The 72,089-nt window shown below is 38.1% G+C and overlaps 1 protein-coding gene across 1 annotated transcript; it reads left to right on the top strand.

Annotated features, from left to right (window-relative positions):
• Positions 1 to 26,750: 26,750 nt before the first annotated feature.
• Positions 26,751 to 30,417, top strand: LOC135612587 (inositol-3-phosphate synthase-like). The gene is made up of 10 exons (XM_065109051.1): positions 26,751 to 27,002; positions 27,079 to 27,147; positions 27,273 to 27,408; positions 27,643 to 27,890; positions 28,030 to 28,256; positions 28,347 to 28,462; positions 28,629 to 28,805; positions 28,886 to 29,074; positions 29,150 to 29,212; positions 29,994 to 30,417. The coding sequence occupies exons 1-10, from the start codon at positions 26,815 to 26,817 to the stop codon at positions 30,111 to 30,113; spliced, it is 1,533 nt and encodes a 510-aa protein (XP_064965123.1). The 5' UTR covers positions 26,751 to 26,814; the 3' UTR covers positions 30,114 to 30,417.
• Positions 30,418 to 72,089: the final 41,672 nt, after the last annotated feature.

Below are 72,089 nucleotides of genomic sequence, written 5' to 3'. Positions count from 1 at the left end.
CCCAGTCTCACTCGGAGACTGAGCCCTGGGCGGTTGCACCGCTTGGCTGGGGCGGTTGCACCACCCAGTCTCGCTGGGAGACATAGCCTGGGCGGTGCTACCTCCCTGCCTGGGCGGTTGCACCTCCCACAACAACTTGGGTCCGAATGGGTTGAACCATTCGACCCAAATTGAGTTCTTCAGGGGCCCAATTGCCCCAGGATTAAGCTAATGGGATCACCTCCCATTTCTAACTTAATCAACGTGCTAACTACGATTATTTCCTAAGACATATTCTGCAGCTTGCTTCGGTGCGTCACTCGCTTCTTCCGGCGAGTTTCCGGCGAACTTCCGTCGATCAACCGATGAACCCTCGGTGATGCTCCTGCGGACTTCCGGCAAACTCCTGGACTGCGACGATCCACTTGGCAAGTTCCGACGAGCTCCATTGACAAGCTTCTGGACTTCTCGGATTTGTTCCTGCAGAACCTCCGACGACTGTCCGAACTTCCGTCGAGCTCTCGAACTCCCAACGTGATCATTGTCATGACTTCGGCGCAACTCCTGCTGCATGTCTTACTTTCATCATAGTTAATCCTGCACACTTATCTCAACACATACATTAGACAACAAATGACAATTGACTTCATCATCAAAATCTGAGATTCAATAGATCCACTTGGCGAGTTCCGACGAGCTTCTTTTGCAAGCTCCTGGACTTCTCAGATTTGTTCCCGTAGAACCTCCGACGACCGTCCGGACTTCCGTCGAACTCTCGAACTCCCAACATGATCATTGGCTAGACTCCGGCGTAACTCCTTCTACATGTCTTTCTTCCATCGTAGTTAATACTGCACACTTATCTCAACATATGGATTAGATAACAAATGATAATTGACTTCATCATCAAAATTCGAGATTCAACAATCTCCCCCTTTTTAATGATGAAAATCAATTGATAATAGAGTTAACCTTAACTCCCCCTATCTAGATGCCATACTTGAGATAAGTCATTCTTGAATTCAAAGCCTTTGAATTCAAGAGACATATTGATAAGTTAAAATCATTTAACCTTCTCAATACTCCCATCATGATTCCTATCATGATGTATCTCTCTGAAAATGATGTCAAGGCTTGACATCCATTTTCAAATTTCAAATGTGAATGATGGTAATGGTAGCAATTCATCATATGGTAAGATATCAACATGTAAAATTTCGAAGTAAGATTTTGATATCTTAACATGATGCACACATTTCAAGTGTTTTAGCAATCATAGCATTTCATCACTGTTGAATCTCGAATTTTGATGATATAATCAATTGGTGGGTTAATTGATCTAATCTATATTATTGAGTTAAGTGTGCAGGATTAACTACGATAACCAGAAAACATAAAGCAAGGATACCGGAGTCGAGCTCGATGGACGTTTAAGAGACCGAAGAATCATCGGAGATGCTGCCGAAACCATCCGAGAAGAAATCGGGAACGTGTCGGAAGTTCACCGAAGAAATCGTCGAAGGCTCGTGGAGATCGCCAAGAAGGCTCGGCTACTCGTTAAAGTCATCACAAAGATTGGGAGCTTGCAGGGAGTCCGTCGGAAGAAGTTTGTCGGAAAGCTCGCCGGAACAAGACTCGACGTTCGCGGTTAAAAAAACTTGCTTAGGATGTTTTTTTTTGTGTTATGTAGTTCACCTGTAATTAGGATTAGGATTAAGAGATAATCCTATATCCTGGTTAGGGGCCAACTGGGCCCAAAGTCAGATTTGGTTTGGGCTAAAATTAAGCCAAACAAATGAATTGGAGAGCCAAGCGGTGGCACCGCCTGGCTGGGCGGTGAAACCGCCCAGCACCCGAGTTCTGGGCGGTGACACCTCCTTGGCTGGGCGGTTGCACCGTCCAGCACCCGAGCGCTGGGTGGTGGCACCGCCTGGCTGGGCGGTGGAACCTCCAGCACCGGGAACCCAAAGAGAATTCAAATTTTGGAGCCCAAAATTTGAATCCTCTTGAGGCCTATAAATACCCCTCAAATCTCAGCTGAGGTTACAACTTTTGTGAAGCATTTTGATTGAGAGAAAAGTCTTAGAAAGTCTTAGCAAGTCTTGTTTTCAATTTGCTAGAGAGTTCTCCTCCTTCTTTTTATTGAAAATTTGTAAGAGGTTGAGCTGCTTGTAAAAGGTTGTAAGAGGGGTGTTTGCCCTTCCATTTCAAGAGACTTGCTAGTGGAAGGTGGGAGCCTCATCGAAGAGGGGCCTCACAAGTGGAGTAGGTCATTTGACCGAACCACTCTAAAATCGGCGTAATCTCTGGTTTGCATTTTATTATTGTCATTTACATTACTGCAAATCTTCTTACTACTTTAGTTCCTTATTACTCTTGTTGCGCAACTTTAAGAATACGCCTTCAAGTTAAACTTTTCAAGTTTCGTTCTTAACGTACGAAAGATTTTGTTAAAATCGAAGTTTTAATCCGCTGCACTAATTCACCCCCCCCTCTTAGTGCTGCTCCGATCCTAACAAGTGGTATCAGAGCAAGGTTATCTCTCATATTTGGTTTAATACCCAAGAGAGATGGCTTACTCTGGCATGCAAGAGGGTCATTCTATTGCACGACCACCTTTGTTTAATGGGTCGGATTACACATATTGGAAGACTCGCATGAGAATCTTCCTCATTTCTATGGACTTTGAGCTTTGGTCTATTGTCGAGAATGGATTTCAAAAATCTTCTCTTCCGATGAGCGAATGGGATGAATCGGAGAAGAAGGTTTTTGCTTTAAATGCAAAGGCTATGAATGCCTTGTTTTGTGCACTAGACAAAAACAAATTTAATCGTGTTTCAATGTGTGATTCGGCTTTTGATATTTGGAGAACTCTTGAGGTCACTCATGAAGGCACTAGCCGAGTGAAAGAGTCCAAAATCAACATCCTTGTGCACTTTTACGAACTTTTCCGAATGAAACCAAGTGAGTCCATCGGAGACATGTACACCCGGTTTACGGATGTCATCAATGAACTCAAAGCTCTTGGTAAAGATTTTACTAACTTTGAACTAGTAACTAAAATCTTAAGATCCCTCCCTAAAAGTTGGGATCCAAAAGTTACGGCCATTCAAGAGGCCAAAGACCTTAAAGCATTCCCTCTTGAAGAACTCATTGGGTCTCTAATGACCTACGAAATGACATGTCAAGCTCATGACGAGCTAGAGAACCCCCTTCCAAAGAACAGGAAGGATATGGCACTCAAATCACAAGAAGACCACTTGAAAGGAACATCAAGTGATGAGGACAGTGACAATGATATTGCACTTTTGACTCAAAAATTTTAAAAATATTTAAGAAAGAACAGATTTAAAAATAATACAAAAAATAAATTTGAACAAAAGAAGGACCAAGTGATTTGCTATGAATGCAAAAAACCGGGACACTATAAGAATGATTGTCCTCAAGCCAAAAAGAGAACATCAAAGAAGAAGGCATTCAAGGCAACGTGGGATGATTCAAGCGCATCCGAAGAAGAGGAGTCCATCACCGAGCAAGTTGCTCATTACGCGCTAATGGCGTTAGGAGAAGAGGTATGTGATTTATTTAATGAAGATTTATCTTTTGAAGACTATCTATCGCTTTTCATGAATTATTTGATGAATGTAGAACTGTTAGCAAGAAGTTAAGTATCTTAAAGAAAGAGCATGCTTTGCTACAAGATAAGTTTGATAGTCTTCAAACTCCTCCATGCTCTAAGTGTGAGCACTTAGAAGCAATAAAAAATAAAAATTTGCTTCTTAAGGAAACCTTAAACAAGTTCAAGGTTGGTAGCAAAGGATTAGATATGATCCTTGCACACAAGGGTCACATCGCAAATAGAAATGGAATTGGATTTGTAAAAGGATTACATCAAAATCCTACCACTTTCATAAAAGGACCTACATTACATGTTTCCTCTTATATGAAATGCAACTTTTGTTGCAAATCCGGACATATTGCCTACAAATGCCCATTTAGGAAAATTAGTTCATAAAAATTAATATGGGTTCCTAAAGGAACTATAAAGAATTCAATCATAAATAACAAAGTTAGTGGGTCAATTTTTGAGGCACCCAAAATCAAATGGGTACCTAAAAATCATCCTCTTTTGTAGACAAACCCACAAGCTAGGAGCAAGAGATGGTATCTCGATAGTGGATGCTCAAGACATATGACTGGAGATCCATCTCATTTCTCTATGCTCACTAGCAAAGAAGAAGGGTACGTTACCTTCGGAGACAACAACAAGGGCAAAATCATTGGCAAGGGAACTATTGGTAACAAATTTAATTTTTCCATTGATGATGTCTTACTAGTTGATGGATTGAAACATAATCTCTTGAGTATTAGTCAACTATACGATAAAGGTTACATCGTTAGATTTGAATCAAATATGTGCATTATTGAAAAATCAAATCATAACATGACTATGATTGCTTTAAAACAAAATAATGTCTATACCATCAATCTTGATTAACTAAGTAATGAAATGTGCTTCTTCGCCGTAAATGATGATGCTTGGCTTTGGCATAGGAGATTAGGCCATGCAAGCATGAAAACAATATCTAAGATCTCATCTCAAGAATTAGTACGAGGAATTCCAAATATAAAGTTTATTAAGGATAAAGTATGCGATGCATGTCAACTAGGCAAACAAATAAAAACAAGCTTCAAACCAAAAAATCAAATTAGCACTACTAGACCATTACAATTGATCCATTTGGACTTATTTGGACCAATTGATACAACAAGTCTAGGTGGAAGCAAAAATGCTTTTGTGATTGTGGATGACTACTCTAGATACACTTGGACCTATTTCTTAGCTCACAAAAGTGATTGCTTCAAGTGTTTCTCTAAATTTTGTAAACTCACTCAAAACGAAAAAGGCTTCATGATTTCATCAATTCGGAGTGATCACGGTGGTGAATTCCAAAACCGTGACTTTCAAAATTTTTGCGAAAGTAATGGGTACAATCACAACTCTCAACTCTAAGAAATCCTCAACAAAATGGAGTAGTTGAAAGGAAAAATAGAAACCTACAAGAAATGGCAAGAACTATGTTGAATGAACATAGTTTACCTAAGTACTTTTGGGCCGAAGCCGTAAATACGGCTTGCTACATCATGAATAGAGTCCTAATAAGGCCATCCTTATCCAAAACTCCCTATGAATTATGGAATAACAAAAAACCAAACATCTCCTATTTTAAAGTTTTTGGTTGTAAATGCTTTATTTTAAATGAAAGGGATGCTTTAGGAAAATTTGATACTAAATCCGATGAAGGCATCTTTCTTGGTTACTCTTCCGTTTCTAAAGCTTTTCGGGTTTTTAATAAAAGAACTTTAGTAATTGAAGAGTCTATTCATGTAGTTTTTAATGAAATTTCTGATTTAAAGAAAAATGATTTTGATGATGATCTTGGTTTTGATAATTTGAATTTAAATGAACCCTCTCCTCAAAATAGCCATTTGAATGCATCTTCTTCTGAAATTTCTTTACCAAAAGAATGGAAGTATGTAGATGCTCATCCAAAAGAGCAAATTATAGGAGATACATCAAAAGGGGTTCAAACTCGTTCTTCTTTCAAAAATTTCTGTGCTAACGCCGCTTTCCTTTCTCAAATTGAACCTAAATGCATTGACGAAGCCTTAAAAGATGATTTTTGGGTCATTGCAATGCAAGAAGAATTGAACCAATTTGAGAGGAATGAGGTATGGAAGCTTGTTCCTAGACCAAGTGACCACTTAGTCATAGGTACTAAGTGGGTCTTTAGAAACAAGCAAGACGAAAATGGTATCGTGGTTAGAAACAAGGCTAGATTAGTGGCCAAAGGTTTCAACCAAGAAGAAGGTATCGACTACGAAGAAACCTTCGCTCCCGTGGCTCGATTAGAAGCCATAAGGATGCTCCTTGCCTATGCTAGTAGTAATAATTTTAAACTATTTCAAATGGATGTTAAAAGTGCTTTCTTGAATGGTTTTATTTCCAAAGAAGTATTTGTCGAACAACCTCGCGGATTTGAAAATTCTCTTCTTCCTAATCATGTATTCAAATTGACTAAAGCTCTCTATGGCTTAAAACAAGCTCCTAGAGCTTGGTATGAAAGACTTAGTTCCTTTCTTATTTTAAATAATTTTACCAAAGGCAAGGTTGATACTACATTGTTTATTAAATATTTTAAAAATAATTTTCTTATTGTGCAAATTTATGTTGACGATATTGTGTTTGGCTCTTCGGATGAATCACTATGTGAATCATTTGCCAAATATATGAGTCTTGAATTTGAAATGAGTTTAATGGGTGAATTAACTTTCTTTTTGGGATTACAAATCAAACAACTTAGTGATGGTATATTTCTTAACCAATCTAAATATACATTAGAATTGTTAAAACGATTTAACATGGATAATTCAAAAGCAATAAACACCCCTATAAGTACTGCGACTAAGTTAGATATGGATGAAAATGGTGAAAGTTTCGATCAAAAAACATATAGGAGAATGATAGGTAGTCTACTCTACCTCACTGCGACTAGACCGGATATTATGTTTAGTGTACGACTTTGCACTAGGTTTCAATCTAATCCTAAATTATCTCATCTTATGAGTGTTAAAAGAATATTTAGGTATCTTAAAGGAACTCCAAATTTAGGATTGTGGTATCAAAAATCTGAAAAATTCGATCTAATAGCTTATGCAGATGCCGATTTTGGCGGATGCAGGATAGATAGAAAAAGTACATCCGGAACATGCCAATTTTTAGGACATGCACTTGTTTCTTGGACTTCCAAGAAACAAAATTCAGTTGCACTATCTACGGCGGAAGCCGAATACATTGCTGCAAGTGCATGTTGTGCACAAGTAATTTGGATGAAAAATACATTAGAAGACTATGGAATTCACCTCGAAAATATTCCCATAAAATGCGATAATACTAGTGCCATATGCCTTACTAAAAATCCAATTCAGCACTCTAGAACTAAGCACATCGACGTTAGGCATCATTTCATACGCAATCATGTTCTTAACAATGATGTTGTTCTAGAATTCATTGACACAAAGCATCAATTAGCAGATATATTTACAAAAGCTTTGAATGAAGACCAATTTGAATTCATCCGAAGGGAATTAGGCATGCTAAACTGTCCCTAAAATGAACTTCACAAAAAGGACTCGTTCTTTTCCCTTCGTTTATGAATTTGAATTCTTCCTTCTTCTTCAATTCAAAATGATCCATTAAAGTATAAATTATGATCTTGAGGGAAGAAGCTAAACAAAAGGAAGGAAGAAAATTTTTTTTTTCTTTCCTCCGCGTGATGCCAGCGGTGGCACCGCCAGATCCGGCGGTTGCACCGACTGGCGCTCGGGCGCCAGGCGGTGACACCGACCAGTTTGGCGATGACACCGACCGAGTCACCCTTTTAACCCGAGGGGTTAGAGCCGGCGGTGACACCGCCCCCAACCCGAAGAAAGACCTCTCCCATTCCCTCTAACTCTCATTCTAACTTTTAGAAACATTGGAGAAGGATTCTTGGTGGTCCAAGCTTTCCATCTCTCAACATAATCTCCACAAGGTAACACTTGAAATCCCTCTTTTCTTTTCTCTTTCTCTTGCTTATTTTTCACAATTTCATCATCATGTTGTCTAGAAAATGGCTCCTAAGAGATCAAAAGGAATAAGGATTGAAGGAGATTCATATAACCATGACCTTTTTAGATCAAAAGAGGTAGCCCTTAGCTTTCCAAAATTTGAAACACGATGTGTCCATAAGGGAAAATACGTTGATTTGGATGAACTAGAGGACTTAGAACCCATTAGGTGGTTTGCACACCTAGAAGCTCTACCTCTACTACAAATAGATGAACCAATCTATCCACGGTTAGTGAGATTATTCTATGCCAACCTATATGAAGACAATGATAGCCTAAGCACTTACATTTTAGGAACACCCATTAGAATATTTGACAGCACCATTTGTGAGCTAATTGGCATAACTGAAAAAGATAGGGGATGCTATTTTAAAGGTAAATGGGACGTCAAAAAAATAGGAGCAACCTATGCCGAAGCCGTGAAAACAATTTTTGCAAATCCAAACCTTGACTTCCTACCCAAGAGCTGTGAACACTTACTGCCTTTCAACTCTAAAATTCTTCATCACATTATCACAAGCATCATATTCCCCAAACAATTTCATCTTGACGAAATAAGTCAACTAGAGATAGGAACCATGTATTGGATTATGACCAGTCAGCATAATTGTTTTGGGTACTTGATTCGCCAACACATGCAGGATATTATGACTAAAGATACTATATTGCCATATGGGAGGTTAATCACTAGAATTCTTCATGCCTATGACATTTGCATTCCACCCAATGAAGAATCTATTCAAAATGATCGATATAACATAATAAATAAAAACCTGCTGAAAAAACTTAGGTGCACTTTTAGCAATGGCATATGGGTTAGGCAGCCTAGAAGGACGGATCCAATTCCTCCACCAATAGAACAACCCGAAACACCAATTCTTATGGGAAATGAATCTCCTCCTCCTAGTCCCTTTGGCGAAGCACCTTCAGCTCCAGTTTCCTCCTCTGAAGATATCATTATGACGGAGCTATCTCAGATCAAATCACAGCAAGAATAAATTCAGAATCAACAAGTTGAAATTTTGAAGACGCTACGACAGATGAATGAAAAAATAGATATCATGTATCAGCACTGTGGATTACCTCCTAAGGATTAAATTGATGTATCTTTTTATTCTATTCTGTTTGCTTTTAAAAACAAGTTCAAGATTGTCATCGATTGAACGATAACTGATCTTTCCTTTTAGATAACTACTGTCTTAATCTGCATAGATGATGATGTCTTTTGGATAAACTATTTCTGGCAAATTTGAATGATGAACTTTGATAAATGCTAAACCTTTTTCTATGATCATCAATTAGCTGGCTTGTCTCTTTTTGTTGGTGACAAAGGGGGAGAAGTGATGACTTACACCAGAACGACAGCATGACTAATATGAATTACAAAAACTTGTGTGATATGAATGATTAAGTGATGACTTACACCAGAACGATAGCATGACTAATATGAATTACAAAAACTTGTGTGATATGAATGTCTTATATGACTTGCAAATCCTTGAAAATATCACAAGATTGATATCATGAAATTTATATTGAAAATCTTTATCTTCTGTGTGATATGAATGTCTTATATGACTTGCAAATCCTTGAAAATATCACAAGATTGATATCATGAAATTTATATTGAAAATCTTTATCTTCTGTCGTAGCAAAATTCGTCCCGTATCATTTAACTTATGATTTTCATCGAAGTTTCGTACTTACTATTGTTTAATGAGGATAACGATAAGTTCTACGATTAGAACTTATCGGGTTATGCTTGAATCCAATAGGATGGAATTCAAGTGTTTTTTATCTTCTCATAATATGGCATATAGATAGGGGGAGTTATGTTTAACTCCGTCATCAATTGATTGTCATCATCAAAAAGGGGGAGATTGTTGAATCTCGAATTTTGATGATATAATCAATTGGTGGGTTAATTGATCTAATCCATATTATTGAGTTAAGTGTGCAGGATTAACTACGATAACCAGAAAACATAAAGCAAGGATACCGGAGTCGAGCTCGATGGACGTTTAAGAGACCGAAGAATCATCGGAGATGCTGCCGGAACCATCCGAGAAGAAATCGGGAACGTGTCGGAAGTTCGCCGAAGAAATCGTCGGAGGCTCGCGGAGATCGCCAAGAAGGCTCGGCTACTCGTTAAAGTCATCACAAAGATTGGGAGCTTGTAGGGAGTCCGTCGGAAGAAGTTCGTCGGAAAGCTCGTCGGAACAAGACTCGACGTTCGCGGTTAAAAAAAACTTGCTTAGGATGTTTTTTTTGTGTTATGTAGTTCACCTGTAATTAGGATTAGGATTAAGAGATAATCCTATATCCTGGTTAGGGGCCAACTAGGCCCAGAGTCAGATTTGGTTTGGGCTAAAATTAAGCCAAACAAATGAATTGGAGAGCCAAGCGGTGGCACCGCCTGGCTGGGCGGTGACACCTCCTTGGCTGGGCGGTTGCACCGTCCAGCACCCGAGCGCTGGGCGGTTGCACCGTCCAGCACCCGAGCGCTGGGCGGTGGCATCGCCTAGCTGGGCGGTGGAACCTCCAGCACCGAGAACCCTAAGAGAATTCAAATTTTGGAGCCCAAAATTTGAATCCTCTTGAGGCCTATAAATACCCCTCAAATCTCAGCTGAGGTTACAACTTTTGTGAAGCATTTTGATTGAGAGAAAAGTCTTAGAAAGTCTTAGCAAGTCTTGTTTTCAATTTGCTAGAGAGTTCTCCTCCTTCTTTTTATTGAAAATTTGTAAGAGGTTGAGCTGCTTGTAAAAGGTTGAGCTGCTTGTAAAAGGTTGTAAGAGGGGTGTTTACCCTTCCATTTCAAGAGACTTGCTAGTGAAAGGTGGGAGCCTCATCGAAGAGGGGCCTCGCAAGTGGAGTAGGTCATTTGACCGAACCACTCTAAAATCGGCGTAATCTCTGGTTTGCATTTTATTATTGTCATTTACATTACTGCAAATCTTCTTACTGCTTTAGTTCCTTATTACTCTTGCTGCGCAACTTTAAGAATACGCCTTCAAGTTAAACTTTTCAAGTTTCGTTCTTAACGTACCAAAGATTTTGTTAAAATCGAAGTTTTAATCCGCTGCACTAATTCACACCCCCCCTCTTAGTGCCGCTCCGATCATAACAATCACATGGTAAGATATCAACACGTAAAATTACGATGCAAGTTTTTGATATCTTAACATGATGCAAACATGGCATAATGCAAATATGGCAATCATAGTTATCATCAATTCATATATTTTCGATGATGCAAGTATGGCATAATCATAGCATTAATACTCATAGCATCAATTCATATATCTCTCCCCCTTTGTCATTAACAAAAAGGAGAACGATATAAGAAAATTTTAAGCATAAGTGCAGTAATTATTCATGTCATAACTAGGTTCATGTCATTTTCCAACAGTGAGTGATAGGATACCAATTATGCAAACATCTCAAGGAAAACATGACATGGAGATAGCTTTGAATACTTCTTCCTTTTTATTTGTTATTATCTTTTTGCATGAAGGAGGAAGGCTATTTGTGATACCAGTTAATTGTGAGTTTATTTTGAATGAAGTTAAAATCGATGAGAGATTAAATCATACTTCATTTTTACAAGGATCAAGATATGTATGTGAAACAAATCCTTGCAAGTAAAAATACTAACATCCATATTTCAAGAAGGAATTTACAAGCAGGAATCATTTTATCAAATACATTTCTCAAAAAAAATATTTTTCACATGATAAGTGTATGAGAGATATATTTGCTAGTTGATTTCATATGTCAAAAATCAATGATAAGAATCAAACTCGATATGACATATGCTTATTAAGTTCAGAAGAGGATAATGTATCGAGAAAATTCGATTGTTAGGATACCACTAGTTAAGAGAATCCAAAAATGAAATTAACACTTTCATGCATTCGGACAAGACTATACTATAGATTTTCAAATACAATCATGAAAACAAAACATGCTTATTATTATGAAAATTTTTGTATTAATTTCCAACATGTTATTTTAGGCATGCAATGGCAATCAAGTGATTTGATCATTCAATCAATAAAGTCCAAAAAATAATTTTAACAAGTTTATGCATTCGGACATATCAACATTCCTAATTCTCTTCTTATGAAATCAAATTGTTCGTCACTTAGAAGTTTTGTAAAAATATCAACTAGTTGATGCTTAGTATCTATGAACTCTATGATTACATCATGATTAGTAACATGATCTCATATAAAGTGATGTCTAATATCAATATGTTTTGTTCTTGAGTGTTAAATGGGATTCTTTGTTAAACATATTGTACTTGTATTATCACATTTAATGGGAATGCTTTTAAGATGGACTTTATAATCTTCTAAGGTATTTTTCATCCACACAACTTGTGTACAGCATGCACTAGCTGTAATATACTCAGCTTCGATTGTTGATAGTGCAACTGAGTTTTGTTTCTTAGATGACCAAGAAACAAGAGAATGTCCCAAAAATTGACATGTTCCTGATGTGCTTTTTCTATCTAGTCTACACCCAGCAAAATCTGCATCAGCATAAGCAATTAACTCAAAATTCTCAGATTTTGGATACCATAATCCTAGATTTGTAGTACCTTTAAGATATCTAAGTATTCTTTTAACCGCTTTAGATGAGATATCTTAGGGTTCGATTGAAACCTAGCACAAAGTCCTACACTGAACATGATATCTGGTCTAGTTGCAGTGAGGTAAAGTAAACTTCCTATCATACCCCTATAAGTTTTTTGATACAAGCTTTCTCCACTTTCATCAAGTTCTAACTTAGTGGAGGTGCTCATAGGAGTGTTAATAGCTTTTGAGCTATCCATATTAAATCTTTTCAGTAGATCTAAAGCATATTTAGTTTGACTAATAAAGATGTCATTGCTTAGTTGCTTAATTTGTAAGCCTAAGAAAAAGGTTAATTCTCCCATCAAACTCATTTCAAATTCGAGACTCATGATTTTAGCAAAAGATTCACAAAGAGTTTCATTCATAGAACCGAAGATAATATTATCAATATAAATCTGAACAATGAGAAAATTATTTTCAAAATTCTTGATAAACAATGACCAACCTTGCCTTTTGTAATATTATTTTGAATAAGAAAAGTACTAAGTCTATCATACCAAGCCCTTGGAACTTGTTTTAAACCATAGAGAGCTTTAGTTAATTTAAATACATAATTAGGGAGGCTATTATTTTCAAATCCGAGAGGTTGTTCAACATAAACTTCTTCAGAAATAAAGCCATTAAGAAAAGTGCTTTTAACATCCATTTGAAACAACTTAAAATTATTATTACTAGCATAGGCAAGTAGCATCCTTATAGCTTCTAATCTAGCCACAGGAGTGAAGGTTTCTTTGTAATCGATATCTTCTTCTTGGTTGAAACCTTTAGCCACTAATCTAGCCTTGTTTCTAACCACGATACCATATTCATCTTGCTTGTTTCTAAAGACCCATTTAGTACTAATAACTAAATGGTCATTTGGCCTAGGAACAAGCTTCCACACCTCATTTCTCTCAAATTGATTTAACTCATCTTGCATTGTCATAATTCATGAATCATCTTTCATAGCTTCGTCAATACATTTAGGTTCAATTTGGGAGAGAAAAGCAGCGTTAGCTCACAAATTTTTAAGAGAAGAATGTATTTGAACCCCCTTAGATGTGTCTCCTAGGATTAGCTCCTTAGGATAAGCATCTACATACTTCCAATCCTTGGGTAAGGATGTTTCGGAAGTGGATGCATCCAAGTTGCTAGTTAGAGAAGGGGTTTCATTTAAATTCAAAGAATCGAAATTAACATCATCATCAAAATCATTTTTCTTGATTTCGAAAATCTCATTGAAACAACATGAATTGATTCTTCTATAATTAAAGTTCTTTTATTGAAGATACAAAAAGCTTTAGAAATCGAAGAATAACCAAGAAAAATTCCTTCATCGGATTTAGCATCAAATTTTCCTAAGGCATCTTTTTCATTCAAGATAAAACACTTACACCCAAAAACTTTAAAATATGAAACATTGGGTTTTTTATTGTTCCACAACTCATAGGGAGTTTTGGTGAGTAAGGGTCTTACTATAACTCTATTCAAAATATAGCATGTAGTGTTTACGGCTTTGGCCCAAAAATATTTGGGTAGGCTATGTTCATTCAACATGGTTCTTGTCATTTCTTGAAATATTCTATTCTTTCTTTCTACTACTCTATTTTGTTGAGGATTTCTTGGAGTAGAGAAGTTGTGGTTGTATCCATTAGATTCACAAAATTCTTGAAAATCATGGTTTTGAAATTCTCCACCGTGATCACTTCGAATTGATGAAATCATACAACCCTTTTCATTTTGAATAAGTTTACAAAACTTGGTGAAATATCTAAAGCATTCATTTTTGTATTTCAAGAAATAAGTCCATGTGTATCTACCATAGTCATCTACAATAACGAAGGCGTATTTGCTACCTCCAAGGCTTGATGTAGAGATTGGTCCGAATAAGTCCATATGGATCAATTGTAAGGGCCAAGATGTGCTTATTTGATTCTTAGATTTGAAACTACTCTTAATTTTTTTTCTTAATTGACAAGTATCGCACACATTATCTTTGATGAACTTGATATGAGGAATTCCTCATACAAGTTCTTTGGATGATATTTGAGTGATTAGTTTCATGCTAGCATGACCTAATCTCCTATGCCAAAGCCAAGCATCCTCATTCAAAATCGAGAAACACACTTCATTGCAAAGATCATTGATGTCAATGGTGTATACGTTATTCTGTTTTAATACAATCATATATGTGTTTTTACGTGGTTTTTCAATGATGCAAGCATTAGATTTGAATTTGACGATATATCATTTATCACATAATTGACTAATACTCAAGAGGTTATGTTTTAAACCATCAACTAACAAAACATCTTCAATAAAGAAGTTGGATTTGTTACCTATAGTTCCTTTGCCAATGATTTTACCCTTGTTGTTGTCTCCGAAGGTGACATAGCCTTCGTCTATGCTAGTGAGCTTAGAGAATTGAGATGGATCTCCGGTCATATGCCTTGAGCATCCACTATCAATGTACCATCTCTTGCTCCTAGCTTGTGATGGTGTATGTCTCTACAAGAAAGGATAATTTTTAGGTACCCATTTACTTTTGGGTGCCTCAAAAACTTATCTATATTGTTTATTATATTGCATAGAGTTTATCATGGTTCCTTTAGGAACCCAAATCAGTTTGTTCGGGCTAATTTTCTTGAATGGACAATGATACGTTTTATGTCCATGTTTGCAACAAAAGTTGCATTTGCTTTGGTGCCGACCATGTAAGATAGGGTCTTTTATGAAGGTGGTTGGATTTTGGTGAGAACTTCTCACAAATCCGATTCCACTTCTTTTGGGAATGTGACCCTTATTTGTAAGGATCATGTTCAAAGACTTGCTACCAACCTCGAATTTCTTCAAGGCATCCTTAAGTAGCAAGTTCTCCTTTTGGAGAGTTTCTAGATCATGGCATTTTTCACATTGAGCTAAACTATCATGATATTCAGTTTTTAATTTATCAAAATTGCTAACAAGACTATCATGCTTATTTTTCAGCAATTTATATTTTCTACTAATTATTTTACATTCATCAAATAAGTCATGGAAAGCATTTAATAATTCATCAAATGATAAATCTGCATCAATTAAATTTGTTACCACCTCTCCGATGGCCATTAAGGCATAATGAGTAACTTGCTCGGTGTTGGACTCCTCTTCTTCGGATGCGCTGGAGTCATCCCACGTTGCTTTGAGCGCCTTCTTCTTTGATGTTCTCTTCTTGGCTTGGGAACAATCACTTTTGTAGTGTCCCGGCTTTTTGCACTCGTAGCAAATAACTTGGTCCTTTTTGGGTTCTAAGTTTATTTTTTGTGTCATTTTTTAATTTGTTTCTCTTAATGAATTTTTTGAATTTCCTTGTTAGAAGTACCAAGTCATCGTCACAGTCCTCATCACTTGAGTTTTCTCTCAAGTGGTCATATAAAGTTCTAAGTGCCATATCCTTCCTGTTCTTTGGAAGGATGTCTTCTTGCTCTTCATGAGCCTTGCAAGTTATTTCATAGATCATTAATGACCCGATTAGTTCTTCAAGAGGGAAGTTGTTTAAATCTTTAGTCTCTTGAATAGCAGTGACTTTAGGGTCCCAACTCTTAGGAAGGGATCTTAGAATCTTATTTACGAGCTCAAAATCCGAAAAACTTTTGTCGAGTCCTTTTAGACTATTGATGATATCCGTGAAACGGGTGTACATGTCGCCAATAGTCTCGCTCGGTTTCATTCAGAAAAGTTCAAACGAATGTATCAAAAGATTGATTTTTGACTCTTTCACTCTACTTGTGTCTTCATGAGTCACTTCAAGTGTATGCCAAATATCAAACGCGGTTTCACAAACCGAAACACGATTGAACTCATTTTTATCAAGCGCACAAAATAAGGCATTCATAGCCTTTACATTAAGAGCAAAAGTCTTCTTCTCCAATTCATTCCAATCGATCATTGGAAGAGAAGACTTCGAAAATCCATTTTCGACAATATTCCAAAGTTCAAAATCTATTGAAATAAGGAAGATCCTCATTCAGGTCTTCCAATAGGTGTAGTCCGTCCCATTGAACATGGGTGGACGTGTAATAGAGTGGCCCTCTTGGTTTCCGACGTATGCCATCTCTCTTGGGTATTAATCCGTTTGAGAGTTAACCCCGCTCTGATACCAATTGTTAGGATCAAGAGCGCTAAGAGGGAAAACTTTTGATGATTAAAACTATATTCGTACGATAAAAGCGATTTTGGTAAGAAAGTCGATTTGTAAATCACTTTAACTTGTGATCAAGCGAGATGCAGTAAAAGCAAATATATAGAGGTAGTTTGCAGTTAAGATAGACAACAGAATGTAATAGCAAACTGGAATATGACGTTCGTACGATAAAAGCGATTTCGGTATGAAAGTCGATTCGTAAATCACTTTAACTTGTGATCAAGCAAGATGCAGTTAAAGCAAAGATATAAAGGTAGTTTGCAGTTATGATAGAAATCAGAATGTAAGCGTAAACTGAAATATGATGTTCGTACGATAAAATCGATTTCCGTCTTAACGCCGATTCAGAAATTACTTAACTGTGAAACATGTTCGTAAATGAGCAGAAGGCAGTAAGCTACTAAGGAGGTTTGCAGTAAAGATAAGATGCTCAAAGTAAATGCAAACTAAGATTTAGAGTGGTTCGGTCAATCTTGACCTACATCCACTTTTGGCTTCCTCCACCAATGAGGTCACCGACGTCCACTAGAGGCCTTCCTTCAATAGGCGAAGGCCAACCACCCTTTTACAGTTTCACTCCTTTTGACAGGCTTAGGAGACAACCCTTACAGAAATTTCTCTCCTCTCTTGAAAGATCAAAACTTGGAAGAAAAAAGGGAGGAGAACTTCTAGCCTTTACAACACTTTTGAGCTCTAAAAATCACAGAGTAAGATTGGATTTTCAGTACCCTTTCATGCCGGAAAGGGTGGGGTATATATAGGCCCCAAACTAGTTTAAATTTGGAGCTCAAAAATATCTTTTCCCGGATTTCCGGGGTCCTGGCGGTACTACCTCCTGACTAGGGCGGTACAACCGCCTGGCAGCTCAGAGACTGGGCCTTTGGGCGGTGCCACCGCCTGACAAGGGCAGTTGCACCGCCTAGTCTCGCTCGGAGACTAAGCCCAGGCGATGCCACCGCCTGACTAGGGTAGTTGCACCGCCCAGTCTCGCTCGGAGACTGAGCCCAAGAGGTGCCACCGCTTGATAGGGGCGGTTGCACTGCCCAGTCTCGCTCGGAGACTGAGCCCAGGCAGTGCCACTACCTGACTGAGGCGGTTGCACCGCCCAGCTTTCTTGGGATTTATTCCCGCAGAACCTCCGACGACCGTCCGGACTTCCGTCGAACTCTCGAACTCCCAACGTGATTATAGTCTTGATTCCGGCGTAACTCCTACTGCATGTCTTTCTTCCATCGTAGTTAATCCTGCATACTTATCTCAACATATAGATTAGATAACAAATGACAAATGACTTCATCATCAAAATCCGAGATTCAAAACACATCATATGCAATATATCACATACATCATAATAAAAAGCTTAAGTATTGCATGCATCATTTTAGCAACAAATCGTAGCATTTCATCACATGGCAAGATATCAACAAGTAAAATTATAATGCAAATTCTTAATATCTTAACATGATGCAAACATGGCATATGGCAATCATAGCATTTCGATCATCAATTTACCATATATTTCGATGCAAGCTTCTTTTGATATCTTAACATAATTCAAATTCAAATACGACACTTATGGCATCAATTCATATATTTCTCATTCAAATATGGCACTCATAGTATCAATTCATATATTTCTCCCCCTTTGTCATCAACAAAAGGAGAAGTACCTCTAGCTATTTTAAAAGATATGCAAGTTTTTATAACATGAAGCTAGATTTTTATCACACATATAAGCACAAAAGCATAGCAAGATTCTTAAGTTCAATCATGGCAATTCAACACTTGCTTCTTGTGCAAAATTGCACTTTGCTTTTCTTTGAATGTTCTAACTAGCAAAAGCTTTCTCCCCTTTGTTTTTATCGAAAAGAAGGGAAGAGTACAAGCTACCCAGCATTTGCCTTCAGCTAGCAATCTTTCTCCCCCTATGTCATTGCCGAAAAGAAGGAGAGGAACCAATGATTTAGACTTTTACATAAATAATGAATTTGCATCAATCAATATTTCAATCATCACATGATACATACAAGACAATAATGCAAAGAAATCATGTCATGAAAGACATCAGTTGTTAAACATGATATGATAATAGTCTCAAAATTTTCAATTTGCGATACATGTGATACATTGCGATACACTAAAAAATTTAATACGATGCTTTTAAGGATATCAACCTATTTTTTATACAAAGCATGGCAAGAGCAATTATATTGCAAGTTTCCTAAGTTTTGCATTTTTTGCTTCTTTCGAGATAGCAATTCTTTGCTTCTCTTTAGATTGCAAGATTTGCAATTCATTGGTAGTGTTCATGATAGCGAGTTCTTTCACTGAAATGATCGAGCTAGCAAATTTTCCTTCCTTTGAAATATGCAAGCTAGTAAACTAACTCCCCCTTTATCATTATCGAAAAGAAGGGAGAAATCAATGGCTAAAAAATTTTAATCATTATACAAGCCATATTACAAAATCATGTCATGATATCAAGAAAATTTAAGAAGGACATGATTCATTCCACAAATCTTTTTAATAGAGCAAAAGAATTATACAACCAAGGATCATGATTAAAATATATCGATATCATAGAGCAAGTCATGATTCGTGATTCATCATAAAGCAAATTAATTTTCAATCATCACATAAGGCATTTAAAGAATTTTTGAAACATAGGAGAATGATTAATTTAAGCATGCAATGTTTCAATCAAATTCAAGTCATAAATACCAATACTTTCATATTGTGAGTATCAATTCATGAATACCAAAAGATATTATTTGTGATTCATTTGTATTATTTCATTCATTCGGAAGATTCTCCTCTTTGGTAAATAAATCTAGGAGAACAAAATGAATTAAGGGAGATGTAACATGATTGAAGCATTGAACATAATTCATATTTAAAATGTGTCTCATGTCATAAGTGTAAATCAAGCATTTGTGAAAACTGAAATCATCCTCAAAGTCACATTCAATGAATTCATACATGACAAGCATAGATTTATTGAAAATACGATAAGATAGAGGATCGCATTTCGTTTTTATAATTTTCTATTCATGTGATTTGCTTCTTATAAGCATGTCTTTACCTTTAATAAAACAAGTGTCAACATTTAAGACGGAAAGGTAAAAAATAAATCATCAAGCATGATTCCATAAAAACATCCTTTTAATATCTTGATATTCATCATCAAGTATGATTTCAAAAAGTATGTTCAAGAGAAATCATTAAGACCAAATGCATGATACACTCATTTATTTTTAAAATATTCATCATATTTATTTTCATGAGATTCACAAGATTGGTAAAATAAATTCATTAATCTCAATAGGATAGAAATTTCATTTCCATTTCATATAATTGATTTCATGTGAGGGTATTCAAGTCTTTTGTGAAAACATGTATCATCATTTAAAATCGAAACATAAGTTTCGTCACGAAGCCGTCAAGACCAAACACATCATGATATCACATCTATCATCAAAAGACTATCAAGAAATTCATACATAGATGTACATGCACTATGTCATCTTAATATGTCATGAGAATGTCATCTTAATTCGTTATAAAAAGATTAGACCAAAAACATGTTAATCTAAAATGAGAGTTTCAAATCAACATTTCAAAAACTCATGCATGACATAAAATCATCAAAATACACATGCATGGATTAATCCTAAGCATTATCACATATCATATAATTATCATCCCTAATGTTGCATACATCATTCAACATTTCAAAACATAACATGCATGAAACCTTAGCAATATACTTTTCATGATCGAATTTTAAATTTTTCAATGATGCTAAAAAGAAAAACATGATATAATTTTTTAAAAAATAATTTTTTATTTCCTATTCCTACTATCTAAATTAAGCACTCATGAAAAACTTCAAGTAATTTCAAAATAATTCAAGAGAGTTGAGTTACTTACCTTGTAGTCGAAGCCCGTCAAAACCCAATTCGTCGTTTCACCTTTGGAAGTTCTTGATTCATCCTTGGTTGCCTTCCTCTTCTTTGATCTCTTCCTCCGTTCAAGTTCATTGTTTATTTTATATTTTTATTTAATAAACTTATTAAGATTTAGTGTTCGAAGTTCAAGTTCATCATTGTCCTCATCACTTGAGTCATCGCTCAAGTGGTATTCATTTGTCCGGAGTTCCAAATCCTTCCTATTCTTTGGAAGGTGGTTCAAGTGCTCATCGGGTTCAAAATGTTCCAAAAGTGTCATTTCATAGGTCATTAATAACCCGATTAATTCTTCTAATAGAAAATCATTTAAATTTTTTATCTCTTGTATTGCGGTTATTTTAGGATCCCACCGTTTTGGAAGGGATCTTAAGATCTTGCTTACGAGATCAAAATTTGAAAAAGATTTACCAAGAACTCTTAGATTATTGACGACATCCGTGAAACAGGTGCACATGTCGCCTATAGTCTCGCTTGGTTGCATTCGAAAAAGCTCAAAATTATGTAATAAAATGTTAACTTTCGAGTCTTTGACTCTACTAGTTCCCTCGTGCGTGATTTCAAGTGTTCGCCAAATATCAAAAGCCGTTTCGCACGTAGAAATCCGATTGAACTCATTTTTGTCCAAAGCGCAAAATAAGGCATTCATAGCCTTTGCGTTTAAAGAAAAATACTTCTTCTCCAAATCCGACCATTCATTCATCGGTTTAGAGGGAAGTTGAAATTCGTTTTCAACAATATTCCATAAATCCAAATTCATAGAAATCAAGAAAACTCTCATTCGAGTTTTCCAATAAGTGTAGTCCAATCCGTTAAACAACAGTGGACGAACAACCGATAAGCCCTCTTGAAAGCCATGAAGAGCCATTTCTCTCGGGTGTAAATCCGAAATGAGAAAAATCGGGCTCTAATACCAATTGTTAGGATCAAGAGCACTAAGAGGGGGGGGGGGGGGTGAATTAGTGCAGCGGAAAACTTTCGATGATTTAAAACGACGTTCGTACGATAAAAGCGATTTCGGTATGAAAGCCGATTCGGAAGTTGCTTTAACTTAGATTAGGCGAAATATAGTTAAAGTAAAGCTATGGAGGCAATTTGCAGTTAAGATAGAGAACATAAAGTAAATGCAAACCGAGATTTAGAGTGGTTCGATCAATCTTGACCTACATTCACTTTTGGCTTCCTCCTCCGATGAGGTCACCAACGTCCACTAGAGGCCTTCCTTCAATAGGCGAAGGCCAATCACCCTTTTACAGTTTCACTCCTTTTGACGGGCTTAGGAGACAACTCTTATAGAAATTTCTCTCCTCTCTTGAAAGATCAAAACTTGGAAGAAAAGAGGGAGGAGAACTTCTAGCATTTACAACACTTTTGAGCTCTAAAAATCATAAATTAAGATTGGATTTTCGGTGCCCTTTCATGCAGGAAAGGGTGGGGTATATATAGGCCCCAAACTGGTTTGAATTTGGAGCTCAAAAATGTCATCTCCCGGATTTCCGGGGTCTTTGCGGTACTACATCCTGACTAGCGCGGTACAACCGCTTGGCAGCTCAGAGACTGAGCCTCTAGGCGGTGCCACCGCCTGAGAGGGGCAGTTGCACCGCCCAGTCTCGCTTGGAGACTGAGACAAGGTGGTGCCACCGCCTGACTGGGGCAGTTGCACCACCCAGCTTTCCTGGGAGACCATCTCCTGGGCGATGCCACCGCCTGGCAGGAATTCTGGTCCGAATGGGTTGATCCATTCGGCCCAATTTGGGTCTGTCAAGGGCCCAATTACCCCTATATTAAGTTAATGGGATCACCTCCCATTCCTAACTTAATCTACATGCTAACTACGATATTTCTTAAGACATTTACTGTAACTTGCTCCGGTGTGTCAATCGCTTCTTCCGGCGAGCTTCCAGCTAACTTCCAGCAAACATCCGGGTGAATTAGTGCAGCGGAAAACCTTTTACGATTAAAAAACTGCGTTCGTTCGATAAAAGTGATTTCGATAAGAAAGTCGATTCGTAAATCACTTTAACTTTTGATTAAGCAAGATGCAGCAAAGATATAAATGCAGTTTGCAGTTATAGTTCAAATCAAATAGTAGGCGCAAACTGAAATATGATATTCGTACGAAAAAACTGATTTACGTCTAAATGCTGATTCGTAAATCACTTGATTAAGCAAGATGTAGTTAAAGCAAGGATATAAAGGCAGTTTGCAGTTATGATAGAAATCAAAATGTAAACGCAAACTGAAATATGATGATCGTACGATAAAATTGATTTACGTCTAAACGCCAATTCGGAAAGTGCAAAGCTTGAAACCCGATCGTATATGCGCAGAAAGCAGTAAGATTTTGAGGAGGTTTACAGTAAAGATAATATGCTCAAAGTAAATGCAAACCGAGATTTAGAGTGGTTCGGTCAATCTTGACCTACTCCACTTTTGGCTTCCTCCACCGACGAGGTCACCGACGTCAACTAGAGGCCTTCCTTCAATAGGCGAAGGCCAACCACCCTTTTACAGTTTCACTCCTTTTGATGGGCTTAGGAGACAACCCTTATAGAATTTTCTTTCCTCTCTTAACATATTAGAACTTGGAAGAAAAGAGGAAGAACTTTTAACTCATACAACACTTTTGAGCTCTAAAAATCATAAAGAAAAATCAGAATTTCGATGGTTTTTGGGTGCCCTTTCAGTGCTGAAAGGGTGGGGTATTTATAGGCCCCAACCCAGTTTGAATTTGGAGCTCAAAACTGTCAATTCTCGGAATTCCAAGATCTGGCGGTTGCACCGCCTGGCAGAGCTCGAACATTGAGCCTCTGGGCGGTGCCACCTCTTGTCAGGGGCGGTTGCATCTCCTGCTAGAGCTCGAAGACCGAGCTCAGGCGGTGCCACCGCCTGACTGAGGCGGTTGCACCGCTTAGCCAGAGCTCGGAGACCGAGCCCAGGCGGTGCCACCGCTTGGCTTGGGCGGTTCAACCGCCTAGCAGAAATCAGGGTCCGAATGGGTTGATCCATTCGGCCCAATTTGGGTTTTTCAAGGGCCCAATTGCCCCAAGATTAAGTTAATGGGATCACCTCCCATTTCCAACTTAACAATTGTGCTAACTACGATATTTCCTAAGACATTTACGACAACTTGCTCCGGTGCGTCAATCGCTTCTTCCAGCGAGCTTCCGGCGAACTTCCGTCGATCATCCGATGAACCCTCGGTGATGCTCCTGTGGACTTCCGGCAAACACCTGGACTTGCGACGATCCACTTGGCGAGTTCCGACGAGCTTCTTTGGCAAGCTCATGGACTTCTCGGATTTGTTCCCGCAGAACCTCCGACGACTATCCGAACTTTCGTCAAACTCTCGAACTCCCAACGTGATCATTGTCTTGACTCCGGCGCAACTCCTGCTGCATATCTTACTTTCATCGTAGTTATTCCTACACACTTATCTCAACATATAGATTAGATAACAAATGACAATTGACTTCATCATCAAAATCCGAGATTCAACACGACGAACCTTCGGCGATGCTTCGGCAGACTTCCGGCAAACTCCTGGACTTGCGACGATCCACTTGGCGAGTTCCGACGAGCTTCTTTGGCAAGCTCCTGGACTTCTCGGATTTGTTCCCACAAAACCTCCAACGATCGTCCGGACTTCCGTCGAACTCTCGAACTCCCAACGTGATCATAGTCTTGACTCCGGCGCAACTCCTGCCACTTGTCTTTCTTCCATCGTAGTTAATCCTGCATATGTAAAATAAAACTTCGATCGAGACAATTAATCCTAAGCAATTAACCAAGTTGTCCGGCATGTCATTGGTCCCTCAACGCTTTGTCCGATTATTCAGCACATCGTCCTCTCCTGCGGCATATTGCCCAATCGGCCAATTGACTCCGTAACTCTAATATCCTTGGCACAATACCCGCTCTTCTTAGCCCGATGCCCGAGTCCACGGCTCGAAGCCTTCTGTCGATACGTCGACCGATCCACCAGCCCGACATCCAATCTTCTAACATGTTCCTTCGGCCCAACATGATTTTTCCTACTTTAATTGTCTCATCCTGATCGAAGCATCCTGCGTCACTCAAAATGCAGATTAAAACATAAACACATATCAAATGGTTTCATCATCAAAATATAAGATTCAACAGACTAGGTAGTAGCACCGCCTAGAACCCGAAGGATCGGGTGGTGGTACTGTCGGACTAGGCGATGGTACCACCCAGCACCCGAAAGATTGGGCGGTGGCACCGCCTAGAACCCGAGAGCTCTAGCGGTGGCACCGCTAGTACACTGTCAGTATCAGACATTGATAGGCGATGGCACCACCATTGACAGGCGGTGGCACCACCAGCACTGGGAAACCTAAAAGCAATTCAAATTTGAATCCTCTTGGGGCCTATAAATACCCCTCAATTCTCAGCAAAGATAACAATCTTTGAGAAGTTAGAGATTGAGAAAAAGCCTTAGCAAAGTCTTTAGCAAGTCTTGTTTTCAATAGCTTTAGTGTTCACCTCCCTCTTTCATTTTGAAAAATATATAAGAGTGTGAACCACTTGTAAAAGGTTGTAAGAGGGGTATTTGTCCTTCCCCTTCAAAGTGATTTGCTAGTAGAAGTTGGGAGCCTCATCGAAGAAGGCTTCGCAAGTGGATGTAGGTCATTTGACCGAACCACTTTAAATTGGTGTGTTCCTTGAATGTGTGAGTGTTTACCTTTCTGAAACCTTTATTTACATAGCAGCAAGCTTTTGGTTTTCATCTCCTTACTTTACTTGAGCTACTTTTACCAAGTCATTCTTTGTCGAATCGAAATCTTTACGCATTTACGAAATCGTTTTCAATCTTATGAGTTTTAATCCGCTGCACTAATTCACCCCCCCCCCCCTCTTAGTGCCGCTCTGATCCTAACAACTACAATCCCTATTTGGGGCATGTGGATAGCAAGAAGGGGCAACCCCTTTTTGATTGTATGGTGCGCATGAGGAAGAGATTTGGGCAACGATTTGAGGAGCATCTTCGTAGCCCCTACCATATGGATCATCACTAGAGAGGAAAACAGTTGACCTCATTCATTTTCTCTCATAGATCTATAGGTTTTCAGGGATATACGATCTTCCTAGGTAACACATCTTTCTTATATGCGTAGTTTTTTAATTTTGCATATTTTTACACATCAATATTTGCATGATGATAAAACATTATTTTTCTATGGGAATTCTGGGATTTTGTTTTCTATTCTTCTACTACACATATGATGTCGCCCCAGATTTCTCAACACGCCCCTTTCGAGGGGGGAGAGAATGATAGGGCACATTCCTGCATCATCCCTACGATCGTAGTCAATCGCCACATTGGAGCCAACATGGTGCTTCGGAGCTAATGTGGCGCACCATGTCTATGTGACACCTCGGACCTATACGAGATAGCCGCCTACCGGCTGCGCCCATGCTGCCCGAGGCTGTACAAGGCGATGCCGCGTAGTACAAAATGACCCTAGAAGCGTGAAGCGACGCCGCACGATGCAGGATCGAGCAGGTCGACCAGCATCTACACAAAGCATACGGGTCGACTGCTTGAGACATCAGCGACCATTAACTGATCCCGTATGGCGATCTCTTAGTACGGGTATAAAAGCTGACCTTCGGGCCAGGGGTCGAACCTCGAACACCCAATCTCACCACCACTTCCCCCTATTGACTTAAGCTTTGGAGGGATCGAGTCAGAAAATCCACTCCCAACCTCATCTTGTGTGCAGGAGTCTGGAGTTCAACATAGAAGGACGAAGTGTTGCAAAACGCATCCCGATTTGATCTCCCAGAAACGAATCCAACTAGACATCGACTCGCTCCAACCGAAAAACCACATTTGATGACCTTACATACACAGCCCAAATCAAACCATGCTAACTCCTCGGGCATAATGTGAATGCACAACAATTCGTATTCTTTCATCCAATGCTTGGAAGTTAAATGATTGTATACTTAGATATGTTTGACACGATGAATGAGGGAGAAAGGGGTACAAAATACTTAAAAGCATTAATTGATATGAAATCCTTTTCGTCAGAAATGTACTGGTACCTCACACTGGGCACGTGACTGTGGCCAGCATGCCACGTGGTCTTCGCTCGGTACGTGTCGCCGGAACCGGGCACGTGACATGTTGCGCCCGCGTGACCCAACGGCACATAACGGAGCACCCGTAACGGCGTCAGTCGTATTCCAGGAACTTCCGCTATCACCACCAACCACGTGGCAAATCTTGCATCCCTCCTATGAGGCGCTCCCGTGCAACGGTTCGTTCTTCCATAAATAACGGTCCCCGTGACCTTCGGTCTTAACGGAGAGAAGCCCGCGAGAGAGCGAGGAGAAGCAGGGGGGTGGTCTCCGTTGTTTGTTGAAGATGTTCATAGAGAAGTTCAAGGTGGACAGCCCCAACGTGAGGTATGGCGAGGAGGCGATCGAGGCGGTGTACCATTACGAGACCACTGAGCTGGTGCACGAGAACCGGGAGGGGGACTACCAATGGGTCGTCAAGCCCAAGACCGTCGGATACAACTTCAAGACCGACACCCGCGTCCCCAAGCTCGGGTATCTTTTACCCCCTTCACCTGCCCCCGATTTTATTGGCTCAATGATTTGATCGGTTTCTTTGATCTTGGATCAGTGTGATGCTCGTGGGATGGGGCGGGAACAATGGATCCACCCTCACAGCCGGAGTAATCGCCAACAAAGAGTAACATCTCTTCGTGTTTCTTTTGCCTTTTTTTTTCTCTATTTTTTTTCTGGTTTTTGGTGATCTTTAGGATGTTTTCTTTGTGATTTGCCAATAAAAAAATGAGATTTTTATATGGTGGAAAGGGGGATCTCTTGGGCGACCAAGGACAAGGTGCAGCAAGCTAACTATTTTGGATCCCTGACCCAGGCCTCCACCATCAGGGTTGGCTCCTTCAATGGGGAGGAGATCTATGCCCCCTTCAAGAGCCTGCTTCCTATGGTAAAGTCGATTCTTCATTTATTTTTCTATTTGTTCCACAATTTCATTTTTTTCTCTCTTTTTTTTATGATACAACAAAGCTTTTTTTGTTGTTGATTGTGCCATTTTATTTTACTCGAACGCTAGTTTATGCGGTCATGTGATCCATGCATGTGGATTTGATTTTTCTTTCCTTCTTTTCTCTTATCTGGAAGTGTTATGTAATAAGGTTTTCTCTTTTGTTGAGTTTATTAGGTTGATCCGGATAATATAGTGTTTGGGGGATGGGATATCAGCGACATGAACCTGGCAGATGCCATGGCCAGGGCCAAGGTCCTGGACCTAGACCTTCAGAAGCAGCTGAGGCCCTACATGGAGTCCATGGTCCCCTTGCCCGGGATCTTCGACCCCGACTTCGTCGCCGCAAACCAGGGTGCTCGGGCCAACAATGTGATCAAAGGAACCAAGAAGGAGCAGATCCAACAAATTATCAAGGATATAAGGTGCTCACTGACCTTAATATTTCAAGCTCATTTTCCAACAATTAGTTAATGTCACCTGCTTAGCTTAGGTTAAAAGGTTAGAAACAAAGGTGTCAGAATCCAGAATGTAGATGTTCATTATTTGATATGTGTTTCATAGGGAGTTCAAGGAGAAGACAAAGGTGGATAAGGTGGTTGTGCTATGGACTGCTAACACAGAGCGGTACAGCAATCTAGTTGTGGGGCTTAATGACACCGTGGAGAATCTCATGGCTTCCCTGGAGAAGAATGATGCCGAGATATCTCCATCAACGTTGTATGGGATAGCTTGTGTTCTGGAAAATATGCCTTACATCAACGGAAGCCCACAGAACACTTTCGTGCCTGGTATGGTGCCTTGTGCTTGAATTGTTTATTCAGCAGGTTGGCTGGGCTATGAGAATGCCTCATGCATTTCAATTTTATACTTGTGTGCAGGGCTCATTGATCTGGCTATTCAAAGGAACAGTCTTATAGGAGGAGATGACTTCAAGAGTGGGCAGACCAAGATGAAGTCTGTCTTGGTTGATTTTCTGGTGGGAGCAGGAATTAAGGTATCTGATCTTGGACCTCTATGTCTACATCACTGTCATGCTAATTCTCAATGTTTATCCACTCGAATTTCATCTAAAGCTTGTATTTATAAGAAAAATAATTGTGCCCAATCTTTATCTTGAGCTAATTTAACATGTGTGATGTGTCCTTGTTTCTTCCTGCCAGCCGGCCTCTATTATCAGCTACAATCATCTGGGAAACAATGATGGGATGAATCTCTCGGCGCCACAAACCTTCAGGTCCAAGGAGATCTCAAAGAGCAATGTTGTCGATGACATGGTCTCGAGTAATGGCATCCTCTATGAGACTGGGGAGCACCCTGACCATGTTATTGTCATCAAGGTTGGTAGAAATTGTGACCTATATCCTTTTGGTTGGATGCTAGATTATATACCAATATTCATCACTTGCTTTTATTGTAGTATGTACCATATGTCGGGGACAGCAAGAGGGCAATGGATGAATACACATCAGAGATATTCATGGGCGGCAGGAGTACCATCGTTCTTCACAACACTTGCGAGGACTCCTTGTTGGCTGCACCCATCATATTGGACTTAGTGTTGCTGGCTGAGCTGAGCACTAGAATCCAACTTAAAGCTGAGGGAGAGGTACTTATAGGCACCGCCTGTCCATTTGCGTATTCATGTAGTAAACACGTGCTTATGTTTGGTTTGGTCATGTAGGACAAATTCCACTCTTTTCACCCGGTGTCCGCAATTCTGAGTTACCTCACCAAGGCTCCACTTGTAAGTGAATACTCTGCAGTTCTAGTATATATTTTCTTTAGATCCTGAAGAAAGAATTATAGAATACACATGATTCATGAAACTTTGTGCTTTTACATGATTGTCCAAAGATCACATAATAGGATGGAATATACTGTCATGCACAGAATTCTAAAGTTAAAGGCCAACCCGGGTAAAAAGTCAAACATAACTTTTAGCTCCTGGAGGAAGGCTTATTTAAGACAATGATGATTTGTTAGGACTGACTGTCCATTGGCCAAATATATAATGGAATAGAATATGATTATGGGCAGGTCAGTGCATGTTTAGTACTGATGTCTGTATGAAGTCAACTGTTGATAGGCTTTAAACAGCATCAAACAAAGTTCAGTTTGTAGATTGGCAATAGAACTAGCTACACAACAAGTTCCATATGCATATTAGTGGCCACAAGCTATAAAGTTTATTGTTGATGGTAATATAGTGAAGCTACCGAGTTTTGCTGCGTTAGTACCACCTGAACATGTGATGTTTACTTGTCGCAAAAAGTATTCTTTTACCGAAGAATTTATAGCAGGTTTTTATATAAAAACAAGATTAAACTGTAGGCAGCAATGGTTTTTTAGATGCCAACAAATTATATTATACTTTAAAGAGTGCATAGCGTGATGTGTCATTCATTCAGCTCCTTCATGGATGTTCCCTTCAACTCTTGCATAATCTAATCGACTTCAAAAGATGTGTCACTACGGTGATATCAAATATGATTGTCTTGACTGATTCATTTTTATGGTCGAAACAGGTTCCTCCGGTTACACCAGTGGTGAATGCCCTCTCCAAGCAGAGGGCCATGCTGGAGAACATACTCAGGGCTTGTGTTGGCCTGGCCCCGGAGAACAACATGAACCTTGAATACAAGTGAGATGAGCAAAGAGAGAAGGATGGTGGAACGTTAGTTCAGAGATGGGTTTGTTTATCTTGTTCTTTTGTTAGTGTTGGCCCTCTTCACCCGTTCCACTTGTGGTGCAAGCGTTCCTCCCGAATGATAAAGCCTAGCAAGGGAGGGAGGTATAGTCTCTAAAGTATTTCCAGTCTTGAGTGTGCTGATGAGATCCTAATGCTAAGCTGAGTGGTTTATTGTCTCCTAGGAGGTACTGTTCTGGTGTATTGTGTTGAGAAATTCCAGTAGCCAGTTCAATTTTATTCTATATATTTGGCTTTGAATTTGGTGGGATGATTCGAGTGGCCTCACTTATTATTTATAAGGATTCACAATCCCATCTTATAAACAATTATTTACATTTAAAACAAAACGTTAAATTGGAATGAGGATTGGAAATTTTATTGATTGAATGATGTATTTTCGGATAGATATTAATTCTGAATTAGTATTCAAATAAAATATATTGTATCACTATAAATCGAGAACCTGATCTATGATGTTTATTGATTTGATGGAAGGTCATCACATCATATTATTGTCATCAGCTATACTATGATATTGTTGTAATTTGATTTTACTCATGTAATTTATTCTATACAATATTTCATTAGTAATTTTTTGTATTTATATATTATATTATCTATCTTGTAAATCACCAAAGTGGTCGAACATTAGGATTATATAAATATCAATTATATAAACTTGTAAATCAATTACTCATAATTAGTTGATGGATAAAATTAATGATGGATATATTGATTGATGCTTATAGATTATAAAAACTTTTGGGATCGCCCAAAGCTTTATCTATCATTCCCATAATGATGAACATAAATATGATGATTGATATATTCTGCTGAAATTTATTTTGTTTATCCAAAGAATATATATATATATATATATCAAAGTTGTCCTTCGGATGAAACTAAGATATACAACCATAATGATGTTCCTTCTATATGTCTCATTTTATTTGACAATTGAATATATTATTCAAGCCAAATATTTTGATCTCTTTAGATTAAAAAAAAAAAGTAGTTAATATCAACTATCACATCTATATTCATTATAAGAATTCTTATAATCCATTACAGATTTTATCATCATGGTATTTCAATGTAATTGATATTTATTTGATCTAATGTTCAGCCACTTTGATGGCAAGTAAGCCATATAAAATTTTAGTAGAATATATCGATTATCATATTTACGTAATAAAAGATCAACCTTTTGGTAATTCCAAAGGTTTTTATAATCTATAAACATCAATATACCTATTACAAATTTTAAGATCATGTCATTTTCATTTATAAGCATCAACTAATCATGCGTAATTGATTTATAAGCTTATGCAATTGATATTTATGTGATGCATGTTAGGAAAGAGGACGGCACTAAGAGGGGGTGAATTAGTATAGCGATAAAATTACGTTGGTTAAAAAAAATTTCGTACGATAAAATCTGTTTCCGACGAAAAACCATTTCGTAAAGGTAATAACTTTTGAAAGCGTACATAAGAGAGTAGTGGATGTAAAAAACAAGTAAGGAGGTTTGCAGTTAAAGTGAATTATTCAAAGAAATACAAACCAGATTTTAGAGTGGTTCGGTCGTCGTGATCTACATCCACTTTGCCGATTCCTCTTTCGTCGAGGCCACTAGCATCCACTATTGATCTTCCTTTAATAGGCGAAGATCAATCTCTCTTTCTTACACCCCCGCACATGTAAAAACACACTTCGATCTGTTGAATCTTGGATTTTGATGATGAAACCAATTGATAAGTGTATGATTTAATCTGCGTTTTAAGTGATACAGGATGCTTCGATCAGGATGAAACAATTAAAGCAGGAAGAATCATGTTGTGTCGGGGGAAAACATGTCAGAAGATTGGACGTCGAGCTTGAGGATCGGTCAACGTATCGACAGAAGGCTTCGGGCTATGGATTTGGGCATCAAGCCAAGAAGAACAGATATTGCGCCAAGGAAATCAGAGTTGCGGAGTCAACTGGCCGATTAGGCAATAAGCCGCAAGAGAGGACGATGCGCCAAAGAATCGGACGAAGCGTCGAGGGACCAATGACATGTCGGACAATATGATTAATGCTTAGTATTAATTGTCTAGATTAAAATGTGTTTTACATGTGTACGATTAACTACGATAGCAAGGAATGAAGCAAAATGAAGTCCTAGAGTCAAGAACGCGATTTTGTTGGGAGTTCGAGAGTTCATCGGAAGTCCGGACGTTCGTCGAAAGTTCTGCAAGAACCAATCGAGAAGTCTTAGAGCTTGCCAGAGAAGCTCATCGGAACTTGCCAAGAAGATCATCGTGAAGTCTAGGAGCTTGTCGGGAGTCCGCTAGAACATTATCGAGAGATCGTCGAAAGTTCGCCGGAAGATTGCTAGAAGCTCGCTAGAAGAAACTAGACTTACGGACTTGTTTAGCTTAGGAAATGTCTTAGAATTCGTAGTTAGCACGTAATTGGAATTGGATTTGGGCCAACCTAATTAGGGGCCAGTTAGGCCCATGTAAGGACTGTGTTAGGCCCAATGAAAGGCCCAAACAATGACCCATGAGGTGGCACCGTCATGGCACAGTCTCCGAGACTGTGTTAGGCAGTGGTACCACCCAAACATAGCCTCCGAGAGGCTACAAGTGGTGGTACCACCCAATGTCAAGCAGTGGTACCGCCAAATTGGGCGGTGGTACTGCCCGGACCCAGGAAACCCAGGATGAGATGTTATTAGGCTCCAAGTTTGAATCAACTTGAAGCCTATAAATACCCTTCTCATCCCTGGTTAACATACACAAGCACAAAGAGTTTAAAACTGAAGAAATGCTGTTGCGATCACTTGAGAAATCCCCTCTAAGTCTAAGTTTAGAATTCTATTTAGGAGGAGTGAGTGCTTATAAGGGTTGTCTCCTAAACCCGGTAAAAGGAGAAGAGGGGTGTAAGAAGGAGGTTGATCTTCGCCTATTAAAGGAAGATTGATAGTGGATGTCGGTGGTCTCGACAGAAGAGGAATCGCGAAGTGGATGTAGGTCACGACGACCGAACCACTCTAAAATCTAGTTTGCATTTACTTCTTGCTATTTACCTTATTGCAAACTGAATTCCTCCTTCACTATGTTTCCATACAATTTCAAGTTAACATATTTATGAAACCGGTTTTATTAAAACAAACTGTTTTTGAAGATGTATTTTACCGCTGCACTAATTCACCCACCCCCTCTTAGTGCCGACCCCGTTCCTAACAATTGGTATCAGAACCTCGTTTTTCTCATTTGGTTTAACACCTAAAGAGAAATGACTCTTTTCGGCTTTTAAGAGGGTCACTCTCTCATTCATCCTCCCTTTTTCAATGGGACGGACTATACTTATTGGAAAACTTGAATGAGAGTTTTCTTGCTTTCATTGAATCTCGATTTATGGCACATAGTCAAATTCGGTTTTAGAAGGTATTCTCTTCCAATGAACCATTGGAATGATTTGGAGAAGAAGACTTTTTCCTTAAATGCTAGAGCTATGAAAGCTCTATTTTGCGCTTTGGATAAAATTGAGTTTAATCGAATTTCTATGTGCGAAATGACTTTTGATATATGGCGCACTCTCGAAATTACACATGAAGGCACTAGCAAAGTTAAAGATTCAAAAATCAACTTTTTAATGCATGATTTTGAACTTTTTCAAATGAAGCCGAGCGAAACCATTGTTGACATGTATACCCGTTTTACGAATGTTGTTAATGGTTTAAAAGCTCTTGGCAAATATTTTTCGAATTTTAAACTTGTCAACAAAGTTTTACACTCACTTTCCAAAACTTGAGACTCTAAAGTAACGATCATACAAGAGGCCAAGGATTTGAACTGTTTTCCACTTGAAGAACTAATAGGGTCTTTAAAGACATATGAAATGAGTTTTATAACATATGTTGAACATGATGAACTTGAGAACTACCTTCCAAAGAACAGGAAGGATTTGGCGCATCGAACAAAAGAAGACCACTCGAGCGAAAGCTCAAGTGATGATGAACTTGAACTTCTCACAATAAAACTTAAAAAGTACTTAAAGCAAGAATCAAAAAATAAAAATAAATTGAAGAAGAATAAAGCACTTTGGGATGAAACGAGCTCATCTAAAGATGAGAAGAAAATCAACAAAGGTGAGGTGGCAAACTACACCTTAACGCCTTTCGACGATGAGGTAATCAAAATGCCCTTAGTTTACTTTCAAATTACATAATGGCTTTTATGAGTTATTTTTAATTTAGTTTAGAATAATTATTTTTCTTAAAAATTACATGTTTAATAATGTAATGAAAATATAAAAAATTAGGAATCATGCTTATCATGCTAGTAATTTTGAAAATGATAATGACAAATGCATGTTTCATGATAAACAAACAAAATGATTTTGAATGGTTTACGAAATCATGCTTGATAATTTAATGCATAATGATCATGCTTAATGAGTTTATCTTTCGAAATGATGCATGATGATTTTTGAGATTTATGGATTATCAATTTTTACATTAATGAACGTGGACTTTTTAGTTTTAAACTATGATGTATGTTTTCATACAAAAACTTAAGCATATTGATTTGAAATCATATTTAATGGTTTTATAATTCAAAATTATACATGATGAATCTTGCAATTTATGGATTATCGATTTTTACCATATTGAAAGTGCCTTATTGATCTTTGTTGTAATAAATCTTGCACTTTCGGTTTTAAACATGATACATGTTTTTATTGGGCATAAATAAAATAAAATCATATGAATTGAAACAAATAAAAAGAGGAAAATATTTTTCTTAAAAATTATTTTTCTCTATCTTATTGATTTTGATGAATCCATTTGTATCATTTTTACGAATCTCTTGGACTTTGAAAATGATTTTGATGATTTAAATTTAAATAAATTTTTATCCAAATCATGATCTTGATTCCTTGATATTTATAAATTAAGATTTATTATGAATCAAGATTTTTCATTAATCGTTCTCCTACGATTCTTCTTGGTATTTTATTTAAGAGGAGATTTAATATATAAATCATGTCTTTTGATATTTACATGATCTTATCTCTCATGATATGATTTATTTTTGTATAACTCCTTGTATTCATCACCCAATTAATTTTTCTTAATGAGATGAAATAAATGTGATGAAATAAAAATATACATGAAATATGGGATGCAATGTAATTTGACATTTAGATACCATCATAATTTAAAATGCTATAATTTATTGCTAAAATGATGTATTGTAAATGTTGATTTAATATTTGGTATCATGAATACTTTAAATGATGAATGTTTGGTATCATGATCAAAATGTTGATAAATGCTTAAAAATTTTAATGTCTTAGTATCATGTATGGTCATAATGATGGTTGATGTTTTTTTTTTTTGTATCATGCATGAAAAATGAAATGTAAAGTTTTAAAATTGTGTATGTTTTAAATTGAAACTATTATGATGCACAAACATATTGAAATAAGATTGATACTTTACCTTTGTCATGCTTTGAAAATTGTTGTAAAGGGAAAAAGAGATACAAAATTGTATTATTCCCTTCTTTTTACAATGACAAAGGGGGAGATAGCTAGCTTGCACAAGTCAAGAAAATGCAAAAACTTGCAACTTGCACATTGCTAAAGCAAGAATCATTAGCTTGCACACTTCAATAAGAAAGCTATCTTGCATTTGCTTTCGAAATATTGCTAGCTTATATTTTGTTAAAAATGATGTAAAAATTTGTTAGCTTGCATGATATAAAACTTGCTATCTTGAATATCACCTAAACTTGCTATCTTGAACATCACCTAAACTTGCTAGCTTCCAATCTAAAGAGAAGCAAAGAGTTACTATTTCAAAAGAAGCAAAAGTGCTATCTTGCCTATCTCAAGAAGCAAAACATACTAAATTTGCACATCTCTAATTACTACTAGCTTGCATGATGTAGAACTTGCTATCTTGAACATCACTAAGACTTGCTAGCTTGCATGATGATAAAACTGAAGATTATGTTTATTATGCAATAATTTGAACTTGTATGTCTTAATATTTGAAAGTGATACTTCTCCTTTTTGTTGATGATAAAGGGGGAGAAGTATGATGTTATGCATAAGTTTATGATAACATGTTGCTCGGATTTTTGAATCCAAGAGTTTCTATCAATATGGTATATTGATAGGGGAAGTTTGTTTAAACTCCGGGAGTTAAGATTAACTCCGTCATCAATTGGTTGTCATCATAAAAAATGGGGAGATTGTTGAATCTCGGATTTTGATGATGAAACCAATTGATAAGTATTTATAATTTAATATACATTTTAAGTGACGCAGGATGCTTCGATCAGGATGAGATAATTAAAGCAGGAAGAATCATGTTGTGCCGGAGGAAAATATGTCAAAAGATTGGATGTCGAGCCGGAGAATCGGTCGACGTATCGACAGAAGGCTTTGGGCCATGGATTCGGGCATTGGGCCGAGAAGAGCGGATATTGAGCTAAGGATATCAGAGTTACAAGTCAACTGGCCGATTGGGCAATAGGCCGCAAGAGAGGACGATACGCCGAAGAATCAAACGAAGCGTCGAGGGACCAATGACATGTCGGACAACATGATTAATGCTTAGTATTAATTGTCTAGATCGAAGTATGTTTTACATAATCGAAGTATGCAGGATTAACTACAATAGCAAGACATGAAGCAAAATGAAGTTTCGGAGTCAAGAACACGATTTCGTTGGGAGTTCGAGAGTTCGTCGGAAGTTCTGCAGGAACCAGCTGAGAAGTCTCAGAGCTTGCTAGAGAAGCTCATCGGAACTCGCCAAGAAGATCGTCATGAAGTTTAGGAGTTTATCGGGAGTCCGTTGGAACATTGCCGAGAGATCGTCGGAAGTTCGCTAGAAGATCGCCGGAAGCTCACCGAAAGAAACTAGACTTATTGACTTGTTTAGCTTAGGAAATGTCTTAGAATTCGTAGTTAGCACGTAATTGGGATTGGATTTGGGCCAATCTAATTAGGGGCCAGTTATGCCTATGTAAGGACTGTGTTGGGCCCAATAAAAGGCCCAAACAGTGACCCATAAGGTGGCACCATCGTGGCATAGTCTCCGAGACTATGTCAAGCAGTGGTACCGCCCATACACAGCCTCCGAGAGGCTGCAGGCGGTGGTACCACCAGTCTGGGTGGTGGTACCACCCAATGTCAAGCGGTGGTACCACCTAGTGTAGTGTCAGTGTCAGACTAATACTAGCGGTGGTACCGCCTAGACCTAGGAAACTCAGGATGAGATGTTTTTAGGCTCCAAGTTTGAATCAACTTGAAACATATAAATACCCCTCTCATCCCTGGTTAACATACACAAGCACAAAGAGTAAAAAAGTGAAGAAACACTATTGCAATCATTTGAGAAATCCCCTCCTCTAAGTCTAAGTTTAGAATTCTGTTTAGGAGGAGTGAATGCTTGTAAGGGTTGCCTCCTAAACCCGGTAAAAGGAGAAGAGGGGTGTAAGAAGGAGGTTGATCTTCGCCTATTAAAGGAAGATCAACAGTGGATGCCGGTGGCCTCGACGGAAGAGGAATCGGCGAAGTGGAAGTAGGTCACGATGACCGAACCACTCTAAAATCTGGTTTGTATTTACTTCTTTCTATTTACCTTATTACAAACTGAATTCATCCTTCACTACATTTCCGTACAATTTCAAGTTAACATCTTTACGAAACTAGTTTTATCGAAATGAAACGTTTTTGAAGACGTATTTTACCACTGCACTGATTCACCCCCCCCACTTAGTCCCGACCCCATTCCTAACATGATCTAGACAATTAATACTAAGTATGAATCATGTTGTCCGGCATGTCATTGGTCTATCGACGCTTCGTCCGATTCTTCAACGCATCGTCCTCTCGTGCAGCCTATTGTCCAATCGGTCAGTTGACTCTGCAACTCCGATATCCTTGGCGCAATATCCACGCTTCTTGGTTCGATACCCAAATCCATGGCCCGAAGCCTTCTGTCGATACATCGATCGATCCTCCGGCGTGACATCCAATCTTTTGACATGATTCTCTAGCCCAACATGATTCTTCCTGCTTTGAATGTCTCTCTCTGATCGAAGCATCCTGCGTCACTTAAAATGTAGATCAAATCATAAATACTATCAATTGGTTTTATCATCAAAATTTGAGATTCAACAATCTTCCCCTTTTTTATGATGACAACTAATTGATGATGGAGTTAGCTTTAACTCTTGGAGTTTAACCAAACTCCTCCTATCAATATGTCATATTGATAGAACCATGAATTCAAGCTGAATTCAAGTCATTGTAAATTTCATCATGAATATTTACAACATGTCATCATGCATAACATGATCATACTTCTCCCCCTTTGTCATCAACAAAAAGGAGAAGTGTAACTTTCAAAGTGTTTGAGATACAAGTTTAAATCATTGCATAAAAAAATATAATATCAAGTTTTATCATAATGCAATTTGTAAGCTTGAAATTTAGCAAGTGCTACATCAAGTTCTAGATATGCAAGGTAGTAAGATAGCAAGTTTACAACATACAAGCTAGCAAAATTTAAAGATGTGCAAGTTGGCATATTTACTTTTCTAGCAAGTTGTTGAAATGTATAAGATAGCATCATTTTTGCATTTTCTTGCAATGTGTAACTTAGCAAAATTCACATGATAGGATCATTCTTTCTTCTCTTTTGAGAAGTGCAAGCTAGCAATTTTTCTCTTTAGAGATGTGTATACTGGAATTTTTTTTCCTCCTTTGTTATTGGCAAAAAGAGGGGAATAACAATACAATGGTACAATTCATTTCCTTTTATTTCAATTTACATATCATGAGAATAATAAATTTGCCTTATAAACAATCTCATATTTTATCATTCAAGCTAGCATATATTTTTGTTCTCTTTTGCAATGTGCAAGCTAACAATTTTCTTTTTTTCTTTTACAATAATGATTCAATCATATCATGCGATATACAAATCATAAATTCTCATTTGCATGCATCAACATAATATCATAGTATTTCATGCATAAATTCATATCATCACATGAATAATATCAAGAAAAATTAATTGGACGATGAGATAAACATTTCATGAATACAAGGAATTGCATAAAAATCATATCATGAAAGATAAGATCATGTGAATACCAAAAGATATGATTTCCTTTGAAAAACCAACTCATAAATAATCAAAAGAAAATCTTAGAAGATCAAATAATGAAAGATATTCAAAAGAAATTTGAAGTCATGAATTTCGAAAAAGATATTCTCTTTAGTATATCGTAAAAGGAAACATAGGAGAAAAAGATTTCAATTCATGCATAAGAACTCTTATGATTCATATTAAAAATTTTCTCAAAATGCAAGAGAATAAAGAGTAAGATATCTTGATTCATGAAGGATTTCATGTTATAAATCTTGAGAAATCAAGATTGTAATTTCGATAAAACCCATTAGATTCAAACCATCAAAATCTATTTCATGCTTCACAAAATTCATAACATAAATATATTCATGATTTTAAATCCAATAATATATATTTCTTTTTATGTGTTACATTTTAAGTGATCGATTTCATATAAGCATGCTCAAGTTTTTCGTTTAAAAACCATATATCATAGTTTAAAATCGAAAGAGCAAATATCATTATGAAAATCATCAAGATCAATAAACCATAAATTACCCAAAACTCATCATTATTTCAAATCATCATGCATAATTTTGAAAAGTAAATTTATTAAGCATGATTTCATATTTCACAAGGTATTTTTAATCAAAATCATTTTGTTTATAAAAAACATGTAATTTTCATGATTATTTTTAAAATTACTAGAATGATAAGCATGATTCCTAATTTTTTATATTTTCATTATTAAACATGTAATTTTCAAGAAAATTAATTCTAAACTAAATTAAAAATAACTCATGAAAAATATTATGTAATTTCGAAATAAATTAAGGGTATTTATATTTTCTACTAATTGTTTTGCATTCATCAAATAAGTCACGGAAAGCATTTAATAATTCATTAAATGATAAATCTGCATCAATTAAATTTGTTACCTCCTCTCTGACGGCCATTAGGGCGTAGTGAGCAACTTGCTTGGTGTTAAACTCCTCTTCTTCAGACGCGCTTGAGTCATCCCACGTTGCTTTGAGCGCCTTCTTCTTTGGTTTTCTCTTCTTGGCTTGGGGATAGTCACTTTGTAGTGTCCCGGCTTCTTGCATTCATAGCAAATAACTTGGTCCTTCTTGGGTTCAAATTTATTTTTTATGTTATTTTTAAACTTGTTTCTTTTAATGAATTTTTAAAATTTCCTTGTTAAAAGTGCCAAGTCATCATCATAGTCCTCATCACTTGAGTTTTCACTCAAGTGGTCTTCTAAAGTTTTAAGTGTCATATCCTTCCTGTTCTTTGGAAGGATGTCTTCTTGCTCTTTATGAGCTTTGCAAGTCATTTGGTAGGTCATTAATGACCCGATTAATTCTTCAAGAGGGAAGTTGTTTAAATCTTTAGCCTCTTGAATAGCAGTGACTTTAGGGTCCCAACTCTTTGGAAGGGATCTTAGAATTTTATTAACGAGTTCAAAATCCAAAAAACTTTTACCAAGTCCTTTTAGACTATTGACGACATCCGTGAAACGGGTGTACATGTTGCCTATGGTCTCGCTTGGTTTCATTTGAAAAAGTTCATAAGAATGTACTAAAAGATTGATTTTTGACTCTTTCACTCTACTCGTGCCTTCATGAGTCACTTCGAGTATATGTCAAATATCAAATACAGTTTCATAAATCGAAACACTATTGAACTCGTTTTTATCAAGCGCACAAAATAAGGCATTCATAGCCTTTGCATTAAGAGCGAAAGTCTTCTTCTCCAATTCATTCCAATCGATCATTGGAAGAGAAGACTTTGAAAATTAATTTGCAACAATATTCCAAAGTTTAAAATCCATGGAAATAAGGAAGATCCTCATTCGGGTCTTCCAATAGGTGTAGTCCGTCCCATTGAACATGGGTGGATGTGTAATAGAGTGGCCCTCTTGGTTTCCGACGTATGCCATCTCTCTTGGGTTTTAATCCGATTGAGAGTTAACCTTGCTCTGATACCAATTGTTAGGATCAAGAGCACTAAGAGGGGGGGGGGGGGGGGGTGAATTAGTGTAGCGGAAAAACTTTCATCGATTTCAAACGACGTTCGTATGATGAAATCGTTTCTGGCGTAAAACTATTTTCAGAAACTTAACTTGAAAGTGAGTTCGTAAAGGAGTGCAGCAAAAGTAATGAGGAAGTAAAAAGCACATATGGAGGTTTGCAGTAATGTAAACAGCAAGAATAAATGCAAACCAGAGAGTACGGCAATTTTAGAGTGGTTCGGTCAATCTTGACCTACATCCACTTTTGGCTTCCTCCTCCGACGAGGTCACCAATGTCCACTAGAGGCCTTCCTTCAATAGGTGGAGACCAACCACCTTTTACACCTTTTCTCCTTTTGACGGGCTTAGGAGACAACCCTTACAGATTTTTACTCCTCTCTTGAATGATCAAAACTTAGAAGAAGAGAGGGAGAAGAACTTCTAACCTTTTACAACACTTTTAAGCTATCAAATTCTCAGAATAAATGCAAGCTTTTGGTGCCCTTTCATGCAGGAAAGAGTGGGGTTTATATACGCCCCAACGGGTTTGAATTTGGAGCTGAAAAGTGTCATCTCCTGGTTTTTCGGGGTCCTGGTCGTACTATCGCCATAACTGGGTGGTACTACTGCCTGACACCACTCGGAGACCGAGCTTAGGCGGTACCACCGCTTAGTATTCCTGTGAGATTGAGCTCCTAGGTGGTGCCATCGCCGGCCAAAAATTCTAGGTCCGAATGGGCTGATCCATTCGGCCCAATTTAGGTCTGTCAAGGGCCCAATTACCTCCAAATTAAGTTAATGAGATCACCTCCCATTCCTAACTTAATCTACATGATAACTACGATATTTAAGACATTAATACTGCAACTTGCTCTAGTGCATCAATTGCTTCTTCCGGTGAACTTCCAGCGAACATCCGACGAACCCTCGGCGATGCTTCGGTGGACTTCCGGCAAACTCTTGGACTTGCAATGATCCACTTAGTGAGTTCCAACGAGCTTCTTTGGCAAGCTCCTGGACTTCTCGGATTTGTTCCCGCAGAACCTCCGACGATCGTTCGGACTTCCATCGAACTCTCGAACCCCCAATGTGATCATGGTCTTGACTCCGGTGCAACTCCTGTTACATGTCTTACTGCCATCGTAGTTAATCCTACACACTTATCTCAACATATGAATTAGATAACAAATGACAATTGACTTCGTCATCAAAATCCGAGATTCAACACTAATGACCTATGAAATGACGTACAATGCACGTGAAGAATTTAAGATCAACCGTCCAAAGAACAGGAAGAATTTGACACTTAGAACACATGAAGACTACTCGAGCATAAGCTCAAGTGATGGTGAACTTAAACTCATCACTATGAAATTTAAAAAGCTCATTAAATAAAAATTAAAGAATAAAAAGAATGGAACTACTTACTATGAACGCAAGAAGAAGTTGTCAAAAGACGAATCGACCTCCTCCGAAGACGAGGAGAAAATCAACAAAGGCGAGGTGGCAAATTACGCCTTAACAGCGTTCGACGATGAGGTAATTTCGATAGTTTAGCTCCATGTATAAAATGTCATGATCTAGAAACTCTCCAAAAGGAGAACTTGCTACTTAAGGACACCTTGAAAAAATTTGAGGTTGGTAGCAAGTCTTTAAATATGATCCTTACAAATAAATGTCACGTTCTTAAAAGAAGTAGAATCGGATTTGTGAGAAGTCCTCTCCAAAATCCAATCACCTTTATTAAAGGCCCTATCTTACATATTCGGTACCAAAGCAAATGCAACTTTTGTTGCAAACATGGACATAGAACTTATCATTGTCCATTCAAGAAGGTCTAAACAAACTGATTTGGGTTCCTAAAGGAACCATGATAAATTCTATGCAACATGATAAACAATTTAGATCAGTTTTTGAGGCACCCAAAAGTAAATGGGTACCTAAAAATCATCCTTTCTTGTAGAAATATAAACCATCACAAGCTAGAAGCAAGAGATGGTACCTCGATAGTGGATGCTCAAGGCATATGACTGGAGATCTATCTCAATTCTCTAAGCTCACTAGCATAGATGAAGGCTATGTCACCTTTGGAGACAACAACAAGGGTAAACTCATTGGCAAAGGAACCATAGGTAAGAAATCCAACTTCTTTATTGAAGATGTTTTGTTAGTTGATGGTTTAAAACATAACCTCTTGAGCATTAGTCAACTGTGTGGTAAAGGATATATTGTTAAATTCAAATCTAATTTTTGCATCATTGAAAAACTACACAAAAACATATCTATGATTGCATTAAAACAAAATAATGTATACACCATTGACATCAATAATCTTTGCAATGAAATATGTTTCTCGGTTTTGAATGAGGATGCTTGGCTTTGGCATAGGAGATTAGGTCATGCTAGAATGAAACTAATCACTCAAATATCATCCAAAGAACTTGTAAGAGGAATTCCTCGTATCAAGTTCATTAAAGATAATGTGTGTGATGCTTGTCAATTTGGAAAATAAATTAAGGGTAGTTTCAAATCTAAGAATCAAATAAGCACCTATAGGCCCTTGCAATTGATCTATATGGACTTGTTCGGACCAATCTCTACATCAAGTCTAGGAGGTAGCAAATTCGCCTTTATTCTTGTAGATGACTATAGTAGATACACATGGACTTATTTCTTGAAACACAAAAATGAATGCTTTAGATATTTCACCAAGTTTTGTAAACTTGTTTAAAATGAAAAGGGTTCTATGATTTCAACAATTAGAAGTGATCATGGTGGTGAATTTCAAATCCGTGATTTCCAAGAATTTTATGAATTTAATGGATACAATCACAACTTCTCTACTCCAAGAAATCATCAACCAAAATGGAGTAGTAGAAAGAAAAAATAGAAATTTATAAGAAATGGCGAGAACCATGTTGAATGAACATAACCTACCTAAATATTTTTAGGTCGAAACCGTGAGCACTGCATGCTATATTTTGAATAGAGTTCTAGTAAGACCCTTAGTCACCAAAACTCCCTATGAGTTGTGGAACAACAAAAAACCCAATGTTTTATATTTTAAAGTTTTTGGGTGTAAGTGTTTTATCTTGAATAAAAAAGATGCCTTAGGAAAATTTGATGCTAAATCCGATAAAGGAATTTTTCTTGGTTATTCTTCGGTTTCTAAAGCTTTTCGTATCTTCAATAAAAGAACTTTAATTATAGAAGAATCCGTTCATGTTGTTTTCAATGAGATTTCCGAAATCAAGAAAAATAATTTTGATGATTATATTAATCTCGATTCATTGAATTTAAATGAAACCGCTTCACCAACTAGCAACTTGGATGCATCCACTTCTGAAACATCATTACCCATGGATTGGAAGTATGTAGATGCTCATCCTAAGGAGCTAATCTTAGGAGACACATCTAAGGGGGTTTAAACACGTTCTTCTCTTAAAAATTTTTGTGCCAACACCGCTTTTCTCTGCCAAATTGAACCTAAATGTATTGATGAAGCTATGAAAGATGATTCATGGATTATCGCAATGTAAGATGAGTTAAATCAATTTGAGAGAAATGAGGTGTGGAAGCTTATTCCTAGGCCAAATGACCATTTAGTTATTGGTACTAAATGGGTCTTTAGAAACAAGCAAGATGAAAATGGTATCGTGGTTAGAAACAATGCTAGATTAGTGGCCAAAGGTTTCAACCAAGAAGAAGGTATCGATTACGAAGAAACCTTCACTCCTGTGGCTCGATTAGAAGCCACAAGGGCCTATGCTAGTAATAACAATTTTAAGTTGTTTCAAATGGATGTTAAAAGTGTTTTAATTAATGGCTTTATTTCCGAAGAAGTTTATGTTGAACAACCTCCCGGATTTGAAAATAGTAGCCTCCCTAATCATGTGTTTAAATTAACTAAAGCTCTTTATGGTTTAAAACAAGCCCCAAGGGCTTGGTATGAGAGACTTAGTTCTTTTCTTATTGAAAATAATTTCACAAAAGGCAAGGTCGATATTACATTGTTTATCAAGAATTTTAAAAATAATTTTTTTATTGTTCAAATTTATGTTGATGATATTATCTTCGGTTTTACGAATGAATCTCTTTATGAATCTTTTGCTAAAACTATGAATCTCAAATTTGAAATGAGTTTGATTGGAGAATTAACCTTCTTCTTCGACTTACAAATTAAGCAACTAAGCAATGTCATCTTTATTAGTCAAACTAAATATACTTTAGATTTACTAAAAAGATTTAACATGGATAGCTCAAAAGCTATCAACACTCCTATGAGCACCTCCACTAAGTTAGAAATAGATGAGAGTGGAGAAAGATTTGATCAAAAAACTTATAGGGGTATGATAGGAAGTTTACTTTACCTCACTGTAACTAGACCGGATATCATGTTCAGTATAGGACTTTGTGCTAGGTTTCAATCGAATCCTAAGATATCTCATCTCAAAGCTGTTAAAAGAATACTTAGATATCTTAAAGGTACCACAAATCTAGGATTATGGTATCCAAAATCCGAGAATTTTGAGCTAATTGCTTATATTGATGCGGATTTTGTTGGGTGTAGACTAGATAGAAAAAGCACATCAGGAACATGTCAATTTTTAGGACATGCCCTTATTTCCTGGTCATCTAAGAAACAAAACTCGGTTGCACTATCAACAACCGAAGCTGAGTATATTGCAGCTAGTGAATGTTGTGCACAAGTTATGTGGATGAAAAACACCTTAGAAGATTATAAAGTTCATCTTAAAAATATTCCCATTAAATGTGATAACACAAGTGTAATATGCTTAACAAAGATTCCCATTAAACACTTAAGAATAAAGCATATTGATATTAGACATCACTTTATACGAGATCATATCACTAATCATGATGTAATTATAGAGTTCATTGATACTAAACATCAAATAGCTGATATTTTTACAAAGCCTTTAAGTGAAGAATAATTTGATTTTATTAAAAGAGAATTAGGAATGTTGATTTGTCCGAATGCATGAATTTATTAAATTTATTTTTTGAACTTTCTTGATTCAATCACTTAATGCTATGATGAGAAGCTTATACGATTACATGTCTTAATAACATGTTGGAAATTATGTGTTTTGGATACAAAAATGTCCATGATGATAAGTATGTTTTATCTTCATGATTATGTTTGAAAATCTATAGCAAAACCATATCCGAATGCATGAAAGTGTTAAATTTTATTTTCGGATTTTCTTGATCCTAACATGATTTATTATTTCTCTTCCGGACTTAATGTAGCTTTCATAAGCATATGTCATATCGAGTTTGTTTCATATCATTGACATATGGAATCAATTAACAAATACATCTCTCATAGACTTATCGTGTGAAAAATATTTTTTCGAGAAATGAATTTGATGAAATGATTCCTTCTTATGAATTCCTTCTTGAAAAAGGAAGATCTTTTTTAACACTCGCAAGGATTTGATTCATATACATATCTTGATCTTTGCAAAAATGAAGCGTGATTTAATCTCTTATCGATTTTAACTTCATTCAAGTATGCTCACAAATGGCTTTCCTCCTTCATGCAAAAAGATAATGACAAATAAAAAGGAAGAAGTAGTGAAAGCTATCTTCATGTCATGTTTTCCTTGAGATGTTTGTATAATTCGTATCCTATCACTCATTGTTGAAAAATGACATGAATCATTACCGCACTTGTGCTTAAAGTTTGCTTAAATAGTTCTCCTTTTTGTTAATGACAAAGGGGGAGAAATACATGGTAAATTGATGATAGAATTGCTATGAGTGCCATATTTGAATTATGTTAAGATATCAAAAGCTTGCATCAAAATATATGATAAATTGGTGATAGAATTGCTATGATTGCCATATTTGCACTATGTTAAGATATCTAGAGCTTACATCACAATTCTACAAATTGATATCTTGTCATGTGATGAAATGCTATGATTGCTAAACACTTGAAATGTTTGCATTATGTTAAGATATCAAGAACTTACATCACAATTTTACATGTTGATATCTTACCATATGATGAATTGCAACGATTGCTATCTTTCACATTCGAAATGTAAAACCTGAAAATGGATGTCAAGCCTTGACATCATTTTCAGAGAGATACATCATGATAGGAATCATGATGGGAGTATTGATAAGGTTAAATGATCATAACTTATCAATATGTCTCTTGAATTCAAAGGCTTTGAATTCAAGAATGACTTATCTCAAGTATGGCATATAGATAGGAGGAGTTAAGGTTAACTCCATTATCAATTGATTGTCATCATAAAAAAGGGGGAGATTGTTGAATCTCAGATTTTGATGATGAAGTCAATTGTCATTTGTTATCTAATCCATATATTGAGATAAGTGTGTAGGATTAACTACGATGGCAATAAGACATGCAGCAGGAGTTGCACCGGAGTCAAGACCATGATCACGTTGGGGGTTCGAGAGTTCGACGGAAGTCCGGACGGTCATTGGAGGTTCTGCGGGAACAAATCCGAGAAGTCCAGGAGCTTGCCAAAGAAGCTTGTTGGAACTCGCCAAGTGGATCGTCGCAAGTCCAAGAGTTTGTTGGAAGTCTGCCGGAGCATCGCCGAGGGTTCGTCGGATGTTCGCCGGAAGTTCGTCGGATGCTCACCGGAAAAAGTGATTGATGCATCAGAGCAAGTTATAGTATTAATGTCTTAAATATTGTAGTTAACATGTAGATTAAGTTAGGAATGAGAGGTGATCCCATTAACTTAATCTAGGGGCAATTGGGCCCTTGACAGACCCAAATTGGGCCGAATGGATAAGCCTATTCGGACCCAAAATTCCTGGCCGGCGGTGGCACCGCCTAGGAGCTCAGTCTCCCAGGAATGCTGGGTAGTGGTACCACCCCTATCAGGCGGTGGTACTGCCTGAGCTCGGTCTCCAAGTGGTGTCAGGCGGTAGTACCGCCAGGACCCTGAAAAATCGGGAGATAACACTTTTCAACTCCAAATTCAAACCAGTTGGGGTCTATATAAACCTCATCCTTTCCTGCATGAAAGGTCACTGAAAACTTGCATTTATTCTGAGAATTTGAGAGCTTAAAAGTGTTGTAAAAGGCTAGAAGTTCTTCTCCCTCTCTTCTTCTAAGTTTTGAGCATTCAAGAGAGGAGTGAAAATCTGTAAGGGTTGTCTCCTAAGCCTGTCAAAAGGAGAAAAGGTGTAAAAGGTGGTTGACCTTCGCCTATTGAAGGAATGCCTCTAGTGGACATCGGTGACCTCGTCGGAGGAGGAAGCCAAAAGTGGATGTAGGTCAAGATTGATCAAACCACTCTAAAATTGCCATGCTCTCTGGTTTGCGTTTATTCTTGCTGTTTACCTTACTACAAACCTCCATATGTGCTTTACTTTCTTATTACTTTTGCTGCACTCCTTTACGAACTCACTTTCAAGTTAAGTTTCTGAAAACGGTTTTACGTTGGAAACGATTTCATCATATGAACATCATTTGAAATCGACGAAAGTTTTTCCGCCGCACTAATTCACCCCCCCCCCCCCAGTGCTCTTGATCCTAACAATTAGAAACCTGATAAGTTTTTCGATCAAAAAAGTATTCAAATTCTTGAATAGTCATTATTTTTTAATCCCAAGTTTTAGAGAGTGAGCGTAAAATTTTATTCACAAGTTCAAGATTCTAAAAACTTTTACCAAAAGCTTTTAAACCATTGACGATATCCATAAAACGGGTGTACATGTCAATAATGGTTTCGCTTGGCTTCATTCAAAAAAGTTCAAAATCATGCATTAAAAAGTTGATTTTCGAATCATTAACTTTGCTAGTGTCTTCATGTATGATTTCGAGAGTGCGCCATATGTGAAAAGTCATTTCACATATAAAAATCCGATTAAACTTAGTTTTATCTAAGGCACAAAACAAGGCATTCATAGCCTTTGCATTAAGAGAAAATATCTTCTTCTCCAAATCATTCCAATGGTTCATTAGAAGAGAAAACCTTTGAAAACCAAATTTGACTATGTGCCATAAATCGAGATTCAATGAAAGCAAGAAAACTCTCATTCGAGTTTTCTAATAAGTGTAGTTTGTCCCATTGAAAAAGGGAGGGCAAATGAGAGAGTGACCCTCTTAAAAGTCGTAAAGAGCCATTTCTCTTTGGGTGTCAAACTAAATGAGAAAACGATGTACTGATACCAGTTGTTAGGAAAGGGGTCGGCACTAAGAGGAGGGGGGGGGGGGGGTTGAATTAGTGTAGTGGAAAGATTACGTCGGTTAAAACAACCTTCGTACGATAAAATCTATTTCCGATGAAAACCTATTTCGTAAAGGTAATAACTTTGAAAGCAAGAGAGTAGTGGATGTAAAGAGCAAGTAAGGAGGTTTGCAGTTAAAGTAAATTACTCAAAGAAATGCATACTAGATTTTAGAGTGGTTCGGTCGTCGTGACCTACTTCCACTTCACTGATTCCTCTTCCGTCGAGGCTGTCGGCATCCACTATCGATCTTCCTTTAATAGGCAAAGATCAACCTCCTTCTTACACCCCTCTTCTCATTTTACCAGGATTATGAGACAACCCTTATAAGCACACACACTCCTCCTAAACAGAATACTAGACTTAGACTAGAGGAGGGGATTTCTGAAGTGATTGCAAAAGCGTTTCTTCACTTTTAAACTCCCTGTGCTTGTGTGCTTTAACTAGGGATGAGAGGGGTATTTATAGGCTTCAAGTTGATTCAAACTTGGAGCCTAAAAATATCTCATCTCGAGTTTCCTAGGTCCAGGCAGACCACCGCCTGTGCTGGGCGGTACCACCGCCCAATCTGTCCGTACCACCGCTTGGCACTGGGCCACTAGGCAGTACCATTGCCCAGACTGGTGGGACCACCACCTTGTCATGGACAAACTTCTAAACAGGATGTTTGATGTAATGCTTATGTATGTCCGTGTCTTTTGGCATGTTCATGCCTTGTACAGCATATAGAGGGGCGACCGAAGGCTTAATAGTCCCATGTTAGTTGGGTTGGTGGCCTCTTTAGGCTTGTAAATAAAGGTTGTGTCATGTAGACACGTGCGAGAGATTTTCGGTCTATAATGGACCATTTTACCCTTTGTTGTGCAACTGTTCAGAGCTTGTAAAGCCTGTTTGTAATTTGCAATGTCTATAAAGTGTTTTTCGGAGATGTTTGCTTGTGGATCCCGATTGAGGTGTGTTGAATCTCGTATTTTGATGATGAAACCAATTGATAATTATGTTTATGTTTAACTGTATTTTGAGTGATGCAGGTCTACTCGATCAGGATTAGACAATTAAGGCAAGAGGAATTGACGTTGTGCCGGAGGAGATCATGTTAGGATATTGGATGGCAGAAGGCTTCGGACATCGGGCAACGGGCCAAGAGCGGAATTGCGCCAAGAATATCAGCGTTGCAGAGGTCAACCGCTGATTGGGCAACAAGCCGCAAGAGAGGACGATGCACCGAAGAATCGGACGAAGCGCCAACTAATGACGTGCCGGGCAATAGAATGTCAATTCGCTTTATAATAATTGTCTAGATCGGAGTAGAGTTTTTGCTTGTGTGTGCAGGATTAACTACGATAACGATGAAAACATAAAGCAAAACAAAGTGTCGGAGTCAAGCACGAAGGATTCATTGCGAGTTCGAGAGTTCGACGGAAGTCCGAAGGTTCGTTGGGAATGCTGCCGGAAGTAGCCAAGAATGAGTAGGGAGCTTGCCGAAGGGTTTTTCGGAAGCTCGCCGGAAGGTTCGTTGGAAGTTCATGGAGCTCGCCGAGAAAGATCGGAGCTTGCCGAAGAAGCTCATCGGAACTCACCAAGATCAAATCGTGAAGTCTAGGAGCTTGCCGAGAGTCCGCAGAATGGCTTCCGAGAGTTTATCGGAAGACCGCCGGAAGTTCGCCGGAAGCTCGCCGGAAGAAGTCTTGACTTACGAACTTTGTAATAGCTTAGAAAATATCTTTAAATTCGTAGTTAGCATGTTAATTAGGGTTAGAATTAGGTGTTAATTCTATAACCCAAGTAGGGGCCAATTGGGCCCGAGTTCGGACTGGTTTGGGCCAAGTTTGGAGCCCAACCAGTGAGCTGATTTGGCCTAGGCGGTGGCACCGCCTAGGCGGTGGCACCGCATAGGCTGGGTGGTTACACCACCCAGCACCCGAGAGCTGGGTGGTGACACCTCCTGGGCTGGGCGGTGGCACCGCCAGCATCGGGAACATAAGAGAATTCAAATTTTTGGAGCCCAAATTTGAATCCTCTTGAGGCCTATAAATACCCCTCAAGTCTCAGTTGAGAACACAACTTTTTGAGCAGCAAGTGTTTGAGAGAAAGGTCTTAGAAAAGTCCTAGCTAATCTTGTTTTCATTTTGCTAGTGTTCACCTCCTTCTTTCTTGCTGAAAATTTGTTAGAGAGTGAACCGCTTGTAAAGAGTTGTAAGAGGGGTATTTACCCTTCCCTTTCAAGAGATTTGCTAGTGGAAGGTGGGAGCCTCATCGAAGAGGGGCCTCGCAAGTGGATGTAGGTCATTTGACCGAACCACTTTAAAATCGGCGTAATCTCTGGTTTACGTTTATGTTTATGCATTTATCTTTCTGCAAACCTTTACTTTGCTAAGTTCACTGCCCTCATCTTATTACGTACGCTTTCAACGCAATTGAAATGGTTTCAAACGAAAACGTTGCTTTTATCGTACGAAAGATTTTCTAAAACCGAAGTTTTAATCCGCTGCACTAATTCACCCCCCCCCTCTTAGTGCTGCTCCGATCCTAACAATTGGTATCAGAGCCACGTTTTTCTACCTTGGTTTAACACCCAAATAGAAATGGCTCTTTACGGCTTTCAAGAGGGTCACTCTCTCATTTGTCCTCCCTTTTTCAATGGGACAGATTACACTTATTGGAAAACTCGAATGAGAGTTTTCTTACTTTCTTTGGATTTGAATTTATGGCACATAGTCGAAAATGGATTTGAAATGTCTTCTCTTCTAATGAACCAATGGAATGATTTGGAGGAGAAGATGTTTTCTTTAAACGCAAAGGCTATGAATGCCTTATTTTGCGCTTTGGACAAAAATGAGTTCAATCGGGTTTCTTTATGCGAAACGGCTTTCGACATATGGTACACTCTTGAAATCACACACGAAGGCACTTCTAGAGTTAAAGATTCGAAAATCAACATTTTAATGCATGATTTCGAGCTTTTTCAAATGAAGCCGAGCGAAACCATTGTTGACATGTACACCCGTTTCACGGATGTCGTCAATGGTTTACAAGCTCTTGGCAAATGTTTCTCGAATTTTGAACTTGTTAGTAAAGTTTTACGATCACTTTCTAAAGCTTGGGAATCAAAAGTAACGGCAATACAAGAAACAAAAGATTTAAATATTTTTCCACTTGAAGAACTTATCGGCTCATTAATGACAATAGAAATGGTGCGCAATGCACATGATGAACACAATGAACACTTGAACCACCTTCCAAAGAACAGGAAGGATTTGGAACCTCGGACAAATGAATACCACTTGAGCGATGACTCAAGTGATGAGGACAATGATGAACTTAAACTTCGAACACCAACTCTTAATAAGTTCATTAAACAAAAATCTAAAATAAACAATGAACTTGAATGGAGGAAGAGGCCAAAGAAAAGGAAGGCACCCAAGGATGAATCAAGAACTTCCAAAGGTGAAACGGCGAATTGGGTTTTGACGGGCTTCGACTACAAGGTAAGTAACTCAACTCTCTTGAATTATTTTGAAATTACTTGAAGTTTTTCATGAGTTCTTAATTTAGATAGTAGGAATAGGAAATAAAAAAAATTATTTTTCAAAAATTATATCATGTTTTTTTTTTAGCATCTTTGAAAAAATTAAAAATTTGATCAATGAAAAGTATATTGCTAAGGTTTCATGCATGTTATGTTTTGAAATGTTGAATGATGTATGCAACATTATGGATTATAGTTATATGATATGTGATAATGCATAGGATTAATCCATGCATGTGTATTTTGATGATTTTATGTCATGTATGAGTTTTTGAAGTAAATATTGATTTGATACTCTCATTTTGGATTAACATGTTTTTGGTTTAATCATTTTTATGATGAATTAAGATGATATTCTCATGACATATTAAGATGACATAGTGCATGTACATCTATGTATGAATTTCTTGATAGTCTTTTGATGATAGATGTGATATCATGATGTTTTATTTTTGATGTGTTTGGTCTTGACGGCTTTATGACGAAACTTATGTTTTGACTTTAAATGATAATATAATGTTTTCACAAAAAGACTAGAACACTCTCACATGAAATCAATTGTATGAAATGGAAATGAATTTTCTATTCTATTGAGATTAATAAATTTATTTTACCAATCTTATGAATCTCATGAAAATAAACATGATGAATATTTTATAAATGAGTTGTCTTATAAGATTTTGCCTTTACATCTTGAACTTTAATGCTTATATTGATTTGGCATATAAAGACTAAGGCATGCTCATAAGAAGCAAATCACATGAATAGAAATTTATAAAAATGAAATGTAATCCTTTATCTTATTGATTTCTACCTAAGAGACCAATAAAACTATCTATGCCATTTTGAATCTCTTGAAAGAAATGTTGAGATTTTGATGATTTGGATGATTTGAATTTGAATGAGTTTTATTCAAAATCATGATCTTGATTCCATGATATTTACAAATTAAGATTTATTATGAATCAAGATTTTTTCATTAATCGATCTCCTAAGATTTTCTTTTGATTATTTATGAGTAGGTTTTTCAAAAAGAAATCATGCCTTTTGGTATTCATATGTTCTAATTTTTCATGATACGATTTTTATGCAATTCCTTGTACTCATGAAATATTTATCTCATCACCCAATAACTCTTCTTGATATTCCTTATGTGATGAAACGAAATAATGCATGAAATTCAAATAAGAAGTTAATGATCATGCATGATAGGATGTAATGAATTTTGACATTTAGATACTATCATTTGAATAGCTATGATCATGTTGCCAAAATGATTTATCATGAATGCTTGAATATCATGTATGATATGCCGATATTGATGATTGAGTTATTTCTATCATGCATGAAAAATAAAAGATATAGTTTTGAAATTGTGCATGTTCGAATTTGAAAATATGATGATGCATAATGATGAAATTGTGCAATGAAAATATTAAACATTTTGAAACCATGTTTTAGTGTCATGCATAATGATCATGCTTAATAAATTTTAAAATTATGCATGATGAATCTTGCGAATTACGGATTATTGATTTTTACTATAATGGAAGTGCCTTATTGATCTTTGTTGTAATAAATCTTACACTTTCGGTTTTAAACATGATATATGTTTTTATTTGGCATAAATGAAATAAAATTATATGAATTGAAACAACTAAAAAGAGAAAAATATTTTTTCCTTGAAAATTTATTTTTCTCTATCTTATTGATCTTGATGATTATTATGAAAAATCTATGTATACCATTTTGAATCTCTTGAAAATAATGTTGAGATTTTGATGAATTTGACGATTTGAATTTGAATGAGTTTGTATTTAAATTATGATCTTGATTTCTTGGATTTACTACTTGAGATTCTTTTTTAATTACAATCTCTTCTTTGTACACCTATAATTTTTGTTATTTATAAAAGGGAGAGATTTGATAAAATGAATCATGTCTTTTAGTATTCAAATGGTTTTATCTTTGATGATATGATTTCTTTATATCTATGATATAAATACCTTGAAATGATTGAAATATTTTACACTTTTATGCTCTTCCCTACTTCTTTCTTGTTTTCAATGATAAAACGGGGAGAAGTTTTGATCATGCATGGTAGGATATAATTTGACAAAATTTATACCATCATGAAACATTTATGATTTGCAATGATGCATGCAATACTTGTGCTTTCTAATTATGATGTGATGTATTGCATATGATGTAAATCATGATTTAAATGCTATGAGTTGTTGCTAAAATGATAAATGTTGATTTAATGTTTTGTATCATGAATGCTCTAAATGATGATTGTTTGGTACCATGATCAAAATATTGATAAATAGTTAAAAATTTTAGTATCATATATGATATCCTCATAATGTCGATCGATTTATTCAATATCGTGCATGAATGAAATATAAGGCTTTTGAAAATATGTATATTTTAATTTAAAAATATAATGATGCACAAATAAGATTGACACTTGCCCCTTGTCATGATTTGAAGATTATAGTAAAGGGAAATGAATTACACTATTGTATTGTTATTCCCTTCTATTTGATAATGACATAGGGGGAGCAAATTTTGCTAGCTAGCTCGCAAATATCAAGAGAAGCAATGAGTGCTAAGTTACACATTCTGAGAAGAAATTGCTATATTGAAACATTAATGTAATTATGAATGATGATATGATATTATGCATGTAATACTTCAACTTATGATAATGATGCATGCAATGATAAAATATTCATGATGAAAAATTGTCTTGACATTTATAACTTGATTATTCATCCTTTGTCATGATTTTGAAATCGTTGCAAAAGGAAAAAGAACTACAAAACTGTATTCTTCTTTTCTTTTTGACAATGACAAAGGGGGAGAAATATTGCACGCTCAAGATGCAAAATTTGAAAACTTGCACATTACGAAAGAAGCAAAACTTGCAACTTGCACATTGCAATAGGAAGCAAGAATCATGAGCTTACACAAGAAAGCTATCTTGTATTTGCTTTCGTAATTTTTTTGCTAGCTTGTATGTAGTAAAACTTGCATATCATAAAAATTGCTAGCTTATAGTCTAAAGAGAAGCAATCAATAGCTATCTCAAGAAGACCAAACATGCTAAACTTACACATCTTTAATCGTTAGATTGCATGATGATAAAACTTGATATTATGTTTTTCATGCAATAAGTTGAACCCATATAACAAACACTTGATTGTGGTACTTCTCCTTTTTGTTGATGACAAAGGGGGAGAAGTATGTTGATGACATGACATGTGATGCATAAGTTTTATGCATATGTTCATGATGATGTCTTGCAAGTATTCATGATGAATATTGCAATAACTTGAATTCAGTTTGAATTCAAGGTTCTATCAATATGGCATATTGATAGGGGGAGTTTGTTTAAACTCTGGGAGTCAAGTTTAACTCAGTCATCAATTGGTTGTCATCATCAAAAAGGGGGAGATTGTTGAATCTCGTATTTTGATGATGAAACCAATTGATAATTATGTTTATATTTAACTGTATTTTGAGTGATGCAGGTCTACTCGATCAGGATTAGACAATTAAGGCAGGAGGAATTGACGTTGCGCCGGAGGAGATCACGTTAGGATATTGGATGGCAGAAGGCTTCGGACGTCGGGCATCGGGCCAAGAGCGGAATTGCGCCAAGAATATCGACGTTGCGGAGGTCAACCGCTGATTGGGCAACAAGCCGCAAGAGAGGATGATGCGCCGAAGAATCGGACGAAGCGCCAACCAATGACGTGCCGGGCAACAGAATGTCAATTTGCTTTATAATAATTGTCTAGATCGGAGTAGAGTTTTTGCTTGTGTGTGCAGGATTAACTACGATAACGACGAAGACATAAAGCAAAACAAAGTGTCGAAGTCAAGCACGAAGGATTCATTGCAAGTTCAAGAGTTCGACGGAAGTCCGAAGGTTCGTCGGGAATGCTGCCGGAACTAGCCGAGAATGAGTAGGGAGCTTGCCGAAGGGTTTTTCGGAAGCTCGCCGGAAGGTTCGTTGGAAGTTCGCGGAGCTCGCCGAGAAAGATCGGAGCTTGCCGAAGAAGCTCGTTGGAACTCGTCAAGATCAAATCGTGAAGTCTAGGAGCTTGCCGGGAGTCCGCAGGATGGTTTTCGAGAGTTTATCGGAAGACCGTCGGAAGTTCGCCGGATGCTCGCCGGAAGAAGTCTTGACTTACGGACTTTGTAATAGCTTAGAAAATGTCTTTAAATTCATAGTTAGCACGTTAATTAGGGTTAGGATTAGGTGTTAATCCTATAACCTAAGTAGGGGCCAATTGGGCCCGAGTTCGGACTGGTTTGGACCAAATTTGGAGCCCAACCAGTGAGCTGATTTGGCCTAGGCGGTGGCACCGCCCAGCACCCAAGAGCAGGGCGGTGACACCTCCTTGGCTGGGCGGTTGCACCGTCCAGCACCCGAGCGCTGGGCGGTGGCAACTCCAGCATTCGGGAACCCAAAGAGAATTCAAATTTTGGAGCCCAAAATTTGAATCCTCTTGAGGCTTATAAATACCCTTCAAGTCTCAGTTGAGAATACAACTTTTGTGCAGCAAGTGATTGAGAGAAAAGTCTTAGAAGAGTCTTTGCCTTTCTTGTTTTCAATTTGCTAGAGTTCTCCTCGTTCCTTCTTGCTGAAAATGATGCATGCAATGATATTATGCATGTAATACTTCAACTTATGATAATGATGCATGCAATGATAGTATATTCATGATGAAAAATTGTCTTGACATTTATAACTTGATTATTCATCCTTTGTCATTATTTTGAAATCGTTGTAAAAGGAAAAAGAACTACAAAACTGTATTCTTCTTTTCTTTTTGACAATGACAAAGGGGGAGAAATATTGCTCGCTCAAGATGCAAAATTTGAAAACTTGCACATTGCAATAGGAAGCAAGAATCATGAGCTTACATAAGAAAGCTATCTTGTATTTGCTTTCGTAATTTTTTTGCTAGCTTGTATGTAGTAAAACTTGCATATCATAAAAATTGCTAGCTTATAGTCTAAAGAGAAGCAATCAATAGCTATCTCAAGAAGACCAAACATGCTAAACTTACACATCTTTAATCGTTAGATTGCATGATGATAAAACTTGATATTATGTTTTTCATGCAATAAGTTGAACCCATATAACAAACACTTGATTGTGGTACTTCTCCTTTTTGTTGATGACAAAGGGGGAGAAGTATGTTGATTACATGACATGTGATGCATAAGTTTTATGCATATGTTCATGATGATGTATTGCAAGTATTCATGATGAATATTGCAATGACTTGAATTCAGTTTGAATTCAAGGTTCTATCAATATGGCATATTGATAGGGGGAGTTTGTTTAAACTCCGGGAGTCAAGTTTAACTCAGTCATCAATTGGTTGTCATCATCAAAAAGGGGGAGATTGTTGAATCTCGTATTTTGATGATGAAACCAATTGATAATTATGTTTATGTTTAACTGTATTTTGAGTGATGCAGGTGTACTCGATCAGGATTAGACAATTAAGGCAGGAGGAATTAACGTTGCGCCGGAGGAGATCACGTTAGGATATTGGATGGCAGAAGGCTTCGGACGTCGGGCATCGGGCCAAGAGCGGAATTGCGCCAAGAATATCGGCGTTGCGGAGGTCAACCGCTGATTGGGCAACAAGCCGCAAGAGAGGACGATGCGCTGAAGAATCGGACGAAGCGCCAACCAATGACGTGCCGGGCAACAGAATGTCAATTCGTTTTATAATAATTGTCTAGATCGGAGTAGAGTTTTTGCTTGTGTGTGCAGGATTAACTACGATAACGATGAAGACATAAAGCAAAACAAAGTGTCGGAGTCAAGCATGAAGGATTCATTGCGAGTTCGAGAGTTCGACGGAATTCTAAAGGTTCGTTGGGAATGCTGCCGGAAGTAGCCAAGAATGAGTAGGGAGCTTGCCGAAGGGTTTTTCGGAAGCTCGCCGGAAGGTTCGTTGGAAGTTCGCGGAGCTCGCCGAGAAAGATCGGAGCTTGCTGAAGAAGCTCATCGGAACTCGCCAAGATCAAATCGTGAAGTCTAGGAGCTTGCCGGGAGTCCACAGAATGGCTTCCGAGAGTTTATCGGAAGACAGCCGGAAGTTCGTCGGAAGCTCGCCGGAAGAAGTCTTGACTTACGAACTTTGTAATAGCTTAGAAAATATCTTTAAATTCGTAGTTAGCATGTTAATTAGGGTTAGAATTAGGTGTTAATCCTATAACCCAAGTAGGGGCCAATTGGGCCCGAGTTCGGACTGGTTTGGGCCAAGTTTGGAGCCCAACCAGTGAGCTGATTTGGCCTAGGCGGTGGCACCGCCCAACACCTGAGAGCTGGGCGGTGACACCTCCTGGGCTGGGCGGTTGCACCGCCTAGCACCCGAGCGCTGGGTGGTGGCACCGCTTGGCTGGGCGGTGGCACCGCCAGCATCAGGAACATAAGAGAATTCAAATTTTTGGAGCCCAAATTTGAATCCTCTTGAGGCCTATAAATACCCCTCAAGTCTTAGCTGAGAACACAACTTTTTGAGCAGCAAGTGTTTGAGAGAAAGGTCTTAGAAAAGTCCTAGCTAATCTTGTTTTCATTTTGCTAGTGTTCACCTCCTTCTTTCTTGCTGAAAATTTGTAAGAGAGTGAACCGCTTGTAAAGAGTTGTAAGAGGGGTGTTTACCCTTCCCTTTCAAGAGATTTGCTAGTGGAAGGTGGGAGCCTCATCGAAGAGGGGCCTCGCAAGTGGATGTAGGTCATTTGACCGAACCACTTTAAAATCGGCGTAATCTCCGGTTTGCATTTATGTTTATGCATTTATCTTTCTGCAAACCTTTACTTTGCTAAGTTCACTGCCCTCATCTTATTACGTACGCTTTCAACGTAATTGAAACGGTTTCAAACGAAAACGTTGTTTTTATCGTACGAAAGATTTTCTAAAACCGAAGTTTTAATCCGCTGCACTAATTCACCCCCCCCCCCCTCTTAGTGCTGCTCCGATCCTAACAAGGTGTTCTCTCTAACCCGTTCTCTCTTTTGTTGGTCCTAAGGGACAATGGGAGGCTTGGGGAGGCTGACCTTTGCGGACGGACACGCAAGAGTGCCGCACGACTTAGGCAAAACCAGCTAAGTCCGTGACAGATGGTATCAGAGTGGGACAAGCACTCATAGAAACACTTAGCATGCAAACGTGGGGGACCTAGCGGGGCTGCGTTGAGGGCAGTCAGCACACGTGCGACCGTTTAGGGGAAAACGGGCATGGAGATGTAGGGAAAAGGAGTTGCTTGGAGGAGCGGGCATCTGACATTGGCATTCAGAGGAATGGCCAACCCTTCGCGCAAGAGGCACCATGAGAGCAGGCAAGCTTGGAAGAATGCAGAGGGCATAAAGGTTGGGATGGTTGAGTTTGAGCTACGGCTCAACATTGACAACCATACTTGATGGTGCTCAAGGCAAGCGAGGCGCTTGGCAAAGGATGAGACCATGCAAGGTGGAATGAGTTGCTTAGCGATCGAAAGAGTTGTGCAAAGCTCATAGAGGTGAGGGGAATTGCTAACTCAAAGAATTCGATACTCATGCATGGGCTTGTATACGGACGATGGAATGTTCGCGGCCATCCCAAGGCAACCGAAACTCGGCGCCATGGAGTATTGAAACTTTCTCTTCAGCATGTGAAGGATACGTCCGTAGGAGGCTGAAGTGTGCAACGAGTTCAGCATGTTGCTAGGCCGTGAGTGGTGCAGCGGGGGCTGTATTGACGTGGAGTCGCAATCTAGCAAGTGCGTTTGCAGGAGGCAGAACAATGCACAGTTTGTTCAGCAGATCAGAGTAGTCCTAGGGGATGGTGGTTTCTGAAACGAAGAGAGATGTTACTCCAACGGGACAGTTATCCAAGAGGGATAAGTCCCGGCTCTCCAGAGGGAGGAATATGTGGGACGGACCTAACAAGTTGAGGAGGAGTACCTCAACAAACAACAACTCCACGAAGCTCAATGGACTGAGCAAGCGGCGAGGAGTTGTTATATGATCTCGCTCGAGAGAATGCATTGGTGGATGCATTGCGAGATCAAGTGGGGGAGCGACCCAAAGCAACTTAAATGTGTTGGGAAATCATGGGGGCGACATCACATGCGCAGCGGAAGAACAAGAAAACAAAATCCCCGATTCCCAAAAAGATGTTCGTCGTCGTGCGAAGATTGGTGCGCAAAAATATGCAAAACATGAAACTGCGTATAGAGTAGATTGTGTTACCTAGGGAGATTGTATATCCCTGTTTCCTTGCAGATCCTTAGGAGAGGGTAAAGGAGGTCAAACGTCCTCCTCTCTAGCGGTGATCCACACAGCACGGTTGCGACGACGCTCCTCAAAACTCCAGGCCTGATCTGAGGTGGAGAGGAAGAGGAGAATAGGAAAGGCAAGCAAAGGCTCTAGCCTATGAGGCTCTGAATCCCTCCTGTTTATAGAGGTCCCTTGTCAAACCCTAATAGGTCTTCCCTTAGTGGGTATTGGATCTGCATCTAATAAGACAAAGGGCTCCGTCGGATATCTCATATCAGAACCTCTACTCATCGCAATACCTACTATATGTGTGTAACCCTCTAGGCCCAATATCGAGCTGGCCGTGAGTCATACCTGTCAGAACTCCTTCTAACTCAGTGAATTATTATCTTTGAATAATTCACTCGACTCATCGATTACGGACGTACTAGGCCACTACGTCGTAGTCCCCAGACGATACAGGGGAATCCAATCCATTGGACCTGTCTGTCCTTAGTTACCGTGTACCTATAGTCCCTCATCCATCTAATATCCCAGAGACTGTATATCGAGCATGGTGCTATCAGACCCATACGATTTCTACTCGAGTCTCGCTCTAATCGGATTCTCCCGGAGAACTCTTTCTCTCTCAACCCGAATGACCCTAGCCAGGGATTTGTCTGAGCAAGAACACATGGGATATTCCTCTCATGACGCCGAGAGTGGATGATCCTCTATCGACACTCAATAGCCCTCGTAAGGTCGACTACCACTCCCAATGACCAGCTGTACTAGATCTAGGACAGCCAAACCTATAAGTCTGGTATCAAAGAGTGGAGCACTCATACAGGACATCCTTGGTGTCTCAAGTCTAAGGACCAGATACACCACTAGGACTACGGAATCGCTGTATGACAATAAGGCATCATTAACCATCCAGCGTTATAACACAAGTGTAATATGCCACAGTGTTAATGATGACAATACGGAATCGCAGAGGTAGGTGCTCTTGAAGAATATGCCACAGTGTTGCCATTCAAGTTGCCATGAAGGAAGCGGTGCGCAGCGGAGAGTGTACTGGTAGGGGTAGAGGCCCAGGATCCAGACAATGGTGCACAAATTACAGTGAATTCGGTGGACTTCGGGAGCTACTAGGCGACGGACTGTTCTAGAGTGGTGCTTCATCTAGGTGTGACCCAAGAGTGGGTGGATGAAGGTCGATTGCCAAAGGAGCGAACAAAATCGAAGGTGGAAGAGACCCTGCGATGTATTGGCAGAGGCCACACATGAAGGGTTCACAATTCGAGTTCATCCCACAAGGATCAGAATGCAATAGAGATGTCACTAGGAGGCGACATGGTACAGCGGATCGTGGTGGAACAGTTCGTGGCAATACGATACACACGACATTGACCCATGAGGGACTAGATCATGTGGAGGTATGATCGGGAGCTACTGGAAGCTCCACTTCGGTGAACAACACGACGACAAGAAGGGCTATGGATTCAAGGAGTGAAGGCCAAGGTACCGCAGAGGCGGGTCTTCTGTGCGTGCATCGAATTTTGCATCGGATGAAAACCTTGGTCATCAACATATGGGGGCCGTGTTCCACCAAGGGAAAAGTTCGAATGCAAGTACCAGTGAGTCCCATGGGAGGGACTTGATCATGCAGAGGTATGATCGAAGTAGCTAGAGAGTTGGACTGCTCCAGAGCTCATATTCGCTTAAGGGAGCCTGACAAGTCAGAGGACAAGGTTGAGTAAGCGAATCACCTATGTGTCTGATCCCCATCAGACCCCTGTGACGCTCAAAGACAAAATGAGACAATAGCTTTGTCAGTGGATCTGCAATGTTATCTTCGGATGGAACTCTTTCCACTGCTACATCTCCTCGGGTTACAATCTCTCTGATAAGCTGGAACCTCCTCAGAATACTTCTGATGAGACGCGGGTTCCCTTATTTGAGTAATCGCCCCGTTGTTGTCGCAATATAAGGAGATCGGCTCCTCGCTACCCGGCAAGACTCCTAAATCTATGATGAACTTCTTCACCCAGACTCCCTCTTTTGCTACATCTAATGCAGCAATGTACTCCGCCTCTGTGGTCGAGTCAGCAGTGGTATCTTGCTTGGAACTCTTCCAGCACACTGCTCCTCCATTCAAGGTGTACACATACCCTGAATTCGACTTGCTATCATCGACATCAGACTGAAAACTTGAGTTAGTGTAGCCGTCAACCTTAAGGCTATTACCTCCATATACTAGTAAAAGATCCTTAGTCCTTCTCAAGTACATAAGGATACACTTTACTGCTTTCCAATGCTCCAAGCCTGGATCCGCCTGATATCTGCTCGTGACACTCAGAGCATGCGCTATATCAGGCCTAGTACATAGCATGACATACATGATAGACCCTATTGCTGAGGTATAAGGTATCATATCCATGTTCGCCCTTTCTTAGAATTTTCAATGCCAAACATTTTGACAATGGTTTCTATGTACCTAGACTGGGACAAGCCAAGCATCCTTTTGGATCTATTTCTATAGATTCTAATCCTCAAGATATAGGATGCTTCCCCTAAGTCCTTCATGGAGAAGTGTCTAGATAACCAAGCCTTTACTGTGGATAGCATTCCTACGTCATTCCCAATGATGAGGATGTCATCCACATATAACACCAAAGAGGTGATAGCGCTCCCACTTACCTTCCTGTACACACAAGGCTCATCTTCGTTCTTAACGAAGTCATAAGATCTGATTGTCTCATCAAATCTTATGTTCCAACTTCGGGAAGCTTGCTTTAGTCCATAAATGGATCTAAGCAACCTACACACCTTATCTGGGCAGTTCTTGGACACGAATCCCTCAAGTTGCATCATATACACCTCCTCCTCGAGGTTCCCATTGAGGAATGCAGTTTTCACATCCATCTGCCAGATCTCATAATCATAGTGTGCTGCAATAGCCAATAGAATTCTAATGGATTTTAGCATTGCTACGGGTGAGAAGGTTTCGTCGTAATCAACACCTGGCCTTTGACGATACCCCTTAGCCACTAGCCTTGCTGTATAAGTCTCTACCTTTCCATCTACTCCGATCTTTTTCTTAAAGATCCACTTGCAACCGACGGGTACAATACCTTCGGGCGCATCAACTAGGTTCTTAAAGATATTTTTCGGAGATGTTTGCTTGTGGATCCCGATTGAGGTGTTCTCTCTAACCCGTTCTCTCTTTTGTTGGTCCTAAGGGACAATGGGAGGCTTCGGGAAGGCTGACCTTTGCGGACGAACATGCAAGGGCGCTGCACGACTTAGGCAAAACCAGCTAAGTCCGTGACAACCTGGCACCCTGCTAGGGGTGGTACCAATGCTCAGACTAGCGGTACCACCCCCTAACATAGTCTCGAAGATTGTGCCACGACGGTGGCACTTCTTGGGTCATTGTTTGAGCCTCTCATTGGGTCTAACATAGTCCTTATATGGGCCCAACTGGTCCCTAATTGGGTTGGCCCAAATCCAATCCCAACTACGTGCTAACTACGAATTCTAAGCCATTTCTTAAGCTAAACAAGTCTGTAAGTCTAGTTTCTTCCGGCGATCTTCCGGCGAACTTCCGACGATCTCTCGGCAATGTTCCAGCAAACTCCCGGCAAGCTCCTGGACTTCATGACGATCTTCTTAGCAAGTTTCGACAAGCTTCTCTTGCAAGCTCCGAAACTTCTCGATTGGTTCCTACAGAACTTTCGACGAACGTCTGGACTTCCGATGAACTCTCGAACTCCCAACAAAATCGTGTTCTTGACCCTAGGACTCCATTTTACTTTATGCCTTACTATCGTAGTTAATCCTGCACATGTAAAACTACACTTCCATCGAGACAATTAATACTAAGCATGAATCATGTTGTCCGGCATGTCATTGGTCTATCGACGCTTTGTCCGATTCTTCGGCGCATCGTCCTCTCTTGCGGCCTATTGCCCAATCGGTCAGTTGATTCCGCAACTCCGATATCCTTAGTACAATATCTGCATTTCTTGGCCCAATGCCCGAATCCAAGGCCCGAAGCCTTCTGTCGATACGTCGATCGATCCTTCGATGCGATGTCCAATCTTCTGATATATTTCTCTAGCCCAACATGATTCTTCCTGCTTTAAATGTCTCTCCCTGATCGAAGCATCCTGCGTCACTTAAAACATAGATCAAATCATAAATATTAACAATTGGTTTTATCATCAAAATATGAGATTCAATAGTCTTCCCCTTTTTTATGATGACAACCAATTGATGATGGAGTTAACTTTAACTCCCGGAGTTTAACCAAACTCCCCCTATCACTGTGCAATATTGATAGAATCTTGAATTCAAGTCATTGCAAATTTCATCATGAATATTTGCAACACATCATCGTGCATAACATGATCATACTTCTCCCCCTTTGTCATCAATAAAAAGGAGAAGTGTAACTTTCAAGTGTTTGAGATACAAGTTTAAATCATTACATAAAAAACATAATATCAAGTTTTATCATCATGCAATTTGTAAGCTTGAAAATTTAGCAAGTGCTACATCATGCAAGTTATCAAGTTGTAGATATGCAAGGTAGTAAGATAGCAAGTTTACAACATACAAGCTAGTAAAATTTAAAGATGTGCAACTTGGCATATTTCCTTTTCTAGCAAGTTGATGTGCAAGTTGGCATATTTGCTTTTCTAGCAAATTGTTGAAATGTACAAAATAGCATCATTTTTGTATTTTCTTGCAATGTGTAACTTAGCAAAATTCACACGATAGGATCATTCTTTCTTCTCTTTTGAGAAGTGCAAGCTAGCAATTTTTCTCTTTAGAGATGTGCATACTGGAAATTTTTTTCCCCCTTTGTCATTGGCAAAAAGAGTCGAATAACAAGACAATGGTACAATTCATTTCCTTTTATTTCAATTTACACATCATGAGAACAATAAATTTGCATTATAAACAATCTTATATTTTATCATTCAAGCTAGCATATATTTTTGTTCTCTTTTCCAATGTGCAAGCTAACAATTTCCTTTTTTTATTTTACAATAATGATACAATCATATCATGCGATATACAAATCATAAATTCTCATTTACATGCATCAACATAATATCATGAGTATTTCATTCATAAATTCGTATCATCACATGAAGAATATCAAGAAAAATTAATTGTGTGATGAGATAAACATTTCATGAATACAAGAAATTGCATAAAAATCATATCATGAAAGATAAGATCATGTGAATACCAAAAGGCATGATTTCTTTTGAAAAATCTCCTCATAAATAATCAAAAGAAAATCTTAGGAGATCAAATAATGAAAGATATTAAAAAAAAATTTAAGTCATGAATTTCGAAAAAGATATTCTCTTTAGTAAACCGTAAAAGGAAACGCAAGAGAAAAAGATTTCAATTCATGCATAAGAACTATTATGATTCATATTGAAAATTTTCTCAAAATGCAAAAGAATAAAGAGTAAGAAATCTTGAATCATGAAGGATTTCATGTTATAAATCTTGAGAAATCAAGATCGTGATATAGATAAAACCTATTAAATTCAAACCATCAAAATCAATTTCATGGTTCACAAAATTCATAACATAAATAGATTCATGATTTTAAACCCAATAATATATTTTTCTTTTTATGTATCACATTTTAAGTGATTGATTTCATATAAGCATGCTCAAGTTTTTCATATGAAAACCATACATCATAGTTTAAAATCGAAAGAGCAAATATCATTATGGAAATCATCAAGATCAATAAACCATAAATTACCCAAAACTCATCATTATTTGAAATCATCATGCATAATTTCGAAAAGTAAATTTATTAGGCATGATATCATATTTCATTAGGCATTTTTAATCAAAATCATTTTTTTATCATAAACATGTAATTTTCATGATTATTTTTAAAATTACTAGAATGATAAGCATGATTCCTAATTTTTTACATTTTCATTATTAAACATACAATTTTCAAGAAAATTAATTCTAAACTAAATTAAAAATAACTCATGAAAAGCATTATGTAATTTCGAAATAAATTAAGGGTATTTTGATTACCTGATCGTCGAAAGCCGTTAATGTGTAGTTTGCCACCTCGCTTTTGTTGATTTTCTCTTTGTCTTCGGAGGAGCTCGATTCGTCTTTTGGCAACTTCTTCTTGCGTTCATAGCAAGTAGTTCCAATTTTTCTGTTCTTTAATTTTGTTTAATGAGCTTTTTAAATTTCATAGTGATGAGTTCAAGTTCACCATCACTTGAGCTTATGCTTGAGTGGTCTTCATGTGTTCTAAGTGTCAAATCCTTCATGTTCTTTGGAAGGTTGTTCTTGAGTTCTTCACGTGCATTACACGTCATTTCATAGGTCATTAGAGACCCGATAAGTTCTTCGATCAAAAAAGTATTCAAAATTTTTTATTCTTGAATAGCTGTTATTTTTTAATCCCAATTTTTGGAGAGTGAGCGTAAAATTTCATCACAAGTTCAAGATTCGAAAAACTTTTACTAATAGCTTTTAAACCATTGATGACATCCGTAAAACGGGTGTACATGTCAACAATGGTTTCGCTCGGCTTCATTCGAAAAAGTTCAAAATCATGCATTAAAAAGTTGATTTTCGAATCTTTAACTTTGCTAGTGTCTTTATATGTGATTTCGAGAGTGCGTCATATATCAAAAGCCGTTTCGCACGCAGAAACCCAATTAAACTCAATTTTATCTAAGGTGCAAAATAAGGCATTCATAACATTTCCATTTAGAGAAAAAGTCTTCTTCTCCAAATCATTCCAATGGTTCATCGGAAGAGAAGACCTTTGAAAACTAAATTCGACTATATGCTATAAATTGAGATTCAATGAAAGTAAGAAAACTCTCATTCGAGTTTTCCAATAAGTGAGTTCGTCCCATTGAAAAAGGGAGGACGAATGAGAGAGTGACCCTCTTGAAAGCTGTAAAGAGTCATTTCTCTTTGGGTGTTAAACTAAATGAGAAAACGATGCTTTGATAACACTTGCAAGTGCCACCCTTGCATGCCACCGCTGTAGGCGGCCTGCACGAAGATAGCAGCAAGCAGGTAGCCATCTTCGAGCACTGCAAGGGCAGCAACAGTTCCTGCCCTTCCTCGTCTATTGTGTCAATAATTTGACATCAAAATTCTTCCTAAACACAACACACGCAGTTCAAAAATAATTATTCGCATGAACAACTTGGCTCTGATACCACTATTGGAAAATCTTGGGGGCGACATCACATGTGCAATGGAAGAACAAGAAAACAAAATCCCCAATTTCCCAAAAAGATGTTCGTCGTCGTGCGAACATTGGTGCATAAAAATCCGTGAAACAAACCGCATATAGAATAGATTGTGTTACCTAAGGAGATCGTATATCCCTGTTTCCTTGCAGATCTCTAGGAGAGGGTGAAGAAGGTCAAGCGTCCTCCTCTCTAGCGGTGATCCACATAGCAGTGCTACGACGACGCTCCTCAAAACTCCAAGCCGACTCTGAGATAGAGAGGGGGAGGAGAATAGGAGAGGCAAGTAAAGGCTCTAGCTTATGAGGCTCTGAATCCCTCATATTTATAGAGGTCCCCTGTCAAACCCTAATGGATCCTCCCTAGTGGGTATTGGATCTACATCCAATTACCCAAGTCATTTAGATTAGTGGATCTCTATCCGATAATCTCTCATGGGCTTTTATTGGATCTCGTCCATGGGATCCAATAATTCAAGGGCTTATTGGATATCCAATAAGATAGGGGCTCCGGCGGATATCTCATATCCGAACCTCTACTCATCACAATGCCTACCATATGTGTGTAACCCTCTAGGCCCAATATCGAGTTGGCCATGAGTCATACCTGTCAGAACTTCTTCTGACTTAGTGAATTATTATCTCTATAATAATTTACTCGACTCATCGACTACGGATGTACTAGGCCACTACGCGTAAGTCCCCAAACGATACAGGGGAATCCAATCCATTGGACCCATATGTCCTTAGTTACCGTATACCTATAGTCCCTCATCCATCTAATATCCCAGAGACCATATATCGGGCATGGTGCTGTCAGACCCATACGATTTTTTCTCGAGTCTCGCTCTAGTCGGATTCTCCCGGAGAACTCTTTCTCTCTCAATCCGAATGACCCTGGCCAGGGATTTGTCTGAGCAAGAACACATGAGATATTTCTCTCATGATGCCAAGAGTGGATGATCCTTTATCGATACTTAATAGCCCTCGTAAGGTCGACTGCCACTCCTAATGACCAACTGTACTAGATCTGGGACATCTAAACCTATAAGTCCGGTATCAAAGAGTGGAGCACTCATATAGGGCATCATTGGTGTCTCAAGTCTAAGGACCATATACACTACTAGAACTACGAAATCGTTGTCCAATAATAAGGCATCATCAACCATCCAGCATTCCGTAAGCGAATCAATCAGTGAACTCATTCTCCAATGAGCACCTGTATTGTATCCCTAGTGTCCCCACACGAGCAGTTATGAGACCAGCTGCATCCATCATATGGATAGGTATACAGCACATTAGTCTGTCCGGTTATCACGATGTTCCTCTCGAGTAACCTATGACCGGGATTATTTATGATCTGTGTTTAAAGGTGAATTGATCTCATTATCATGATCTCATCATGATCTGATTCCCATTGCATAGATCTAAGGACATCACAATATATACATGCATATATGCAATAGTTAATATAAAGTGATAAATGCCAAAATATAATAAGCAAAAAGATTTCATGTCAAGTCACATGTGCCATCACTCACGTGATTGGTTTGTTGGGCACCTATGACTAGCAGCTAGCTGTTGAAACTCAAAGAAGTACCCCAGCTTCCTCTAAAGAGTTCCCAAAAATGACTAAGAAATTTTGAATCTCGATCAGATACCATAGTTCTTGGAATACCATGCAATTTAACAATCTCCTTAAAATACAAATCGGCAATATGAGATGCATCATTCGATTTATTGCAGGGAACAAAGTGAGACATTTTTTAAAATCTGTCAACAATAACCATGATAGAATCCTTATTCTTTTGAGTTCTTGGTAATCCCAATACGAAATCAAGACTCACATCCTCCTATGGAGCATTTAGTACTAGCAATGGAGTGTATAATTCAGAATTTTGACTTCTTATTTTTGCCAAATGACACACTCGACATTGCTTTAGGCCAATAGAAGTTTGATTGAATAAGAGCTAGAGTCTTGTCTCTACCGAAATATCCACCCAAAATACCACCATGAGCTTCAGCTAGAATTACTTGTCTCAAAGAACAAGATAGAACACATAAAGCATTAGCTCAAAAAAGAAAACTATCAAAGATAGAAAATTATTGAAAGGAACAATTTGCAATTATGCCATATTGAACTAAAATCTATATCATTCTCATAGAGATCTTTGAATGTTTCAAATCCAACCACCTTGACTTTCATTGCTGATAATAAAGAATGATTTCTGCTCAATGCATCAGCAACTACATTTTGAACACCAGATTTATGCTTAATTGTAAAGTTATAGGATTGTAAAAACTCCACCAAAGCTGCATGCCTCTTGTTTAGCTTGTGTTGGTGATTAATGAACTTTAATGTCTCATGATCAGAATATAGGACAAATGGCTTGACAAGAAGATATTGACTCTAATGAGATAAAGCTCGAAAAATGATATAAAACTTCTTGTCATAGGTAGAATATTTCTTTCTCGTATCATTAAGCTTTTCACTAAAAAATGCAATGGGCTTTCCGTCTTGACTTAAAACAGAATCAATTCCCACATTAGATGCATCACATTCAACCTCAAACACATTGTCAAAATTTGGTAGAACTAAGATAGGAGTTTCGATCACCTTTTTTTTTAAAAGCTCAAAAGTATCATTAGCCTCACTAGTCCATTTGAATTCATCACATTTCAAATATTCGGTGATCGAAGCGACAATATAGCTGAAACCCTTGATGAATCTTCTGTAAAAAGAAGTTAAGTCATGGAAACTCCTCACATCATGCAATGAAGTAGGTATTGGCCAATTGAGAATAGCTTCTATCTTACTTTAATCCATCATGATTCCATCTTTTGAAACAACATACCCAAAAAACACAACACTAGAAGTAAAGAAGTTATACTTCTTTAGATTAACATAAAGCTTTTGCTGCCTCAAAATAAGAAAGATCTCTTTTTGATGATTCATATGCTCCTCTTCGCTCTTGCTGTACACCAAAATATCGTCAAAGTAAACTATAACAAATATTCATAAATCTCATGAAGGTGCTAGAAATATTAGATAACCCAAATGACATAACCAACCATTCATATAAGCCTTCTTTAATTTTAAATGAGAGAAGTTGTGAGATCAATATCAAAATGGATGAGACTGAAACTCCTTGAATAAAAGATCCATCAATAATAACAACCTTACTTAACATTATGAAATGAATAATGAAGAGTTCAAAGGGTAAGAACTGTTGAATCTCGGATTTTGATGATGAAGTTAATTGTCATTTATTATCTAATCTATATGTTGAGATAAGTGTGCAGGATTAACTATGATGAAAGAAAGACATGCAGCGGGAGTTGCATCGGAGTCAAGACCATGATCACGTTGGGGGTTCGAGAGTTCGACGGAAGTCCGGACGGTTGTCAGAGGTTCTGCGGGAACAAATTTGAGAAGTCCAGGAGCTTGCCAAA

This window comes from Musa acuminata, chromosome BXJ2-5 (assembly GCF_036884655.1).
Source record: "Musa acuminata AAA Group cultivar baxijiao chromosome BXJ2-5, Cavendish_Baxijiao_AAA, whole genome shotgun sequence".
Classification (NCBI taxonomy): domain Eukaryota; kingdom Viridiplantae; phylum Streptophyta; class Magnoliopsida; order Zingiberales; family Musaceae; genus Musa; species Musa acuminata.
Note: the sequence above shows the minus strand (reverse complement) of the source record. Positions and strands in the feature narration are given on the sequence as shown.

What these genes read in the sequence shown, in the direction of transcription:
- LOC135612587 (XM_065109051.1), top strand. Translation starts at nt 26,815, where the DNA reads ATGTTCATAGAGAAGTTCAAGGTGGACAGCCCCAACGTGAGGTATGGC. An exon ending in CAAATTATCAAGGATATAAG is followed by an intron (nt 27,891 to 28,029) that starts GTGCTCACTGAC and finishes TGTGTTTCATAG; the next exon opens with GGAGTTCAAGGAGAAGACAA. An exon ending in TGGTGGGAGCAGGAATTAAG is followed by an intron (nt 28,463 to 28,628) that starts GTATCTGATCTT and finishes TCTTCCTGCCAG; the next exon opens with CCGGCCTCTATTATCAGCTA.